The sequence below is a fragment of the Rhipicephalus microplus genome, chromosome 1, assembly GCF_043290135.1.
Source record: "Rhipicephalus microplus isolate Deutch F79 chromosome 1, USDA_Rmic, whole genome shotgun sequence".
Taxonomy (NCBI): Eukaryota; Metazoa; Arthropoda; class Arachnida; order Ixodida; family Ixodidae; genus Rhipicephalus; species Rhipicephalus microplus.
Window position 1 is genome coordinate 66226054 of NC_134700.1, and position 72089 is coordinate 66298142.

General features: G+C 46.7%; 1 protein-coding gene across 1 annotated transcript; it reads left to right on the forward strand.

The window, feature by feature from the left end:
- The first annotated feature begins 3285 nt into the window (after positions 1-3285).
- Positions 3286-44472, forward strand: LOC119178731 (lactosylceramide 4-alpha-galactosyltransferase-like). The gene is made up of 2 exons (XM_037429967.2): positions 3286-3542; positions 42608-44472. Exons 1-2 carry the CDS (start codon positions 3437-3439, stop codon positions 43489-43491), a joined length of 990 nt encoding a protein of 329 aa, XP_037285864.2. The 5' UTR covers positions 3286-3436; the 3' UTR covers positions 43492-44472.
- Positions 44473-72089: the final 27617 nt, after the last annotated feature.

Sequence of the window (72089 nt, forward strand, 5' to 3'; positions counted from 1 at the left end):
TCGACGTGTGTCGGGCCACCCAAGATTGTCGCCGCGGTGCCGGGAGGGTCCGTGACGGCATGCGTCACGATTGGACTCGGCATTTGTCCGTTCTCCCCGCATGCAGCCAAGCGGGACCACTGTCGAAAAGGGGGGGGGGCTCAGCCGCCTAACTTTTCTGAGTGGGAAAGCTAGTGCCTCCCGGCTGATGCGCCTATGAATGGGAGTTATTGACATACCCTATGAAATGCTTTTTCTAAGTCAATTTTCAACATAGCAGTTCCAACATAGTTTCCAGTATGCTGCGAGCCACGTAGAGGTTCACGAATATCGATCTCCTTCTTATCTTATTCGACCGCTCTGATGTGGACCCACAATACCGGAAACAAAGAGACTTCAGTGAGCGAAGTGACCTTCGTGCACCCGGTACCTACAACGCAATTGGTCCGGTGGAAGCCCAAGATGGACAATACTCAAGCACCGCGAAAGAAGTGCGCATTGGTGAGCACGCACCGTAGGGCAAACTACACGGCATGAGTGCTCTGCCGAGTGCGCCTACACACCATCGCACTGCAAAAGGTGATAACACAGTGATATTTCCCCGAGATCGGCAAAATTTCCGCGGTAAATAGTGTACGAAAATGGCTCGCTATTACCACGGCAGATAAAGAGGACATGCGCTTTCGTGGCTCATTGGCTAACGCCATTCAAAGTGGAATGAGCAGTCACCCAGTCGATTACGCGCATCAGAAAATATTTGTCAGAAATATTTTTTTTGTGGCCTAAAGTACGACAAAAATCAGCCGAAGATGTCCGTATATTCGCTCTCGCACTGAAACTTATTATTAAAATCAGCTCTGAAGAGAATTATAAAACAATTCTTCAACAGAGACATGAGATATGCCAAAATATGAGCCAAAAAATAGTTTACAGTATCTATTTTATTTATTTTCAAATACTGCAGCCCAATACAGGGCTATTGCATTAGGGGGTACATTTACATGAACAAAATACACTGATTACAAGGTTGACATAAAAAATGATTTATTATAACAGTGCGTCTACAAATTCTTACAACGATAATTCACGAATACTACCTGGTAAGTCATTTCACATTTCAATAAATCTAGGAAAAAAACTGTTCTCGAAAATGTTTGTGTGTGTAAAGAAAGGCTTTAAGTTGAGGCTGTGGTAACGTCTAGTTCAAAGAGTATCAGCATATGAGATGTAATCATCTGAAGATAGTCGACAAGATAAGTGAAGAAATGAATGCAATAGCTTCAAAGAATCGGTATCACGTCTGGTGGATAGGAGAGGGAGTTTCAAGGAAGTCATTGCTGACGAAGGTGAAAAGTTATGATCGTAGCGATGGCAAATTAAACGAACCGCCTTCCTTTGAACAGATTCAATTTTGTTGACGTCGCATGTTATATACGGGTTCCAGACACTTGAAGCATATTCTAGTATAAGGCGTATGAGTGTTTTATACAACAGTAACTTGGTGCATTTCGGAGATTTAGATGACGTACGACGCAGGTAACCCAATTTTTCCAGTGCTTTGAATGTGATGTAATCATTATGCCGCGACAAATGTAAGTTGTGTGATAAGATAACCCCAAGGTATTTATACTCTTGTGCCCGGGGTATTATTGTGTTCTCGGAAGTGTAATCATGCAGCAACGAAGAACGGCTGTTAGTGAATGATACCACTACAGTTTTCTGAATGTTAATGTGCATCTGTCAAAGCCTGCACCATGTGCAAAAGCTGGTGAAGGAATCCTGAAGTAAGGCACGATCGCTAGGAGAAGAAATTACCTGACATAAGACGCAGTCGTCGGCATAAAGACGGACTAGAGACTTCAAGTTGTTCGGAAGGTGATTTATAAACATTAAAAATAATAAAGGTCCTAGAACGCATCCCTGTGGAACACCCGAAGTTACATCGACAGTTGAGGACGAAGTGGAGTGGAATGACACATATTGAGATTGAGATTTAAGAAAGCTAGCTATCCAGTTGGTTAATCGAGGGTTGTTTAAAATAGCATCAATTTTACTTAGAAGCTTATTGTGTATAACGGTGTCGAAGGCCTTGGAAAAGTGTATGAATAACGCGTCAATTTGATTGCCAATGTCAAGATTGCTGGATATGTCATGCGCAAATTCAACCAGTTGTATTAGTGTGCTGAAACCACGACGAAAGCCATGTTGAATGTTCGAGAGTATGTTATTTGACTTAAGATATTCCGTTATATGATTGTGAATGACATTCTCAAGCAGTTTACCGGAATTTGAAGTACGTGATATCGGTCTGTAGTTGGACAGGAGTTGCTTGTTACTAGACTTATGCAAGGGCAATACTTTGGCTAGTTTCCAGTACTGGGGGACAGTGCTTCAAAATACGGATTTTCGAAAAATGATTGACAAAATACGTGCACACCACAGAAAGTAACGTACGAGAAAGCTGTTTGGAATGTCGTCAGGACCAGTGCACTTTTTTGTGTCTAACTTAAGTATCATGTTAAGGATGCCGTTCTCGTTAATCAACACATCATCAATAGCGAGCTCAGGATTAGGGCTTCTGAATACTGGGAGAAGACTGTTGTCATGCGTGAATACAGACTGAAAGTAGACATTGGAAGCGGTAGCCATTTAAATGGGTCTGAAATAGCCTTCGCAGTATGAATACGAAGGTTAGGCACACAGCAATATTGTGGTATGTTCTAGGCTTGCAGAGATGATGGTGCGTAGGCTAGCAACTTTAGATAAAAAAAATAGCTGTGGTCAGTTTGTGGTTTGTACAGCTGTAAAATAGAATGATGGTAGAAGTTGGACAAATACTTTACATGATATATTCTGAACAGTGGTTTAGCGTGTGCTCTGCAAGGCACTTATGGAATGAAGTGTGAAAAACGAGCGCTTCTCTGGTTTTTGTCATCTGACACTTCACAAATAAGCAAAAGAAAATCACTTTCAATAAATGATGATGTTGCTGCTGAAAACGGATCCATTTTCTGTAGCTCCCTTTTTTCGGCTTCCGTGCGCCAGCATCCGGGCCTTATTCATTGTGCCCGCCTATACTGTCAGGAGCACTGATGCGGGTCAACTCGCTTGACTGAATCATGAATGCGCTCTCACTAATACCGTGCAGCGCTATCATATTCAGCGGAGTGATCAGCCGACAGTTCACCTGGCGAGCCGGTCAAGCTCTGAGCTAAGCAACTGCACAGGAGCGAGTGTCTGCTGCGCTGCACAGTCAAGCAGCAGGAAAAAGAGTGGAGAAGGGAGGACACATGTGGAGCGCAGCTGTTAGGAGAGCATCGTGCCGGCTGCGTACTTACGCGGTTACCTATACCGTCGTCGATGTTGTGCCCGTAGATCAACACATCGCCGAGATGGTGCTTCGGAAAGTTGCACGCAACATCGATGGCATCTCTGGCGCGCCTATCAGTTGGTGACTATGTGGCGAATTGAAAACGCCTGGTGTAAAACGGCAACAGCCTTCGCACTTCTTCTTTTGGTTTTGATGGCTTGGGTTTACCAAGTCTATTTGCCGACCCCTGCAGGTATGCGTGTTTATCATTGTTTCGAGCCTGTTGCCTGTCTATTATTGCATGTGAAACCTCAGCTTGTTTCGCATGGTGCAAATTGCTTAAGCTTGCTTTTTTCATATTTAAAGAGCTATATTTTCTTAGTGCGCAGTGAACGTTTCGAAAAGAAGACAGATAGGTTGTGTGCCCAATCCTACCTACCTTCTTCCCAAGTAGCCACTCTTTTGCTCTCTCCTGTCATATAAAGTATATTCTGCACAAAGAAAATGCCCTTGAATACTTAAGCTGTTGAATTATCATGAAAGCCCTACAAACATCAAGTGTAGTATTAACACGGTAGCAGTCTTTCTAAGCTCCCTCCTGTCTTGTCTCCTGGAATTAAATAGTGGAGTGTAAACCAGCAAGAAGCTGCCCATTCTAAAGAGCTGTTTGCTGTCGTCCGTATTGCCATAATTATCAATCAGGGTCACTTTCACAGAACATCATCATTGGAAAGTATTTTATCTCTTTTTTAAGCACTGCACGTAAAATAATTCCTCGTTACTCCTTCACATTCAGTACATATTCACTTAAAGGTGTTTTGTTTTCCTTTAACTTACCCTCTTACACCCTTGAAATGTTTTTCGTTGAAGTGGCGGAATAAAACACTAAAATGAGAGGTTGGGTTGCTGAATTCAAACACTGTTGTTTTCCGTTGGCTGTTCTTCTGAACTTACAATATCCCCTGACTACAAGGCATACATGTGGCATAATTAAACCTCAAGTTCAGTGCGGGTGTTCAACTCACACTATAGGTTTTGACGTAAAGATCCAGTACGAAATACTTCACGCTTACGGGAAAAAACGTTCATGCATGCATTTACGCGCTAGCGTGCGCAGAAAAACGCACTAATAATGCTTCAATTGCGTGTGTGCCACTAACTGTATAGATAACGTGCAGAAGGTGTGTAATTAACCAGTTGTTGTTTATTCCTCAACTATTTAGGTTGCGAGTGCAATGCAGTAAACTGCACGTTCCAAATATATTCAATTGTGGGGTCCCCGCCTCCTTGCCCTACAACACATCAATCACTCAATATGACCACAAGAGCGCGTACGGATTCCAGAAGTTTCGAAATACTATGTCTATGTGCGCTCTTTTCCGGCTAATATGACCTGAGACGACCACAGTGGCCGACGCCTCATGTGGTCGGGAGCCTTAGCTCGCCACTACCGTCCCAAATTGGAAGTATTCTACACGAATACCTCCAGCCCTTACCACGGGTGTTGTTTCACAGCTGCGGTCTTTCACCAAAACCCCGCAGGGTCATTCCACGCCATATGTCGGCCATTTTGCCAACTATCTCAACTGTGTTTAGAAAAAAACCCTAATAATTTACTCCATTGAAAACAGTGAATTGCTAAAACATTTCGGACAGAAAAAAAATTGTTGGTCCCATGCGTGCCTCCGAACTTCCAAGAACGTTGTCTGGGTGTTGTTTAGGAAAATATTTATTTTAGAGGTACCGCTTTTTTTCTATAATAAATTTGGTCTACATGTTAGCTAAAGAAGCATGCGTAAGGTGTTTGAAGCGCAATAATAATAGCGCAATTTTTTTGCGAGATACGCTTCCAAGAATTCGGCCAAAAAGTGTTATGATTGCATTTTTTCTATTGCAATACTGCAATTTTATTTGATATTGCATATAAAATTTTGCATAACAGCCAGTACCTAGGTGCATCACCGAAGGGTCATTTGAGCACCATTCCAGATGGGCCTGGATGATAGTCGGCCGATGCCGCTGTTTGCGCACTGATTCTCCGGGCTCCATCCTCGTCTCCTTACAATTAAGACCTCGAGCCTAATCCTGCTTACGCCGTTAAGGAGCTCACTCATTTTATCAACTCAGCCACCAAACCCTGTAAGTGCTTCCCAAAGGTGGAAAAGCAAGCCAACCCTTCTTCGCCTTTACACCAAAACTTTATTGTGCCTGGCAATCCTTGAACGTTTCTACCCCGCTTGCACGGGGAAAAGTTCGCACTGTGAGGAAAACTCCTGTGACATTTTCAACATGACGTGGGCGTGTCGAGAAACTCCCAAACTCACCCCTCTACTAAACCCTTCTCGAAAGGACTGGGAGCAGCCCTAGTCGGCTGCTCCGGCCTGACGACCCAACAGGACTTGGTTGAGGGTGACCGGGCTGCGGCCGACACCAATGGGCTTCCGTGAAGGGTTGCCTACCTGGTGCTTGTACGGGGTAGCCCCTTAAGGACTGCTTCTCACCCTTCCTGTTCATAACTAAGAGTCTCAAGTGTTTTTATTATATCTCTCAAATATATTTAGGTAAATTTACAGCACAGCTGCTATGCTTTTCGTTATGTTGTTACGTGTGTTACCATAAACTGCAATAACCATGAATGGCATCTACTGGTCTTACACGTACAAAGCGCAGTAAGTCAGTCAGCGCCTGCTCCCTTCCTCCTCTCCCCCATCTTCTGCTTCGCTCCCCGAATGTGCACTCGGAGCTCGCTCTCCTTCTGCGCTGATTTTCGCGGCAAGAAATGCAATAACTCGGATGAGCAAGAGCACGAACACACAGATTGACAGAGATATGAAAAGAAAATAAGAGATAGAGAAAACTTTTTCGTGAAATAATGATTTCTTCTACGTGGCATGGTTAACTTGAATTGAATTTTGTTGCTCCAAATTGTCACAGAAAGTTTGTAGACACTGTCTGGATCCACAGCCATAGCCTAGTTTGGGTCCAAAAAGAGACAATTCATAATGAAACTTCGAAACATGTTAACCAAAGAAGTCATATACGTTCTAATAAGAATCTGGAAAGAAACAACTAGTACACACAGTGCATAAGATACGCACACAAACAGCAAAAAAGGAAACTGTTCCAACACAGATAAAAAAAGACTTCCACTTAACGACTGAAATAAAGACTGCCATCACACTAAACATGACCGGGCAATAATGAATCGGAATATTTCTCTAGATAGTGTTTTGGTTGTGTTGTAGTGAAATCTTAACCCACTTTCGCTTCAAAAGGTATGGCATTCTAAATATTACCAGGGAACTGTGAAATCAGTAAACCATGCACGTTTTAAATCGTGAAATATTCTGTTTACGAAAGGTTAGTTGTCTGGTAGAACGAGCATTTTCAAATTCTAGGTTACAACCTGCAAACCCACAATTTGAAGGTAAGCACTACAAGCAATCGCCTAACCAAGCATGCTAGTAGAGTGAAACATAGCCTTGCATAATAAGTAGCTTAGCAGTGGATGCAAAAGAGAAGTGATGGGGTGAAGAGGAGACGTGAAGGAGAAGGCTGCGAGACAGCATGATCGGCGAAACTAATTCATACATATAAAGGAAGGGATGGAATGTAGACAAAGAAAGTGGAACCGAAATAGAAAGACACAAGAACAGAAGTTGATCTAGGAAGAAAGAGTGATAAGGTAGGTAAATAGGGAGAGAGAGATGACGGAATAAAATAAAGAACAAAAGAAACAATTATGATTGAGATAACAGAAATCGAGACAAGGAACCAATGAATGGCCGTACATCTGCAATGAACGACTCCTTTTTCCCCCAAGAAATTACACTTCGGAATCGCCTCCCCGACTTCATAGTTACCACACCTGACCGCACATCATTCCGCGTGAAATTGCAATCCTACTTTGATTCTACCCAATAACCCATGGCTGTAGATATATCCCACCAGCGTACTGCATGTATAATGTTTTGCCATATTGTTTGTACTCATTTTTCCAGTCAAGGGTTTCTTTTGTTTATTGTTTGATTAGTTGTTGTTGTCATTATGGAACAAACTACAATATGCGTATTTAGAACTGCATAACTTATGATAAGTTGTTCACATTGAATTGTACACCCTCACAGCGTATTTGTTGCCCCCTCGTTATGTAATGCCCTCGAGCCTTTAAGGATGCAATATATGGAATGAAATGAAGTGAAAAATTATGAAAAAAAGAGACAAAAATTGCAGTATATTAGTGGAGTGAACGATGATAAGTGGGGTGCGAAGCGAAGCATTTATCAGTCCGTCCATGCGTGCGTCCGAGCGACCGTTCATTCCTGCGATCATCCGTACGTCCGTTCATCTGTCTGTCTGTCTGTCTGTCTGTCTGTCTGTTTGTCTGTCTGTCTGTCTGTCTGTCTGTCTGGCTGGCTGGCTGGCTGGCTGGCTGGCTGGCTGCCTGGCTGCCTGGCTGCCTGGCTGCCTGGCTGCCTGGCTGGCTGGCTGGCTGCCTGGCTGGCTGGATGGCTGGCTGGCTGCCTCAGACATGCTCATACACTTGCGCGCCGAGCAGATGAAATCTCAATTGAAATTCGCGTCGCCATTTTGTGCGGCCACGGGATCTGATGAGGCGGCACCGTGAGAAGTGACTGCTTGGCAGTGCTGGCAGCGCTGAAAATTGGCGGGCTTTCCACTCGTTTCGAAATGGGTCATACTGATACATAATATATATTCTTTTTATCCCCTTATCCTACCGGTACAAGGCATTGCACGTTGTCACCCACGAGGCAGACAGGTTTTAAGTGCATTTTTCCTACTTTGAGAACCACTACGATATTATTCGTTACTTTGTTGCAATAAAAGTACCGAATAGTTACTAGGGTATCGATAACTCCGCGTTGGCGCAAAAAACATGACATGCGTCAAGTTGATGTCACTGCTCTTTTAACAGCGCCATTGCGCATGCGCATTCCTTCCCCTCTCTCTTCCTACACTTCCGCTCTCTCGCCCCGCAGCGCCGACGTAGGCAGCGTCTGCTAGTAAGTTTCTTGATTTAAAAAAAAGTCCCGGCATATCCACGGAGTGAATGATAATGAGTGGGGCAAACCATCCGCCAGACCGTCCATTCTTGCTTCTGTATGTCCGTCTCTCTGTCTGTCCGTCCCCCCATCTAGTGAGCACTGCAAGAACCACCATCTCGCATCTTTTCATCATATATTCGTCATATAGCCCCGCCGCGGTGGTCTAGTGGCTAAGGTACTCGGCTGCTGACCCACAGGGCGCGGGTTTGAATTCCGGCTGCGGCGGCTGCATTTCTGATGGAGGCGGAAATGTTGTAAGCCCGTGTGCTCAGATTTGGGTGCACGTTAAAGAACCCCAGGTGGTCTAAATTTCCGGAGCCCTCCACTATGGCGTCTCTCATAATCATATAGTGGTTTTGGGACGCTAAACCCCACATATCAATCAATCAAATCAATTCGTCATATACAAGTACCGCCGTCTGGCGGACATTCCAAGGACTAAGCGAGTGTGCTACCTACTACTATTACTACTGCAACAAGTATACTACCACATACATTGGGGACGCACGGCCTGCGGCATAAGGAGCTTCACCCCTAAAAACCATTGCCCGCGCAGCACAACCGTTCACTGGCCAACCGTATATATAGACGCCGTTGCTGTTTACAAACACTGGATGGCTCCCGATTTTGTGTGCCGGCAAAGCCCAAAAGTATTGGTGAGGAACAGGAGCCTTAACGAGCAGTGAGTTCATTTTCAAGAGTTTTTTTCCTGTGTCTGGGCAAATATTTCGAATACGCTTTCTTTTAGGTTAGATACAACATTATGAGAGTAAGTCCCGAACTTTGAGCGCCTGCCTTTCATGTCAATGGGGAAAGAGACTCCTTCTGTATAGCACAAATAAAAACACAAGATTTCTGCTTCTGCGTTAGCGTGTAATAAATGAAGTGATCGAAAGTTTTTTTTTTTGGTAGCAACAGGTGCTCCTGCTATGTTGAAACCAACCGATAAGGTGATTGGGCGCTGGATCTTGGCTTCCGAGGTAGTGCCGGTAGATTTCTGCTGTACGTTGTTGCACATAAAAAATGGCAGCATGCGCGCTAACTAAAATTGGACTGTAGGTCTCTGTCTCCAATCAGAGTCTTCTGTGATTGTTCATTAGCAGCAATAGGCGTGTTCCAGTAGAAAACATTGATCCATCACTGCGCGCTTTGAGCGTCATTGGATTTATCTCCGGCAGCATGCCACAATGAGCGCATGTGTCAACGTCACCGCCAGTGCAAGCGCTAGCGTTCGCTGCTTCGCGTGGACATGTAGTAACCGCGGAGCCGAACCATCAGAGTGAAATAACTAGAAGAATGAGAATGGGGTACATGACATTCGGCAAATAATCTCAAATCATGAATGGCAATGTGCCACGAACACTCTAAACGATGGTATACAACAGCTGCATTTTTACAGTATTAACTTACAGAGCAAAAGCCTGGCGCTTTACAAAAAGAGTTCCGCTCACATTGAGGTTTCTGCCATGATCTATGATAAAGAAAGTTATAAGTTCAGCTTTAGGAGACAAGAAGAAAGCATAGTAGGTCAGAGAACGAATCGGGGTTAAAGATATAATAGCTATAATCAAGAAGTAATGGACATGGACAGGGCACGTAGAACTTAGGTGGGATAACAGCTGGTCATTAAGGGTAACAAACTCGATTACTTGGAAAGAAAAATGCACGAGGGGGAGGCAGAAAGTTAGGTGGGCCGATGAGATTAAAAAGTTCGCAGGTATAACGTGGCAACGGTAAGTATGAGCCCGGGTTGATTGGCGGATGATGGGACAGGCCTTTGCCCTGCAGTACAGTGTACTAGAAGGGGGCAGTGGAATGAATGAAGTGGCCACGCCACACCTAGGCTGATTCTCCGGCGGGTTACAGTAGCATTGGTGCTGTAGTCATATACTGCTGAAGATCTCAGGAGGATCTGCAATGCGAGCGCGCGCATGATAGCCTGTGAAAGCGTGTAAATGCTCGTTTTTAACGCGTTTTTGAGCCTTTAACAGCGTATGCACACAAGCTACGCATTTTGGTGCAGAAGTGAATTTGCAGGCATGCCGCAATTTTGTCGAGACATTCACCGTTTCAAGGACCTGCCGACACACACACACACACACACACACACACACACACACACACACACACACACACACACACACACGCGCGCGCGCGCGCGCGCACACGCACACGCACGATCGGCATTTGCGCGGACCGCATAGCTTCTCACTCAAGCAGCGCTTTGAGGTGCGCTACATCATAAGTGCCTACAGCCGATCTACAAAAAGAGGGGAAGTATAAAAACCGCAATAAATTTATACGCTCGTTTCGCTGGCAGTCTCTAAGATATCAAGAGCACTGTTCCTCTTACGAGTCCACAGGCGCTCGATTGTTTCATGAGAAACCCTACTAAGTAACGTTGACACAACACTTATATTTGCGACGACTCAGATTTATCATGCCAGGTTTGGGGAAGATAATAATATTGGTTTATGAAAGAATAATCTTGTTCTAACCACGTGTTTTAGCGCTTACTTTGCTTTTTTATGCAAGCTCCAAGTGCTTATAATGCCAGGAGGCCAAGCCAAGAAGCCAAGCTGAAAAAAAAAAACGCATCTACCTCCGAGTCATGAACTGTACGCAAAAGTGGTTATGAACATAATAGAAAGTGCCAGCTTTGTATATAGCCCGTGTTTTATTCTGCGCTAATTCGCTGTAACCAAATCTCATTTTGTATCGACAGCTTCAATTGTGCTGCTTTTCAAATATTCTATTGGCGGAACGTCAATGGAAGCCAGCCAGCAGCCAATACACCCACACAAATATATATAGATATATATATACCCAGTACCTCTACCACGTATGACAGCTGCGTTGAGACAGCGTTTATTCAGCACAAGGGCTCAGCAATGAACGGGCAGTCTGAGACCAAGCGAGCCCACACCAGATGATGATGAATATGATAATGCATATATGATAAGAAGCGCGTGACGAATGCCCACAATATATATATATAAATAAATAAATATATGTATATATATATATATATATTGTAATGACGAAAACCGAAACTGGAACTCTCTCTGGCACAGACTCGCATGCTAGGAGGAAGAGGACGAAGACGAAGCAGAATAAGAACAGCCGGCCTGCAGCAAAGGCGTTGTGTCTTATTTCTCGTCGTTACAATGGCGCAGTCGATGAAGAAGACGTCATACGTCCCGGCTTCGTCATCCAGGACGCCCGCCGACGTGCAGATGCGGTAAGCGTCGCTTGGGGACGGCGTCAAGGCCTCCTCAGCAGCTGTTCACCTGCCGCCACTGCCACCACCGTTCGGGGATGGCGCCAAAGCCTCCTCGGCGGCTCTAGTATACCCATCACCGGTATTTCTTCATGAAAAGGGACACCGTCTACGCGTCCTTCGCCACGGATTGTGCCGTGAGCACAGGTCGACAAGTGAACCCTGCGGCACAAGCCACCTGTCCGTACCCTCGTGGATCATCGGCAGCGTGGTTCTCTCATCGTAAAAACGCTGTTCACGCTTCCCACTGCGACAACGTCCTGCTCAGTGCTTCATCGGCACCTCAGCCGCTCAGGGGTGCTGTTCAAGCTCCCTCGGCCGAGGGTACCACAGCAGTGAGTACGCTGATCGGGGAACACGTCCCCACTGGCTCCGCATGTGGGCCGCCCGAGAGTGCCACCGAGCTTTCGCGCACCATTGCGCGACTCCGCCTCGAGGTCGGCGCCCTGACAGCGTCGACTTCTGCGATATTCCCTGCTGCCTTGCCGGGACTTCACATTATCGATGAGGCGTTGGCCGCGGCCGCCTCGCAAGACCATTCAACAACTTCCCCCGAGAGCCGCAGCAAGCTCCAGTATACTCTCGCGGCTCTTTCACACCAACTTGGCTGTGTGGCGTCGCTATTTTCTGGAGCTTCGCCTGCCGTGACACCACCACCGGCTGCCTCCGAGCTACCCGAGTTTCGCGGCTTCCAGGACGATGCCGTCGATTGGGTGGCTACCATCAATGCTCTCGGAGCTCGCAAGGGATGGAGCGACAATCAGAAGTGGTGCGTGGCCTTAGACCGCCTTCAAAATCCTGCTGCTGCGTGGCACAGGTACGAAGGCGTGCGGCAGCAGTCCTGGGCGGACTGGAGCGCCAAGCTCATTGCTGCGTTTGGAAGAAATGAGTCTGACCTCACTGCTACCTCTCATTCTACCCTCGCCACTACCGAGCAAGGGGCTATTGAGAAGCACAACGACGAGGCAGCTGCACCCTCTGCCAACCTGCCCTACCTCGGAGATCAACCTCACGAGGCGCCGCGCCCCCCTACAGCTGTGCCGCGTGCCCCCTCCCCGGACAGCTTCCCAGAGTACCCTGCGGCAATCATCGAGACAAGCTGGACGGTGTACTCCTCCGGGCAGATCTCTGACTCCGCGTCGACACCTGACACACAATTACCCTTGACCCAACTTAGGACCGCCTATAAAGCACAGAAGCCAGTGAGCCAGCCTCCAAGCTGGTCAGCCCCAAATGGCCTGGATCCATTGACCTGCTGCGTGACGACGGCGGCTCTTTCACAACCAGCCGGAGACCAAGCACACGTCACAACGGCCAGTTTGACCCATAGTAAGGAGCCGCACCATCCCCTGCCACCTTTGCCGTCATTGGCCGAGTGCGTGGACGCTCGTAACTTGCCAAATGCCGTCTCCCCTAACGAGCCACAAGTGCCTACTCCACCTGAGGAGGATGCCATCGAAGTCATTCCGGTGCAGTTCACGGTTGCTCCGGATGGCGAGGCAACTGGCCATGTCGACATGAACGCACGTGACGGATTGGCAAAAACCTCCACTTCGACCAGCAGTGCATCAGCGAAGACGCTAGAGCACGACTTGCGTCGCAAGTCTACGCGCAAAGTCTACACAGCGATGTCGCTGATATCTATCGATATAGCCCATCGTACCTTCCCTCGCTCTGAACAACGCAGGCGTCCCCGCTCAGTGTGGGCCGCAGTACTGCATACTGGTGTCCCTGCAATGTCATCCAAGCAGCGAAGGGGTAGTCATCGCGATGGTCCGCCACCAATGCGATCACTCCGCACCAGCCAGTATCACCTGCTGGGTTTACATTCTCCAGGTGACTACATTAACTTGCCGCGCGGACGCGACCTGCAACGACCACCTCGACACAGCCAGGGTCGTCCACCAGAGTACAGGACAGTTCCACAGGACAGCTCGAGGCGTGCACATGACAGACTACCACGGCACTCCCAGTGCCGCCCTCCAGAGAAAATTGCCCTTTGCGCGCTAGCAGTCATGGCCGAGTGTAATGACGAAAACCGAAACTGGAACTCTCTCTGGCACAGACTCGCATGCTAGGAGGAAGAGGACGAAGACGAAGCAGAATAAGAACAGCCGGCCTGCAGCAAAGGCGTTGTGTCTTATTTCTCGTCGTTACAATATATACATATATATATATATATATATATATATATATATATATATATATATATATATATATATATATATATATATATATATATATATATATATATATATATATATATATATATATATATATATATATATATATATATATATATGGCTCACGTACTGGCAGACTTGGTGTCACTAGGTTATATACGAGGGACTATTAATCAGCTGCCCGCTCATAATAAGTTCACGTGCTACGTGACGCGAAACATGCGCATAAAAGAGTGTTTTCACACTCGTCGCTTGGCTTATAGATGGCGCTGACTGTCACTCCTACTTCTACATTCACATATAAACCCAAAAAAGTGGATAGAGGGAAGGCCGCTGTGGTAGCTCACTGGTTAAAGCATCGAACGCGTTATTCGAAGGTCGTAGGTTCGATTCCTGCTCACGACTGGTTATTTTCTCACCCACTTTTCTTTCTTCTTATTTACATTCCATTGGTTCTAATAACTTCCCCTGTAGATTACTTGGCATTACTGTCTGTTAGATCTCATTAATATTGTGTTAAAACAAGGAAAAACAAGCCCTTAGGTATACGCTTCTTTCCCTTATTTCATTAAACGAAGGTCTCGTACTGGCAGACTTGGTGTCATTAGGTTGTATACGAGGAACTATTAATCAACTGCCCGCTCATAATAGCTTCACGTGCTACGTGACGCCAAACATACGCATAAAAGAGTGTTTTCACACTCGTCGCTTGGCTCATAGATGGCGCTGACTGTCACTTCTACTTCTAAATTCACATATAAACAAAAAAAAAGTGGATGGAGGGAAGGTTTCTGTGGTAGCTAAGTGGTTAGAACATCTAACGCGTTATTCGAAGGTCGTAGGTTCGATTCCAGCTCACGGCTGGTTATTTTCTCATCCACTTTTTCTTTCTTTTTATTTACATTCAATTGGTTCTAGTAACTTCCCCTGTACATTACTTGACATTACTGTCTGTTAGATCTCATTATTATTGTGTTAAAACAAGAAAAAACGAGCCCTTAGGTATACACTTCTTTCCCTTATTTCATTAAACGAGGGTCTTGTACTGGCGGACTTGATCTCTTTAGCTTGTATATGAGGGACTATTAATCAGCTGCCCGCTCATAATAGGTTCACCTGCTACGTGACGCGAAACATGCGCATAACAGAGTGTTTTCACAATCGTCGCTTGGTTTAAAGATGGCGCTGACTGTCACTCCTACTTCTAAATTCACATATAAACCCCAAAAAGTGGATAGAGGGAAGGCCGCTGTGGTAGCTCACTGGTTAGAGCATCGAACGCGTTATTCGAAGGTCGTAGGTTCGATTCCTGCTCACGGCTGGTTATTTTCTCTTCCACTTTTTCTTTCTTTTTATTTACATTCCATTGGTTCTAATAACTTCCCCTGTACATTACTTGGCATTACTGTCTGTTCAATCTCATTAATATTGTGTTAAAACAAGGAAAAACGAGCCCTTAGGTATACGCTTCTTTCCCTTATTTCATTAATCGAAGGTCTCGTACTGGCAGACTTGGTGTTGTAGCGGCGAGAGAAGGAGAGACGTGAGATGACGTCGAAGGCGGCCGATGGGGCCGTGCCGATCTCGCCACTTTATTGCAGGCCTGAAGCGGAACCACGTCGGCTACCAGCGTCCAAACCGCCAGGCCAGAAGCTCGTTCTCATCCTCGCGCAGCTCGAGCTCGCGCCAGCTGCGCGAGAGACGTTGCGTGGTGATGGAAAAAATGACGATGGTGATGATGGCACTACAGGGCTCCCCCCCTAGCGCTTTGCGCGATTTGAACGCATATGAAAAAAAAGAAAGAGGGCGACAAATGCTATGTACATGAACGGCAGTCCATAAAGTGTTCCTTTGGCAAGTCTAGTTTGTCAACGTGTAGCGACCATCGGGAACCAGTGGGTCTCTGGTGGGCGACACTGAGAGTTGCGCAGTGGACGAAGAAGTAAGCGCTCGATGGAAAGAAATCCGTAATGGCGGATGGCTCGGTCCCAGAGGTTCGTGGAAAGCACCTCTGGAATTTCGAGGTCTCGCGCCACTTGTGATGCGTTTCTGTAGGCGAAAGAGAGGCCGTACTCAGTGACGCTGTGAAGCGACGCGTGACTGAGAACGTGCTCAACTGGTGCACTAAAGTGCGGGCTGTAAAGCGTGTCAAACGAGCCCGTGTCGTAGAGGCCGTCGTAGAAGGTGTAGTCACACACGCCGTCCGCAGGCAGCGGCTGCGACTCGTTCGTCGCCGTGCCGAATACGCGTACCACGGGAAATGGCGTCATGGGAGGCTGTGCCGGAAAGACGGGTTCAGTTGTCGCCTCAGTCACTGTCGAGGTATTCGACGCTGGTGGACTGGTGGCAGTGCTTGTTCCCATACTTTCAGTTGGCTCCACAGTGGTTGTAGTTAGGTCGGTTGACTTTACAGACGTCATAGACAGTTCAGTTGGCTGGTCAGACGTCGTAGGCAGCTCAGTTGGCTCAACAGATGTCGTAGGCAGTTGAGTTGGCTCCACAGATGTCGTAGGCACTTCAGTTGGCTCGACAGGGGTCGGAGACAGTTCAGTTGGCTCGACTGATGTCGTAGATAGTTCAGTTGGCTCGACAGATGGTGTAGTCAGTTCGTACGCGGGACACGCCTCGCTAGTGGCCAGACGAGAGGAAGCCGGGAGGTCAATAACGGGTGAAAGGTCACCTGTGCCAGGCTCCGAGGCGGGCGGCAAGGTGGCCGTCATGGAGTCTGGTGGGGCCACGGTTGGTAGTACACGTTGCGACGCAGTGACAACCCCAAAGTCGCGGGCCCCTGGAAGCGGTTGGTACGTGAGGCCATTGCGGGCGAGCATTGAGGGCAGGCTATGGCTCCGCGAAGGCACGGCGCTGGGGCCCGTCGTAGACCACGAAACAGAGACAGACGCCGAGTGTGGTCGGCTGCTGGCCGGGTAGGTGCGAGTGGAATGTGTCGAGGCACCCGGCAGGCCATTGCTGGCACCAGTGGCAGGTGGCGGAGCGGCAGGGGGCACCGTCGAGGAGCTGACCAGCAGCTGCGGCGAGGAGGAGGCCGAGACGTCTGAGCTGGTGGTCGCGGAAACGGCGAGGGCCACGGTGTCGCGTGCCGTCGCTTTCCTCTCGGAGGGAAGGTCAGTCGCAGTGGGGAAGTCTTCTACCTCGCGGTCGTGATCAGGTGCAGGAGTGGATGTTTCTGCGACCGGATCAGGTGTAGAAGTAGTCGAAGCTGGGGTACCGAGGTAGCGGTCAATGGAGGGCTGCGGACCGGTTCGTACCTTGCTCTGCGACGCCGGGGAAACCTGCCTGGTGCGGGTAAACGGAAGCGGACGGTATGTGTTGCCGCTGCGGGCGAGCACCGCAGTGCAGAGGGCATCGTAAGGCTGCGGGCTGGTGCTTGAAGTGGCAGCGAGATGGCGCAACTCTACCGGTAGGGCGTCGAGAAGAATGGCGTGCATCAGCAGCTGGTCCGTGACGCCATTCACCGCAAGAACGGCGTCGAGTTGCATAAACCATACCTTTGGGTAGGTCGATTGGAACGGCGGCACTGGCGGGCAGAGTTGCGGGAACATGGCAGCGGGCCGTTCGGCGAAGGGCGTGTACTCCGGGTCACCAATGTAGCGGCGAGAGAAGGAGAGACGTGAGATGACGTCGAAGGCGGCCGATGGGGCCGTGCCGATCTCGCCACTTTATTGCAGGCCTGAAGCGGAACCACGTCGGCTACCAGCGTCCAAACCGCCAGGCCAGAAGCTCGTTCTCATCCTCGCGCAGCTCGAGCTCGCGCCAGCTGCGCGAGAGACGCGGCGTGGTGATGGAAAAAATGACGATGGTGATGATGGCACTACAGTGTCATTAGCTTGTATACGAGGGACTATTAATCAGCTGCCCACTTATAATAAGTTCACGTGCTACGTGACGCCAAACATGCGCATAAAAGAGTGTTTTCACACACGTCGCTTGGCTTATAGATGGCGCTGACTGTCACTCCTACTTCTAAATTCACATATAAACCCATAAAGTGGATGGAGAGAAGGCCGCTGTGGTAGCTCAGTGGTTAGACTATCGAAGGCGTTATTCGAAGGTCGTAGGTTCGATTCCTGCTCATGGCTGGTTATTTTCTCATCCACTTTTCTTTCTTCATATTTACGTTCCATTGGTTCTAATAAATTCCCCTGTACATAGACAGTAATGCCAAGTAGTTAGATCTCTTGTAATATTGTGTTAAAACAAGGAAAAACGAGCCCTTAGGTATACACTTCTTATATATATATATATTTATTGTTGAGACGTTTATTGGCGGACGGTTGTCGACGATGCTTGACAGTGACAGTCAATGCGGGTACCGACTCTCTGCACGAGCTGCTCTTCTTCTTGCTAAAAAGGGCAACCCACTAGAAGGCGCTGGAGAGGACGACCCACTGTTCGAAGGCTTCACCACAACTACCCCGGGTACGAAGAGGGAGCCGCCTGGTGACCTAGCAGCTGGTTACTATGAGCGGGTCGTGGTAGTCTTTGAGGCGCTCCACGTTGACAATGTCGCGCCCTCGACGGCGCATGTCCGAAGATGGTTCGATGGGTTCGATCAAGTAATTTACAGGGGAAGTGCGTTCGACGACACGGTAGGGGCCTTCGTATTTGGGCAATAGTTTTGAAGATAGGCCAGTTGAATTGGTAGGGATCGAGAGCCAGACGAGCGCTCCAGGGAGGAACATGGGCGCAGTAGTGCTGGTGTCAGCGCGAATGCCTTTTTGCCGCTCTTGATCATGCGCTGTAAAGGTCCTTGCGAGCTCTCGACACTCTTCAGCAAGCTTGGCTGTAGCAGAAATAGGCGCCCACTCTGACGGATCTGGCTTGTACGGAAGTATAGTGTCGATGGTGTGCGACGGGTGCCTTCCATATAATAAAAAGAAAGGTGAAAAGCCAGTAGTGCTCTGAGGGGCGGTGTTATATGCGTAGGTGACGAAGGGTAGAATGGAATCTCAATTTGTGTGATCGGCGGCGACGTACTTGGAGAGCATGTCGCCGAGCGTACGGTTGAAGCGTTCAGTAAGGCCATTCGTCTGCGGGTGGTAAGCAGCAGTTTTGCGGTGAACAACGTTGCACTCTTTGAGAATGGCTTCGACGACTTCAGACAGGAAGACGCGGCCTCGATCACTGAGCAGTTCCTGAGGTGGACCGTGTCGCAGCATGAATCGTTGGAGCAGGAAGGAGGCCACATCGCTCGCTGTAGCCGCGGGGAGAGCGGCAGTTTCGGCGTATCGCGTGAGGTGGTCTACAGCAACAATGGCCCAGCGGTTACCGGCCGACGTTAGTGGAAGTGGCCCATACAAATCAATGCCAACGCGCCCAAACGGCCTGGCAGGGCAAGGTAGAGGTTGCAGACCTACCGGCGACAGGTGCGTTGAAGTTTTGCGGCGCTGACATTCTATGCAGGAGCGAACGAATTTCTGCACATAGCGGTACATGCCGCGCCAAAAGTACCGTTGGCGAATGCGCTGGTAAGTCTTCGATACGCCGGAGTGCGCACATTGCGGATCAGTATGAAAGAATTCGCATATGTCAGAGCGCAGACTGCGGGGTATGACTAGTAGCCACTGGCGGCCGTCACCGCTGTAATTGCGTCGGTGGAGAAGGTCGTCGCGAACGGCGAAATGGTGGGCTTGACGACGCAACGCGCGAGTGGATGGAGTGGATGGTTCAGTCAGTAAGTCTATCAGTGAGGCAATCCATTGATCCTTGCGCTGTTCAGTAGCAACGGCATGAATGCTAATGGAAGAAACGGCAAGGTGAGACGCTGAGTCGTGGGCATTGTCGTCAGGCAAGGGAGAGCGCGACAGGGCGTCGGCGTCAGCATGTTGCCTTCCGTTGCGGTACAGCACGCGGATGTCGTAGTCTTGCAGGCGAAGTGCCCACCGGGCGAGTCGGCCTGAGGGATCTTTCAATGAGGACAACCAGCATAGTGCGTGATGGTCGGTGACTACATCAAATGGACGACCATATAAATAAGGTCGGAACTTGGTAAGGGCCCACACGATTGCCAGACATTCTTTCTCGGTGACGGTGTAATTAGTCTCGGCTTTTGTAAGCGTACGGCTTGCATACGCCTCGACATATTCCGGGAGCCCTGGTTTGCGCTGCGCAAGGACAGCGCCGAGACCGACACCACTGGCGTCCGTGTGTACCTCTGTAGGGGCAGTAGGGTCGTAGTGGCGGAGTATGGGAGGCGACGTCAGTAAACGACGGAGCGTTGTGAATGCGTCGCCACACTGTGATGACCACGAATGGAGAGGCCCGTTACTACCGAGGATGTTGCAATGTAGCATTGCAACATCTGCGGACAAGAATATATCGGCCAAACTGACACGCCATTTCGGCTGCGGTTCAATAATCACCGGTACCACGCCACTTCACTGCCGAAGCTACCTTTATCTAGACATCTGCGCCTGCCAAACCACAGTTTTAAAAATATTAGCGTAACTCTTTTGCAGTCCGGTTTTTCAAACAGACGCGAGCGCGAACAGCGTGAGGCATATTTTATTTTCAAATTTCGTACATTAGTAGCCGGTATCAACGAGGACCCCGGAAAACTCAACTGCCTCCGAGAAGTAAGCCAGGAGAAAATTGGTGACAAAGATTGATAGCTGGAGACCATGCTTTTTTCTGACTGACTCGTACGTGTACACTGTCCTTTTTTTTTTCACATGCACATATAAAGTGTTTACGTTCGCCTACCACTTCATGACCGTTGAAGGGAAATGGACGAAGATTAAAGGTAAATGCCCGACCGACCCATTAACGAGAAACCTTTCCTTTACACACACCGCCCGCCGCCCGCCGAACGACCAATTACGGGGAAACCCCTTTCTTCAGGCACGCCGTCCCGGACCCTCCCAGCACCGCGGCGACAATCTTGGGTGGCCCGACACACGCCAAGAACTGTACAGCACGTGATATGAACCGTAGGTGGATGTAGACGGACAGTTGGCTTCGTTCTCAGTGTTGAAAGTGGTTCTTCCTCTTTTTTACTTTCTTTCTTTTCTTTCTTTTTTCGTCGTTTTTCTCTTTTTTTTTCTTCTTCCAGTTCCCTCTCACTCTCGCAAACGTCTTTCAAGGCGAGGGGGACGCGGCAGCAAGGAAGTTTTGGAAGCTCATGTCAGTATAACTCATCCCCTGATGAAGGGAGGTCCCCTCCCAAAACTGTTGGGAAATAAATATATTTATCCTCGTTGACAACGCTCCCGTTGTGCCATATCCCATACCTTCACGAAGACTAACTGGCCCATTGAATTATTACTCCCACTATATATATATATATATATATATATATATATATATATATATATATATATATATATATATATATATATATAGATATATATATATATATTACCCCGATACTTTTTGTCACCTTCCATTGACAAACATATCGTCAAGGAGCAGAACAATATTGTAAATATTTAGGACATTGTACTAACTGCTGAGGACCGTAGTGTTTTGTGCCGTGGTCTTAATTTCTGTCCTGCCACAGGCGGACACAGTGAATTTCAATTACTCAAAGACTTGGATAATTTTGCCTGCAACTTACGCTTGCGCAAGTTTTTTCATGACTGGCAAAATATAAATGGTTCCACAAGCGCATTACCTTCTGGAAAACGTTGGGTTTTCCTCACAACGAGACAGATGCTTAGATATGTATGTCAAAGCTGTACAACGAGACGTACTACAGTCGTATCGAAAGCGAACGCCGTTTCGCCGTAACCTAACCACCAATGAAATGAAAGCATTAAATGCCTTGTCCTGTCGCAACGACATCGTCATCAAGCCTGCGGACAAAGGTGGGGCTGTTGTTGTAATGAACAATTCTGATTACGAAGCAGAGGCCCAAAGACAGCTCGTAGACACGAGTTTTTACAAGCGTCTGGATCACGGCCCCACTGAACAATTTAAATCTCTTGTCCAGAGCACTTTGCTATAGCTTGTGGAAAACAAAAAGGAATGCGATTCATTCTCTTATTCCCCTAAGTCCTGTTCCTTGTCGTTTTTACCTTTTGCCTAAAATACACAAGATAAACAACCCTGGCCGTCCCATTATTTCAGGTATAGGTACTGTCACAGAAAAATTGTCCAGCTATGTCGATTCTCTAATCTGTAGTATCCCAGCATCACTTTCGTCTTACGTAAGGGACACTACCGACTTTGTTTCTGGTATAATTGATCTGATTGTTTCTCAAGGTTTCTTTTTGGTCACGCTAGACGTAGCGTCTTTATACACCAACATTCCGCATGTAGACGGAATAGCGGCAGTCGCCAGGTCCTATGAAGCAGCATCACCGGGAAATTTATCGACAGCAACACGTTATTAGTATTTCTCAGGCTCATTTTAGAGCTAAATAACTTTCAATTTGAAGGTCAACACTATGTCCAAGTTAGCGGCACGTCAATGGGTACGCGTATTGGACCCAACTACGCCAATATATTCATGGGCCAGCTTGAAAGTGAATTTTTGCAAACCCGCGCGCTGAAACCTTTTTATTATAAGCGTTACATTAATGACATTTTCCTTATTTGCCCGCATGGTGAACAGGAGTTGCTTTCCTTCATATCTGACTTTAATGATGCCCATCCATCAATATCATTTTCTCATACCTATTCCACATCAACGCTTAGTTTTCTTGATGTAAGCATTTCAATTGTAAATGACAAGCTGTCCACTGGTCTATACAGGAAGCCTACAGACCGGCAACAGTATTTGCACTTTGACAGTAGCCACGTGAAACATTGCCAAACTAGCATACCTTACAGTCAGGCCTTACGCTTTAAAAGAATCTGCTCAGAGCAATCAGAGTTTCAAAAAAATTTCAGAACACTAAAGAATGCTCCAGTCAAACAAAAATATCCGCCGCAATTAATTGATGACGCAATAAAACGTGCCGACATGCATAATCGTAGAACGCTGTTGTGCGCTGCTAAAAACTCGACTCTCTCACCGCAGACAAACTTAGTCCTTACCCATTCTGCGTCAGTTCCGCGTGTTTCGAATGTGCTGAGAAAGCACCACAATATTCTAATGCAAAGTGAATGCTTAAGAACCATTTTCACCGAACCACCTTAAGCAGTGTATCGCAAAGCTAAACCTATTCGAGACATACTCTCATCGTCATCATCGTCGAAAGCAGACAGTCCTGACACGATCGGGTGCCATCCTTGCCAAAAACCGCGATGCAAAGTATGCCCGTACATGCGCACATGCCAACAGGTCACCAGTACTGGTTCCAACTTTTCCTTACAAATCAAAGGCAATCTTGACTGCGATTCTAAGAACGTGATATACCTGATAAAATGTGTGCTATGTGAAATACAGTGCATTGGTCAAACAGAAGGGCCTGAAACCTTTTTATTATATTTATTTTAATTATAATATATTTATTATTATAAGGTTGTTAAAACGCAGTCCAAAACACTGGGTTTTAACAACCATAAATCTCATGCTAACACCTTGCCCCACTTGCCCATTTCAAGACACGTACACCTCCCTGGCCTCTCTTTTGAAAATCTACAGGCCTATTACTAGAATCTGGTTCCCCACAAATTATGATAGAGAAGCCCGTGAATCATTCCTTATCTATAAGTTCGACGCCGTCGCATCTGGTCTGAATGAAAACGTAGGAAAACTTAGTTGCCTATCTGCGTAACCTGTATCACCCTGTCCATCTTTTTTCAACCTTGCTCAGCAAGTCGCACTACATTGACTGTATCCGTTGATTACGTAGCAGCTTTGTAACGCTTTGTCATTTTATTAGTATTTTATAGTTTTTTTTCTTTTTTTTTCCTTGCTTTTACCGGTCGGACTACTCTTCATGTAATGTGCTTTATCTTGTATGCGTTTTATCTTTTATTTGTAAACAACGTGCTCACCACGTGCTCGCGCATGGAAGCAATATCTTTTTACTCGTAGGTTAGGTGCCCTTCATATTGTATGACTTGCATATATATATATATATGCCCATAAATCGCCTTTCATGCCGGTTTGCATATTTGTATCTTATTGATATGCACATGTATATATAGCACTCGTGCCATAAACTGTACTCTGATGAAGGCCGGACCCACGGCCGAAACGCCGATAAAATCACTTCGTACGTGCGTCTTCTTCCCTATACGGATAATCTTTCCCGGACCCAGCATCACTTTTGTTTTTGGTATGTATATATATATATATATATATATATATATATATATATATATATATATATATATATATATATATATTCATGTCGCACGTCACCGCTTCATTAACTGTACCAAACCACTGACCCTTATAACAGCCGCTATTTGTACACGGTGCATTTCTCGTCTGACTACGTTAGACTTGAACTAGTTTTGAGACCTCACACTGCCGTAAAGGTCAAATTTACAGTGCGCATTTGTACAAGGACATTCTATATTCAGTTATGCCAACTGTAAACGTTCTGTGCAGGGCTACCAAGGAATATTTTTAAGGTGGGGGGGGGCAGCAGAACGATAAACTTTCCCAATGGGTGGTCGCTGTGAATACGTTTAAATATTTTAGTATACCCTGAAAAAGTAATTTACGAGCAAAATTTCATTGTGTAGGGGGTTCAGATTTCCATCATTTCCCTCACTACTTATGGCCTGCGTCTTTTGCGTCAGTTTGAGACGTTTTTTTTTTTTCATCTCACAGCTTCGTGAGGAGAGATAGCTTCCAATAAATCGGCTCACTTATTCTGAATATTGTAGACGCCTAAAGAAGGAAGAAATAGTTAAGACGGAAGAAATCACACTAAGAGATGCCCTTTCTAAATACTTTTCGATCTCTCACAAAGCCTGTTATGGAGCTCATATTCATTAGATAGGCGTGTCATACTTCAAGGGTTATGAGATCATGTGTTAGACATGAATGATGAGAAGGTATGAAAAAATCTGCAAAAAAAGTGCGTTGGAGAAGGCAAAGCGCATAGAAGTGCCTGCGCGCGGCGTGCGCTGCTTACAGTACTATTCGACTGTAGCGCTGTCACTACGGGCAACGCGGTAACATCAGGCGACGAGGCGCCGCAACGCCCCTCAAGACTTCTAGTACACTCTATCTGCAGTGGGTGTACAGAGGCTGATGAGGATGATGATGATGCTTCGCATTTACATATGGTTGGTTGCCTCATGCGGAAGATGGCATAATTTCTTTCGCCGAGTCACTTGTAGAATTTTGCAGTCGCTTGTCGCATTTCTTTTGGCCTATTCGCATTTTCCCATCAATTGTAGTTGTTCTAGTTATCGTCAGGTAGTTCACCAAAGTTTTTTTGTCCTTCACTAGCGTGTTTGTCGATGACAGTAGCTGAGTGTGCAGGTGTATGCAGGGTTCATCATCAAGGCGTCGGAAGTACCTCTCAGCATTTCCCTCTCTCCCGTCCCAGTCAATACATGCGCACGCCTACGGTTGAGTGTTGAAGTCAAACATACGTTGGGGCAATGAACAAGTAACGTTAAACATGCTCAAGCAAACTGGCCTTCAACTCTACGGAGAGCGCCCTGGAGACAATATTAAAGAGAAGCTATGTGCTTTAGTTCATGATTAGGCACTGGTTCAGTGTACAAAATATTTAAAGTGATACTTGGGCTCCCTTTCGCACTCGACGGCAATTTTTTAATCTTCTTCAATTAAAGATATTTTCAAGAATGAGGTGAGTCGCTACGTTTCCGTTTCTCTTGGCCTCTTTTAATGACGAGTATTCGCTTAATTGCTGAGTAGTGTCTGGGAACAATAAGTGCTGTTCCCGAGTCACACCAACTGCCAGCAGCATTGTTGAGGTGGACCCGTGGAATAACAACAGCCCCGTGTGGGCTCAGGGGAAGAGAGCACCACTTCCCCCTCATCACTTTCCCTCCCGGGCTTTTACTTAGTCTCACATTGGTTTTTCAGCCGATGAAAGCGGGCTTAGCCATGGTTCATCATTATTATCGTAAACAGCAGCTAATACACAGCACATAATCATCATCACCATCACCGTAATTATCATCATTATCAAGATCATCATCATCATCATCAGCCTGACTACGTCCACTGTAGGATAAAGGCCTCTTTCATGTCCCGCCAGTCAACTCGGTCCTGTGCTTCGTGCTGCCAATTTATATGCGCAAACTTCTAAATATCCTCTGCTTAAATAAACTTCTGTCTCCCCCTAACCCGCTTGCCTTCTTTAGGAACTCAGTTAGTAACTCTTAATGACCAGCAATTATCCTGTGTACGCGCTACATGCCCTCTCCTTGATTTCAGTTATGATATCATTAAGCCCGGTTTGTTCCCTTATCCACTGTGCTGTCTTCTTGTCTCTTAAGGTTACCCCTATCATTTTGCTTTCCATTGCTCACTGCGTCGTCCTCAATTTCAGCTGAACCCTTTTTGTAAGTCTCCAGGTTTCTGCTGCATAGCTAAGTACCGGCAACATGGAGCTGTTATATACCTTCCTCTTGAGGGATAGTGGCAATCTACCTGTCATGATTTGAGAGTGCTTGAAAAATGAGCTCCACCCCATTTTTATTCTTCTAGTTGATTCAATCTCGTGGTTCGGCTCCGCGGTTACCACTTCTCCTATGTAGACAAAGTCCTTTACAACTTCAAGCGCACATTATTTATCTCAAAGCGCTGTTCTCTTCCGATGTCGTTCTACATTACATTCGTTTTCTGCATATTAATTTTAAGACCTACTTTTCTGCTCTCCTTGTCTAACACCGTGATCATTACAGGACACTGGCAAGCTGTCCCAGGAAACAAAGAATCATAGTAAGAAGCGTCAAAGCATGAAAGACTCAAGTACAACAGACAAAATAGAGTTGGTATAGCTTTCGATGTTGATTAATAAGCGTAAGGTATCCGATGTAAGAATGTATAACATGGAGAGAACTGAACACGTTCTGAAGAACAGAGGAAGCGTTAAAGCAGTGAAGAGAAAACTTGGGATAGGCAAAAACAGTATGTATGCACTCAGTGAAAAGGAAGGCAAAGTGACTGCCAATATGGTTAGGATAGTAAAGCTAGCGGAAGAGTTTTACAGAAATCTGTACAGTAGCCAGCACAACCACGACCTTAGTATAATGATTAGAAGTATTTCATATGACACTCCACCAGTAATGATAGAAGTCAGAAAAGCCTTGGAGAGCATGCAAAGAGGCAAAGCTGCTGGTGAGGATTAGGTAACATCAGATCTGCTGAAAGATGCATTGATTGATTGATTTGTGGGGTTCAACTTCCCAAAACAACCATACGAATATGAGATACGCCATAGTGGAGGGCTCCGGAAATATCGACCACCTGGGGTTCTTTAACGTGCACCAAAATCTGAACATACGGGCCTACAACATTTTCGCCTCCATCGGAAATGCAGCCGCCACAGCTGGGATTTGATCCCGCGACCAGCGGGTGAGCAGCCGAGTAGCTTAGTCACTAGACCATCTCGGCGGGGCAGCTGAAAGATTGAGGACAGATTTTTCTAGAAAAACTAGTGACTCTGTTTACGAAGTGTCTCCTGACGGGAACAGTACCTGAATCTCGGAAAAATGCTAACATCATCCTAATACATAAGAAAGAAGATGACAAGGACTTGAAGAATTACTGGCCAATCGGCTTTCTCTCCATAGTATACAAGCTATTTACAATGGTAATCGCTAACAGAATTAAACAACGTTAGAATTCAATGAACCAATGGAACAAGAGGGATTTCGAACAGGCTACTCAACAATCAACCAAATTCATTCTACCAATCAAGTAATAGAGAAATGCTCCGAAAATAGCCAACCACTATACATAGCCTTCATAGATTACGAGAAGGCGTTGATTCAGTTGAAATATTTGCAGTCATGCAGACACTTCGGAATCAGAGCGTCGATGAGGCATACAGAAACATCCTGGAAGAAAGAATCTACAGGGCATCAACTGCTACCATAGTACTTTATAAAGAAAGCAACACAATATCAATTAAAAAAGTGTGAGGCAGAGGGATACAATCTCCCCAATGCTATTTACCGCTGCTTTCAGGAGGTTTTGAGAAGCCTAGATTGGGAACAGTTAGGGATAAGAGTTAATGGAGGGCACCTTCGTAACCTGCGCATCGCCGATGACATTGCTTGCTGAGTAACTCAGCGGACGAATTGCAACACAGCACAAATATTGCTTAAATTCATTATCATGACATAGGATCTGCGTCATAAATAGCACCTACCCATCATAAAAAGGGCTGCGCTGCAAGCCATAATCCAGTCCCAGATATGACTTTATCGAGAGCGCCGTAAAAGCAGACGCACTAAGTTAAGCTTCCATGTAAGCTATGTCACGGTGAATCGTTAGCAGAAGTGAGGCCATAGTCCTTCATGTCACAATAATTCCATTGACGCTTTCACAGTATTCATAGCAATGCGCAAGCTGTCATGACCATTGCTTGCCGTAATATAGACATGGCCGTGACACCTACTTACGTGTATTTAGTGATCCTAAATGACTATTCTTCCACTGTGTCCAATTGTCCACACTCTTCAGTGAACATTTCAGAACTACACTGCACACCTGCTATTATTTCCATAAATATGTGTATCATCACACTCAACGCTCTCTACGTACCGCATGCACCAGAAAGGTGTTTTCTGTAAAGTACTGGTAAGACATTTTTCAGAGTTTAAGCCGTGAATGCACTGGATTGTCCATGAAGGTATGAATACCTTTATATATGTGCTGTAGCACTAAAGAACTAATAAAATATTATGTTGTTTCGGGAGATATTGCATAATGATTTTGTAATAAACTTTGTTTCTTAACAAGTAAGAAAGCCCACCTAGTATTATCGCCACTTTTAATTATGCATTGCACAAAGTAACAACCTTCAGCAGCTCTTTATACGGGCTCTTGTCAAATGAAATCGATATATAACACTGACTTCTCTACCTCGTTTTTGGGAATGTAGGTGCCGGACACCTTATGCAGGCATGACGTCTAGACATGACTTGTCGCCGCGAGCCATAACATAGAAGCGGCGGCCGCTGCCGCCGCAAGCGACACAGTGGCTCAAGAAGACAGTGCGTATTAAGACAGATCCTAAAACTTACAGAACGTGTTGTTAGCTTAGTTAGTCCATGTTGAAGAAAAGTTACGAACGCAACCAACGTACACGAAACAAAAAGGGGATGCTCCATCCGATCCTATCCGTTTACAATGAAATCTGTAATGAGATCACAAGAGCAGGTCCTGGCGTCGTAGTGGTCCGCTATAATCACCGCCGCCACAGTCCGCGACACTGTCAGGCAAAGGTTGATCCTCCATCTTAGAAAGTGGTGTAACATGAAAGTTGTCTATATAAAAATATTTGAATGTTTTCTCTATTTATACAACAGAGCTTGTGTTTTACAGTTGTAGCACCGTTTGAAATCAACGTTGACGTTTTGTGGTACGTCTGTATTCCGAAGACAAAGATCCATAATCAATCAATAAACAAACACTTTAGGTAGCTTTACGATGAGAGCGGAATCATAGAAAGTTCGATGACTGCTAGAAGGGCACCACTGATTGGATGCTGAACTTGGGTTAAGGTACATTATAATTATTATTGGGGTTTAACGCCCCAAAGCCACCATATATTATTATGAAAGGCGCCATGATGGAAGGCTTCGCAAAACTCAACCAGTTGGGGTTCGTTTCGTGCACCTAAATTTAAGCTCGCAGACTTGAAGCATTTTCGCCTCCATCAAAAAAATCACAGCATATCCACCGACTGAATGATGATGAGTGCGGTAAAGCATCCGTCACCCCGTTGACACTTCCGTACATCCATGCGTTCCACCCTGTGACCGTCCGTGCGTCCATAAGTTCGTCCATGCGTCCGTCTATGCGTCCGTCCATGCGTACGTCCATGTGTCCGTCCATGCGTCCGTCAATTCGTCCTTCCATCTAGAGAACACTCTACGTACCGCCATCTCACATCTTTTCATCATACATCCATTCCAAGAACTAAGCGAGAGGTGGCTACCGGCTACTTCTATGACTATTACTACTACTGCTACATACATGGCGGACGCACGACCTATGGCAGAAAGAGCTTTACCCCTAATTTTAAAGCACCCCCTAGCATAAGTAAAACGTTTTCTTTTGCTTCTTCATGATAAAGCTACACGAACATAATCTGTTTTACAACATCTGCATTGGTTTATTCAACCCGTTGAGTTTCGTAATATATATTAGAGGGAACATTGGCGCTAGTGTCTATACGAGCTTCAACGTACGGTGCATCAGTGATTATGGCAATGATGGGTAGTACACATATTTGTCCAATCTTCGTACTTCTGGCCTGCTCTGGCTCCGTGTGTGTTCGTGTGGCTTGAAGCTGTTTGCTCACGAAAAAAAAAATCACCAAATGTTCAGCGGTTGAGCTTCACCATTTTATTCTTATAGGCTTACCATTTCAAATCGGGTCGTGAAGTTCAAAAGGCTTCGCTTTTTCTTTCAAAATGAAACCGAAACCAGCAATAAACGAAGCCACAAGTACGATTCACCACCCGCAAGTAACAAAACATCACTACATGTTCCGCTCATGATGCGCTCGCGGCCGTTTCGGTAGCTTCACTTGTACCAAACTTGGTATTACGCCACACGAACAGACGACGAAGGTGAATGAGACGTCCAAACATGATAATTATGACGTGTGTCATGTGAAACATGACTGCATTTTGCACTCATAGCGGTCTCACGGCCGTTTCACTAACTTCACATATACCAAATTTGGTATCATGTACCGTAACAAACGACGAAGGTAAATGACAGGTCCAAACAGGATAATCGTAATACGCGAGTCATGTAAAACATCACTACATGCTACGCTCATAGCGCACTCGTGGCCGTTTCGCTAGCTCCACATATATTAAACTAAGTATTACGGGATGTGCATAGCCGACGAAGGTAAATGACATGAACAAACATGATAATCATGATATGCGCGTTGTGTAAGAACATGACAAAAACTATTCTCATGATGCGCTCACGGCTGTTTCACTAGCTTTACATACAACGAATTTCGCAATATGTGACGATAAAGGACGACGACGGTAAATGACACGTCTAGACATAATAATCATGCCACGCATGCCATGTAAAACATGACTACGTGCTAAGCTCATAGTGCACTCATGACCGTTTTCTTAGTAAATGAAACTCATGACTAATACCAAATATGGTATTACGTGACGATAAAGGACGACGAAGGTCAATGACACGTCCAAACATGATAATCATTACGTGCGTGTTATGTAAAACATGACCATGCTACGCTCATGGCGTGCTTGATGCCATTTCGCTGGTTTCACGTATAGCAAATTTGGTATTACGCTATGTGAATGGACGACGAATACAAATGCCAGGCGCAAACATGAAAATCATTACATGGAAGTCTACCACGGCGTAATTTACGTCTGCCTCGTAACGTTGTGCTGATTTAAAAGTGACATAATAACCTTCCTCATTAGTGCTTCACCGTCCGTCGATTCCCACTGTACTTGGGATCAGCCAATTTTCGCAATCTTAACCAGTGCTTCCATATTCGAGGTCATGACGAAATAGACAATTCTTGGCTCTTTTTTCTGTCTGTCATAACTATTGTAAGAAGCCGCACCCACCAATGGAGTGCTAAATGAGTTCGCGGGGATGCTTCTGGCCTGGACTCCTGATCTTCTTATAAACACACGTAACACAGTTGGTATCACAAAACGCATAATTGAGGACGTTGAGTTCATTGACACATGGGTGAAGAATAATCTCTCATTCTTCATGATGATCCGCAACTCGTTTCCCTACTGGTCAGGTAGAAAAAGCGATGTTTTCGCTATGACGAGACAATAGGTAAACCTGCAGTTTTTTTTTAACACTAAGTTCCTCGGAGTTTCGCTGGCCCAATCTGCTTCACCTACTCTACCGCCTGCGAAATGACGGAGCGCTCTCAGACGGAGACCCTCTAAACAGAATGGCAGCTCTGCAACGAAGAGAGCTGGTGAACCAAGACCCCGTGGCATGCGTGCTGTATTTCCACAAACTTGCCAATGTCTTCCTCACCATTGTCATTTCGAGGCACCGCAAGACATGTCGTTTCCGATATTACAGGGTGATGTACTTCTTCAAACGAATTGAATTCCAACAGAAGGAAAGTGCCCACGCCCACATTATCCTGTGGGGGGGCATTGATCCCAATGAAGAACCAATGAGCACGTGGCGAACACATGCCATTTCATCGACTTGCTTGCCAGTTTAAAGAACAAATAAATCCTTCCGAGATTGACTGATCTACATCGCTCCCATACGTTCACCTGCTACAAAAAGGCTGACTCAAACTGTCGCATGAAAGCACCCTTGGGTATTCTTGAAAAGGCTTATCGATCAGGTATGGGCGAGCCTTTTCAGTCCTTACATTGGTCCGCAGCTTCGCTCTAGCATGTATGCGCAGTACATCCTGGAAAAGCACTCGTGCGCAATGTATATACTTATATCAACAAAACAAGTCATGGCGTAAGCGACCTTCATCGCAAACAAATTCAACTGCATGAAGAGCTTCTGATTCTGACTATACCAATACGTTGAAGAGACTGGGAATGAACGTTCTCAATAGTGTGTGAATGAGCAGCCAGGGGGCCGCTTCGTGCCTTCCACGGCTTGTTATAGCCAAGTGTAGTCGTGATGTTGTGTTCATTTCTACATGCTGGTGTGATGAGCGGCGGCGTGTCAAGAAGACGAGCGTATAGCTGCGCACCATAGATAACGAAGACGCTTGAATTGAACAGGAGACTTGCATCGTAGTAATACAGTAGAGCCTTAGACAGTGGCACACACGTGCACGCTGGTGATTGGACAAGAACCGGGTAGTTTTCAGAAGAAATTTTTACAGCGAAAGCTGGTATGAGATCAAAACTTGGGTATCGCGCAGCGCTGAAGTTGCCCGCCGCAGCCGCCACCGTTGTACGTAACAACTGTCGCACTCATTAAAAAAAAAAAACCTTTTACCAAGAACACAGTGAGGCTCGGACCTGGGAATGCTAAGTGCCAGCCCAGTATTGTACCACTGAGCCATGCCGGTCCTTTCGCTGTGACTGTGCGGCGCCTTCCGCGCAGGCCTAGTGTTTTTTATATGTTTGAATGAAACATCATCCAGGTAAAGATGCCAGAAGTAGTAATGTAACAAAATAGCAAATACTACGAATATATGAGTACGAACATAAGTGGTAACTCCGACCTGCGTGAATCAGGATTTAAAAAGTAGGAATTTAAACGTAGTTTAGAATGTATTCAATAAGTTGGTTGATATGTGAGGTTTACCATCCCAAAACCACCATTTGATTATGATAAATGCTGTAGTGAAGGGCTCCGGAAATTTTAACCACTTGGAATTTTTTAACGTGTACCCAAATCTGAGCACACGGGCCTACAACGATTCCGCCTCCATTGTAATTGCAACCGCTACAGCCGGGATTTCATCCCGTGACTTGCGGGTCAGTAGACATGTACCTCAACCACTAGACTACCGCGGCGGCGCAATTTGGAAAATAGAACTGTAAGTTAACTGTACGATTTAAATCTGTTTTAATAAACACGGCCAAGGTATCAGCAACCTTCCCGTCACTGTGGCCCAGACACACAGCTTCGAATAAAAGCGCTATTGGTAGATTTAGATCAAGTCTTAGGGGTCGGCAAACATTACCTAAAGTATAATTCCGAAACGTGGAATATCTTTTGCAGGAAACCAGATAATTTTCGGTTGTTTCACGTACTCCGCAAGAAGAACCGTTACGAGAAGCTGTCAGACTAGATCTGTTTCAATAAAAGTCAAGATATGAAGTCTGACAACGTAGTCTAGTGATTCAAACTTCAAGCTCTCTGTTTTCACATAGTTTACTCTTCCACCGGTGTCTGAGGTGTTGAGAATTCTAATGTGGCTGTTAATATTAGAGCGGAAAGTTCTAACTTGTTTCTAGCTGCTTACACTAGCACCTATTATGAATTTGTACACCGGCAATACATGAGTGCGATTCACAGAAGTTTTTGCTAGTGCATCCACCAATCCATTACAAAATAGACCCTTATGGCTTGGAGGCCACATTCACGTAATCAAATTTATAAGATGAGAAAATAAGGATTTCACGGCACTCCAAACATGTGATTCCTCATTTCCTGAGAAGGAAGAACACATTCACATAGGAATGGGTGAAATTTACTGCAGAACTTCTTCATGGTGTTAATTTGCGCTGGAATGATCGCTGAACGTTCTGCTACAAAGATGGGCAGAAATTCTGGAAGGCAAAATGAAAAATATAAATTTGCAATAGGAGAGAAAATACCAACTTCGTACCTTTCCTAACTTCAAAAAAAACATTCAGTTGTATTGACTGTCTTTTTTGGTGTGTGTGCCAGGTAATCGCCTAAAACGAAGTTCAAAAATTGGTATGACAAGCTTAGCATTCCTTGGAAAGACATCATCATACTGTATGGTAACATAGTTACTGTTATTATTGACTAAAGTCACAGCACCAATATGAACAATTGTTGTGTCAAGAAGACTCTGTATAACCAATATTTGTGGGGTACGATATCTCAAACAGTATGATCTAAAAAATAACTCTGGACGAGATATAAAAGTTGTTTCTCAACGTCTTTCGGTGCATTCGTACAAACTCAAAAAGTTTTGTACCACTAACAATTTAAACCAGGTAGCAAGTGAGGGTACCCGAGCTTCCATACCCAAAACTCTGATTGCTACGAATTTAGGAAGGCCTAAAAATAGCCTCAATTAACGCTTTTCTTCGGATCATTACGAGAGGAGAAAGCTTATACTCAGGCACCCAAGCAAATGTTATGCACCCAAACTCCTGAATCGGGTGGAGGTACATGCACTATGTAGGAGCGTTTCTCTGCACATACCTATCGGACAACTTTACTCACTTTCTCTAATAATTTAACTGCGTGAATACCCTTTGCTGTAGTAAGTTCAATGTGCTTTTCAAAAACGGTGGTTGGTCATAGGTTACACCAAGATATTTTACGTTATCTACTTGAAGAATATTTGTCAAATGATACTAAAGTGTATCGTAAATAGGACCTCAAAAGGGAGTGTCAGTAAAGGGCATTTGCTAACATTTACTGTAAATGCGTATTATATAGCCAATTTAGCCGCCTTTCTTTGGCTGAAAAGTATGCCTGTAATAAGGTGTCACCTTGTGAATTTTATGTGCTGATGCAAAGTAATCTAATTTTATCAGCATACACATATGTCTGTACGTCCAAATGTCATGCAATAGAGCTCATCAAGATAATAAAGAACACCGGGGAAAGGACTGCTTCTTGCATGACGCCTCTTATTAGCGCATACGTAGCAGATGAGATGCCGCTTTGGTAACAGTAGAACGCTCTATCTCGTAAAAATTCCACATTCTAGGCCTGAATATAACTCGAAAATTTAGGGTTGTGGAGTCGATTAATCAAAATAACGTGTTTACACTGTTGTATGCTTTTGCGATGTTCAGTGTGACCTACGCACCATATTTCCCTTCACGCCTAGCTAATTGAATGTGAAACTTATGGTCTATATATAGACCTGCCATATAGAGCATCCCACTCTGAGCCAAATTTAGGATTGATTTAGGATCGCATGCTCAAAATGAAATTGCGGATGCGAAATTCAAAGCGTTTCAATTATTTTAACGAAATTTGAAATTAGCGCGATAGGCCTAATGTTGTTCAAAACACATATTTTACCTGAAGTTTTATGTAAAGGTATCACCTTCACAATTTTCCACTCTGGTGGGAACTACGTCATTCTTAGTGAGTAATTATGTACTATCGGCATCAAATGAAACGCGAACATCGGAGCGCGTGGCAAAGCCTTATCAATGGCATAGTGCGTGTCGTCGACCAGTCATTGGCACAGACAGGCCCACACATCCGGTGTGGCAGCACTGCGCGATTACTCTATAGTACACTACTTCTGCTTGTGTTCCATGTATGAGATTTGAAAGGAACAAAATAAAAAAAAACAGAGGGTAAACTATTGCAGCCGAAGGCGAGTATTGTAGCACGGTTTGTCATCACGGAGTCTCTCATCATGGAATTCCTGGCTAATTCTTCTTATTGTAGACAAAGGTCGGTTCATAATGCTGGCAATTTCACGCTGTTTCGCTTCGTGCCGGTAAAGCGAAACAATTTGCGCTCTCTCTTCCGAAGAAACGCTGGGCGTTTCCAGTTAAATTGAAGCTTTTTCGGGTCGCTCTCTGAAACGAGGGCGCAGGTGAAACAGCGCTGGCGAACGGGATACGACGATCGTTTGAAGATCAACCGTAACTGATTATATTTCTCTTTTTGTTTTGTCGTGCCCAGTCACCGATCGCACTGCGACGCTGAAGTAAAATCAAGGAATCGCGAGTGATACGATCAGAAGCGCTTGGCACGCCCTCGATGGCCACCATTACCACCATATGAAAACTAGAGCAGAAATGAAGATAACGCACTGTATAGGGCGATCGCGCAGTGCTGCAAAACCGGATGTGCACGCCTGTCAATGGTATTGGCTGGACGGTCAACACTATACTGTTTCTAATGCTTGAAACACGCGCTCCGCTGTTCGGGTTTCATTTGACGCCGATAGTACATACACGGTTAAACGCTTCGTAAGAGACATGCTCCGGGCAGCAATTTTTGTCTTTTAAATGAAATGTCTCTTACAAGCAGAGGATCTTTATGCATTTTCTTATCCCACGTATTTTACTGTAGGCATAGCTGTGGGATGAAAGTTTTTGGAGTGTACCTTAGTAACCTGCGCTTCGCCGATGACATTGCATTGCTGAGTGACTCCGGGGACGAATTGCAGCTAATGATTATGGAGTTAGTAAAAGTGAGCAGAAAGGTGGGTCTTAAAATTAATTTACAAAAAAATTGTACAACAACCTCGGAAAAAAGCAGCACTTCGAGATAGGTAATAGTGCACTTCGAGGTGTAAAATATCATGTCTACTTAGGGCAGGCAATAACCATGGAGTCAAAGCACGACATTCAAGTAACTAGAAGAATAAGAATGGGGTGGAGTACGCTTGGTAAGCACGCTCAAATTATAAGAGGTAGATTGCCACTATCCCTCAAGAGAAAGGTATATAACAGCTGTGTCTTGCCGGTACTTAGCTACGGAGCAGAAACCTGGAGACTTACAAAGAGGGTTCAGCTTAAATTGAGAACGACGCAGCGAGCAATGGAAAGAAAAATGGTAGGGGTAACCTTAAGAGTCAAGAAGAAAGCAGAGTGGATTAGAGAACATACGGGAATTAAGGATATCATAGTTGAAATCAAGATGAAATGGACATGGACTGGGCATGTAGCGCGTAGACAGGATAACCACCGGTCATTTAGGTTAACTAACTGAATTCCTAGAGAAGGCAAGTGGGTTAGGGAGAAACGGAAGGTTAGGTGGGTAGATGAGATTCAAAAGTTTGCGGGTATAAATTGGCAGCAGCAAGCACAGGACCGACTTAACTGGTGGAACATGGGAGACGCCTTTCTCCTGCAGTGGACGTAGTCAGGCTAATTATTATTAATATTATCATGATGATGATGATGATGGTAATGATGATTATGTACCTGTGTCTCTTATACCCATTTGTTGCTTTTTCAGTGCCTGTTATAAAGGGGTTCGACTGCAATATATATTCTTGGTATTGCTTATTTAGCACTTTCAGCGTTGCCGTCGTGTCTCCGTACGGCCCCGACGCGGCTGATAAAAGGCTAGCTAACACATTTCATACTTCAGCCCTAGAAATTTCAGTGAATTCCTCCTCACTCATTGCATTCATTGAAAGGATGATAAGTTGTTAGTAAAATAACTTTCTAACCTTTAGCAATACTTCCAACAAGTCTTTTACTTCTTGTGGGGACAAAAAAAATGTGCATTTACAACCTGGGGAAGCATTTTTTTACATGTTGTAGGTCCATGTGCTCAGATTTGGGTGCACGTTAAAGAATCCAAGGTGGTCAAAATTTCTGGAGACTTCCACTACGGCATCTCTCATAATTTTTTTCCGGGCGGTCTTTCGGCCCCTATAAACTCTCGAACACTCATATGTCCACCGAAGAGTATTAGAGTTCTGCTTATCAGACAAAATGAGGAATTCAGCTTCTCGCGGGTATTCTTTAATACAGAACAGACGCTCAAGACTTTTGACTTCAAGCTCGTATTTGCTAAAGACGAGAATGAGGCAAGGAATTATTAATAAACTTTAGAGGATCTTATAAACCTCAGTACATATTAAGCTAACGGGGCAACCTAACTCATTATTTCAAACGTCAATGGCAAGTGCTCACTGTTCGTAGCGCAATCAACCGTTGACCAAGCTGAAACATTGAGGCTGGAGCTTGCAAAAGTCAAATTTAATACTGAAACAATACAACTTCACACGTACGTGGGGCTGCCTGACTTCAAGCAAGTCAGATGATTGTCTTGTACTGAATTCCACAAGCGGCTGCCACATTTTTCAGTTTTTAACCCCTAAGTAACATCTGCATTGACGTCTCCTGTTAATAGAAGATTTTTACCACATGTGCCTATTATGAAGTACTATGCCCGGGTGTCATGTACACCTGACGCGAAATAAGCATTGGCTACTGAAAAATCCTGACCAGTTGTAAGTGCTATGTTTATAACAAAAATTTCATATCAGGACACAGAAGTTTACACATAAGCTTATCTTTATGGCAGACTCTATTTGATATCATTGTAGTCATGCACCAACCTTTTGAATGGTGGTGAATGCTGAATTGCGACCCCTTGACGGAAGTCAAGCGTCTTAGTGATGTCACCTTCTCAACATTGTTGACGAAAGTTGGTTATGGTGACCGTCTCACACTGAAAAAGACAGATCTCATCGAAAGCCGCTTCATCACCAAGTCTATCGCAGAAAATTCTGCGCGATGCCGTTCGCCTCTTTCTCGAGAACTGTAAGGTAACTGCATACAACAGTATTTTTCTCAATCGAAACTCCAACGTGTTCAACAGCGTAGCCGAAGACGTTATGATCGACTACAAGCACGCCAATCAGGAGCGATCTTTGAGATCACAAATTTACAAATTAACTGTTGCAGAAATGGATGTGCTGGCATATAAAGTGTCCCTAAATCCTGAAAAAAATTATATTATAATTCGAACAGTAATGCTGTAGCCAATCCCATGAATATCTCCATGTGCACCCTTAAGCACATTGAACTTCAAGAAGGCGGCCTTTTCCACAAAGCGTGGGTTAATGGTATCGTGAACACCTCCTCTAACGTAAAATTTATAATATATGCAGATGATACGAATATATTTTTAACAGGAAAATCAGTGAACGAATTAATAACACATGCAAATCTACTGCTGATTAGATTAGAAAATTGGACAAGAGAAAAGGTCTAAAAATAAATGTTGCAAAAACTAAGGCTATGGTATTTCATGCTAAAAATAAAGCGGAAATTGTAAAACAAACGATCTTTTCAAATTCCACCCCTGTCGAGACAGTCCCTTCTCTTAAAATATTAGGAGTAATATTTCAAGAAACATTATCATGGGATCACCACATACACTTCTTAGCTACGAAGGTCTCTCAGGTAGTCGGCCTTGTGTACCGAAACAAGCACTTGCTTCCTCGGAATATTTTGTTGTTAATTTACATTACCTTATTTTTATCAAGAATCAAAACTGCCATCTAGTTTGGGCTCTAACTTCTAAAGAAAACATAAACAAACTTCATATGTTGCAAAAAAGGTTTGTACGGGCGGTAGAGAACGTGCCACGTACTTATCATACTCGTTCCTTATTTGAAAAATACAACCTAATGCCAGTAATAGAAATGTATGATTTTCTTCTGTCCAAGAAATATAAGCAAGACATAAAAAACTCTAACCTGTTTCTAAAGCAGTTGGCAGTTTTAATACTCAACCAGCCTACGTATAATACCCGGAAAAATGAAGTGTGGACTGTTCGAACCTTTAGAACCACATACGGTCTTCAATCGTTGGGAAATAAACTTCCAAGGTTACTAAATGAACTTAGGGATAACGAAATTGACTTAGAAAAAATCACCTTTAAACAAATGCGGAATCATTTCCTCCAGATGTCATGATCACTCGTTTCTGTTACTTGTAATTTTCTAAAGAATGTATTTTTGTATTTTGTTTTTGTTGACGTGTATTTTGTATACTGCTTTGTGTTTTTTTCACGATATGTTTTTGGTGTCTTGTTTGTTTTTTCTGTTTTAGGAAATGAGTTTGCATTTGTGGTGTTGCCAAAGCAATAAATTAGGCATATTTCTTTTATGATGCTTTTTCTGTGTTTTGCAAGGCAAATGCGCCTGTATTTCACATAGCGAAATTATTTGTTTATAGCATTACATGTACTAATATGTTACACCTGTACAGTGTTGATTGCTCATTTGCGTGGTACATGCTTCGCTCGGATGTATTGCGCAAATGCTTCCTTTTTTAAGGCAAATACGCCAACATTTTTTGCATCTTTTGAAATAGATTTTTTTGTCGTTGTTGTTTAAGCATTACACGTTTCGTTTTATCACACATGTACAGTGATGATTTCTTTCTTGTCATAAACCTGTTTATTTTACGCGTATGATTCCGAATGTTTTTATGAAAGTGTTACCGCTGCTGCGATATGTTCGGGGAGGGGGAAGGGGGGCCTGCGGCCTTGTCAAGCTGGCATCACGCCAGCTTTTTCTGCAGGTCTCCTGCATCATGTATCCTTGATGCGAAATAAAGTCATTATTATTATTATTATTATTATTATTATTATTATTATTATTATTATTATTATTATTATTATTATTATTATTATAGTGCCACATGGTATACAAGTGGCGCATACTAGCCCACGGGTACGTGCGGCTGTTTGAAGGAATCTGTTAGACGACATACGCGACGAGGTTGTGACATTAGTCATGTCTTGACCAGCATGACATATTCTTTAAACCAGCTTACCCTTCCATACTAATTTTGGTGCAAGCTTGCAAGCGTGCTTGTAGTCCAAGGAGTGTTTACAGAGATTTCTAGAAATGGCGCTCTTCCAGGTTCCTCTGTCATTCTGCTGTGCTTTCCGCGCAGACATGGCGTTATTGTTCTTTTTTTTTCATCTAGGTGGGTTGCGTGTTCAGCTTTTCACCACCATGAATTAACTAGCCCAGAAACACGATTTAGTAAGGGACAATTCTTCTCTAGTGGGGCCTCACTGCCTTTCCACTCCTTGCTCTACGGAGCCCACTTTAGTGATTGATACTCTGTTCTGTCTTCTTTTCTCGTTTATGTGCGTTGGGTCCTTAACTGTTCTGCAGACGCGTCACAGCTGCTTTTTTCCACTGGCTAATTTTTTTTATTCATTTTTCGGACAGTACAAAAAAGCATTGCCCGCGGTCAGGACAAAAGGAGGTGGTTAGCCCCCTGACATGGTCCTGCTCGCGCTGGGCGTAACAGTAGCAATAGAAACAATATAAATTATTGCAATGCGCACACATAAACATATATACATACATAATATATATACATACAAATAAAAAAAAGGAACAAAAGAAATCACTATTGTAACAATAGAAATCATTGCTGAGCACATATAACATATAGACATACACAAAATATATACATACAAAATAAAAAGAGCAATAGAAATAACCAATATAACAATAGTATTCATTGCTGAGCATACATAAACATATATATATATATATATATATATATATAGACAAAAATATATACATACAACTAGTATGAGAGACTGTAGCTCACCCTACCGTGCTGAGAGTGCATTTATCCTAAGTGTTAAAGAGAGACCGAATTTTCATTTTGAATTTTTTTTGAGTTGGTGCCCGATCGTGCTAAATCAACTATTGCAGGATGCTCATTACATAACTTCATAAGTTGGAAGTCTATTGTTTGCATTCCATAGTTTGTGCGTGTTCTTTCCACAACTATGTTGTGTTTTACGAATTCGTGGCCGGTGTTCCTGCTTAAATAGCGATGGCTAAATGAACCCCAGTCTCCCGATACTTCGCAATATATGTACTTTGACAATTTTATTTTGTAAACAAGGCAGTATTGTGGAATTCTGTACTTTAACAAGAGAGCTGACTCATCTACATTATACCCCGAATTAAGCAGTCTGACTGCTTTCCTCTGTAAAGAAGAAAGCTTTTCATTATCAGTCTTAATTCCTGTTCCCCACACTAACGAGCAGTAACTAAAATGAGAATGTACTATAGAAAAATACAATTCCTTCTTTAAGTTAGTTGTTAAAAAGTTACGTAAACGGTTCAACATGCCTATAGACTTTGCTACCTTCATCCTTACATTGTTCACGTGTATTGACCAACTTAAATTTGATTGAAAAGAAACGCCTAGAAACGAATGATTGTGTACTAGATCTAGTTGCGAATCGCCGTAGTATAGTTTCATAATGTAATCTACTTCTTTATTTTTAGGATAGAAAAGCATGAACTTTGTCTTTTTAGCATTTATTTTTAGTTTATTAGAAGATACCCAGAGATTAAGCTCTTTCAACCAGTGGCGCATGTTTTAACGCTCAGAGTGTGAATGTTCACACTCTGAGCATTCAGAGTGTGAACACTCAGGTTCAGGTTCAGGTAATGTTCAGGTTCAGGCGCATGTCTAATGTTTTAATGTTCAGAGTGTGAAAACTGTATAATGCTAATCTTAATACAGACAATATACTTATGCGCTTTTTTACTGTGTTTTCTTGCAGGTATCACCAATTTTCCTCTACTGTCAAAGTGTCTCCAGCGACACCAATCCATCATTTCTGACGTCATCATTCATACCGATGACATCATAATATGGTTTGTCGAGAGCTCAAATGAAACTTGCCTAAAGGGTCGCCAGGCATGCTCCATCGAGTCAGCTTTGTTGCACAACCCAAGTGCACGTGTCATTCTGCTGACCACAGGCCAGCTATCTGCAGACTGTGACTATTATAAGGCGTTGTCCTCGCTGGAAAACTTTGCTAGCTTCAAACCTAATTTGACGGACACATTTAGTGACACTCCTATATATTCTTGGTACAAGTCCCGAAACTGGACCATGGGCCCTTATCGGATAGAAGATCTCAGTGACGGCATCAGACTAGCAGTATTGTGGAAGTATGGCGGAATCTACCTAGACCTTGATGTCATTGTGCTTAACAGCCTTCTAGAACTAAACAACAGCGTAATGTTCGAAGTCACTGGCCAACTGACTAACAGCGTGCTATATTTTCATAAGGCACATCCATTCATTGGTGAAGCGCTCAAGAGGTGCGCTGAAGAGTACAGCGCTGTTCGTTGGGGTAGCTGTGGCCCATCGCTCTTGGGACGGGTCTACTACTCATGGAGCAATGGGAGAAAAGTGGTCCGGTTTAGAGAGCGCGAAACATTTTTTGCGATTGGATACGATGCTTGGATGTCGTTTTTCCAGCCCAGCAAAACTGGTTCGGTGTTTGAGGCTGTAGCAAACAGCTATGGCGTCCACCTGTGGAACAAATTGAGCCATGGTGTGAGAAATGTTGTTGGATCCGGGTCAGCCCTTGATGTAATGGCCAGGTTCAACTGCCCTACTGTGTACACAATAATGAAGTCGAAAAAATTCTTCTGACGGTTTCTTTCATCACTGCACATTGAGTAGTATGATTGTTTCATCTTACTTTCAAATGAGATCAAGCATAATGCTCATACGTATATTGTTTGTGCTGTCGATCGTGTGTTTTGCATGAGTTCACGTGTTTTTCGTGGAATTTCTCTCAGGGTTATAGCTGGTCGCAACAGCATAGGAGAGGCCAGAATGGTGAAGGAACGGGTGCATTTCAACTCATTGTTCACTCAAAAAAATGAGAAGTGACAACCATCTATGCGTAAAGTCGGTCTGTGACAAGTTGACATCTCTACGAATAGGCAAGTTATACATCATAAAGAAACTAGTATGAGACACTGGAAAAGTGCCACTTCAGTGAAGCAAATGAATAACGGAAGAGAGGTGACTCTGTGTGAGCATATTGAATAAAAAATGCAGACCAAACATAATAACACAAAAATACGTGCTAACAGAAAAGTTTAAACTTTGAAGAAAATTGTAATCGTAAATAGAAAGCTAGAATAAAATAAATATTTTTTACTTTACCTAATAATACAGATAATTACCTAACACAATTAAATGTGTACAAATGAAACAATATATTAGGCAATTGGAGGCTTGACGACACAACAGAGGTTTAAAGAGACCTTCTGTTACAATTGTGTTTGTGTATCGCTAGCTACAACACGATATGCACGTGTTCTGTTGTAGCTAAAGAGACAAGACGACAATTTTGATGAAGAGAGTCTTGCGCGTTTCGACTGTGCGGCATTTGAGTGTATTCTTCTGGTTGAGTAAAGCAATCTTTTTATTACGATGTCTCCTGTGCTTCAAGGACGCCACGAAAACAATATTTGTGAGGAGTAGGTTTGAGTACGGTTGACCACAATGAAAACAGAAATGGTCAAGTGTAAGAAAGCGTGCACTGTTAACTGTTATACATTCTCAAGTGACACATGTACAAAGGAGATGATACATAATAAATATTAACCGAACGAACATTTATTGTGACGCATAATTTTCTGCATATTCTTTTAAATCAGTGTTATATGTGTCTGTTGCGGCCAAACACACAGACGCTATAATTGAAGGATGTGCCTGCAAATTTTGGAATCTGAAAAGTAGAAGTCAATTTTATTAGAAAACCAGCTAAATGCAAATTCAGCAGCACGCATTTATTTCTAAACTGAAGCAAATTAATCGAACGTGCCTTAAGTTCATTGCAGGATGACAGCCTCACCAACGATCTCCAACCCACCTTCTGGTTGCGAGCCGAGTGCATTTTAAGCCTCAAGATTTCTGACTTCTACTGCCTTTCCTATCATTTCACACATTTTGTCTCTGTAATGAACCATATGTCCTCTTGACATCAATTACCCAGGCCAAGCTTTTTATCTAAATGTCTACAAGGATATTGTCGTGTTCCTTGATCCATTCCGCTGCCTTCTTTATCTCTTGTAAGTATGCTTATCATTGTTCATCTTATAGCATACTGAGAGGTCCTTAGCTTATTCTAGAGCTTTTGTGTTGATTTTCAGAATTCTTTCCGCATGTTACTGTTAGCAGTGCTACTGTACACAAGTGTTTCTACAACTGGGTTTCAAACAAACATAAATACTTTATGTAAAATCGAAGCGACAACTGGTAAGACATTTTCAATGCCACTGTGCCCCCAGAAGCACTTTTCTGCACTTGTAAGCATCAAAACACCTTGGAAGCTATGTCGCATAACTAAGCACACTGTCAAGTGCACTTTCTTGCTCTATTTATAGGAATACTCACTGGATATTCCCATAATAAAAAGACCATAATGGCGGCTTCTGTCATGATATAAAACACGAACCATCCAGCTGGCACGTAAGCGTGCATAACAAAGCTACGAACGATGGGTTCATATCTATTCACTAAACACATACCAGCTGCTCATACAACGAGTCCATGTTGGTGACACTTCTCGTGCGTTATCACAGGTACAATTCAGATGTTATGTATGGCTGCAAACCAAAACCAAGGAGGGAAACAACTGTTCATAAGAGTATGCCTGTCGTGACATCTCATTAGATGTCAAGTGCTTAACTTCCTTTTTAATAATTCCAGACTTGAGCACTAGTCTACTGTGAAGGTTTTTTTTCTGCTGTTTTCATGCCCTGCTGACATAGTTTTCTGATCAGACTCCAGATTTCAGTCTATGAGCTGTTGTTTTAGAACTTTCTTTTCACATTCATTAGGCCTTAAAAGATTGGATTAGTTTGGATTTTTTCTTTCTGTCACTTTTGACAAGCAGAAAGACTGCCTCAAAAATTATTCATCTTCTCAAACACCTCATTATTCATTATTGCTGTTTAGGACTCAGTTCCTTGCGTTGAACAAATCAAAGCTTTATACTGTCGTGGCTGCCTCCATCTTCACAATGCTTAGAACAACGTGCAATGTTGGGCTCATGTCAGTTGTTGTTTCAGGTAGACTCTCATAGCCCTTCAGTGCCAAGGCGTAGACATAGGCTGGCGCATCAGCCCGTACGCAGTCACATTGTTTTGTCCAAAAACTATATATCTCTTGAAAGCAGCATAGATACTGATATTTATTGTTTTGCAACGCCTACTGCACGTACTCGGCGGCGAACGAGTGCGCTTTGATGAGGTGCTCAACATACTTTCCCAGTGAAGACAGGCGAACGCCCCAAAGATTGCCCAGGGAATACCTACCACTTTGAGTTGCCGCAGAATGTTCTTTTTGGTGAACATCATTCTGATAATCTCGTAACGATGGCTTTACTCACCAGTGACATATCAATCATACCTGCACCATTCCAAATAGGAGCAACGAAGAATGGACATAACTGGGCGAACCCTGTTTTTTGTGGAACTATTGTCCTTGTAGGCACAGCATGGGATGAGGTCTGTGATACGAGTGCCGAGAATAAAATAGTTGGGAAGGAACATGATCAAGAAAGTGATGTATTGGGCACTCCGTGGCCACACGGGGAAAATTGAAAACCTACCTAGGGAAAAGACATTGAAATGACGTCAAGATATTAGCTCACGTACTTGGTGTAGCAGCGACGTCCGCCATTTTTCGCGGTGCAAGCCAAACAACGGAGATACGAATATATAAAAGCTTGCGAATGAGTACACTTACCTAGTTCATTTAAGCGCGACGCCAGTTATTCGGATTTACAGCAGTGACAAGCGTATATATATGCCTGTAGTGTTAGATACCAAAGCATTACCATACTTTTTCGCAGTCCGCTTGGAAATATTAGGATATAATATGACCAATGCCTCATAAAAAATTATGCCTGAAACGTGAGCCGCGAACTCTAGCTGCGAACGTGCCGCCCTACCCTCCGATTTTACCTTCCACATTCGGTACGAAGGGAAACGCCTCTGGTGGCCGCCTCCTGCGAACAAAGCGATTCTGTCACAATTGCCTCCGAGCAGCTGTGATATCACTTGGCCATAGAGTTCGATACAATAATGCCTAGAGTAGAATCTGGCGCTGGTGTCTACGCGGGCTCCTTCTGCGGCGCTTGTGCCCAACTGAGAATGAAGGGAAGTACAGGCTTCGGATCTTCTTCGGATGGATCACGTTCTTGAGATTCGCGACGCTTCTTTTCCGAGACTAACACAAAGTAATATGAATTCTAATAAATTGAAACTTGCCTAATCATTTTGTACGCGAACTTCATCGCAAACAGTTTTTGTGACTAGGTGGTAGAAATGAAGCCTGGACAAATTTAACCAACAGGGTATGCATTGCTCTGCCATTGCGTTCCAGAATTGACATCAAGATGTAATGAAGTATTCTTTAGAACATTTCAAAACAAACATTCTTGGTTTGCCCTCGAAAGTACCCAATATCTATTTATGGAAATAATAACAGAGTATTAAGTGGGAAACACTTAACCTTTTGTCTGCTGTTATGCCAGGTGCGTATGTTCCAGTGGCCTGCCACCAGCGCACCTCTCTTTTTGTTGTGATGTCGACTCAGGAGAGCCTGGCGGTGCGTCTACTTCACGTCGCTGTGGTTTTGCAGTTGATTTCAACGTGTTTTGGCAAGAAGCACTTACAACAAACGTGAACTTGATGTAATATATTTTGCACTGGCATAAAACGCTACATCTATGCGTAGCGGTGAGTGGACGACGCTTCGCTTAAACTGTCAACCACGACTTATACACCTCCAGCGTTGCAGTAAATTGAGACGCCTAGCAGTTTCCAGCTTCTTTGAACAACAAAGGCGCAGCTTCAGTCCTTTGCACCCACCCCACTACATGCTCTACGCGAATGAAGAAACTGAAACTGTAAAAAAGAAGATCCGTGGACAGTTCAATAGCTAACGCGATCCAATCCGAAGCCTGTACTTTTCATACTTCGCATGAGAGTAGAGGATCACAGCGCCAGATTCCTCTCTAGGAATTATTGTAAGAAACTCTATGCACTTGACAGAGCGGCACGGTAATGTTGCGTGACTGAGCGGTATGAAGGCGAGCGTTCGCACGCGGTGGATGGTCGCAACGCGCGGCAGAAGACATGCCCTCCGAGATTGCATGCTGTCAGGAAGCTGCCAATCGAAAATAGAGCGACGTTCCAGGCATACTTTTTCTAGGAGGCGTTGATATCACTAACACGTACATGCACGCACTGTGCACGTTTATTATATTTGTAACGGCTTAATATCGCAATACAAAGAAACGTGAACTGCAGAAAGCTTCTGTAATAGATATGTGAGTTTTAACGTCCTCAAACCACCATATGATCATGATACACGCCGTAGTGTGGAGCTCCAGAAATTTCGACAACCTGGCGTTTTTTAACGTGCAACTTTATCTAAGCACACGAGCCTACAGCATTTTCGCCTCCATAGAGAATGCAGCCGCCGCAGCCGAGATTTGATCATGCGACCTGCGAGTCAGCAGCCGTGTATTTTAGCCACTAGACGACAGTAGCGCGTTAACTGCACAAAACTTTCGACCTGGCACAATTATGTCAAACTTCGGCGTTTTTTGACTGTGACTAGACGAATATTGTCACGGGCTAAGTAGATGCCTGAGGATGACGACGATGAAGTGCTGAACGGGAACGTGCTCGGACTGCAGCAGCGTCGTACGCATTAGCTCACCAGTATATTCGCCAGTACGCATTTGCTCACCAGTGTATACTTTATTCCCCGTAACATCATTGATGGAAGGTGCGGGGTACCACTCGCTATACAGCCCAACGAGCTGGATCTTCGCAGCGGACGGCGCATTGCAGCTACCACGATGACTGACCAGGCTACTCAATGTCAACAAGATCCGTCAGCCCCACAGCCGATCGTTGTGGTGCAACCTCGTGACCCAGGTCCATTCAACGGCACAAGTGGCATAGACGTCGATGACTGGCTGGTTCAATATGAGCGCGTCAGCAGCAGCAACAATTAGGGTCCGACGCTTATGTTGGTGAACATCATCTTCTACTTGCATGGCACGGCAAAACTCTGGTACGAGACACATCAAGAAGAGTTGACTAGCTGGGACGTCTGTAAGCAGAAATTGCACTATCTATTTGGGAAACCCATCGGACGTCAAGTGGCCGCAAAGAAAGAGCTTGCGACTCGTGCCCAGACATCCACAGAGCCGTACATCGCGTACATCCAGGACGTGTTGGCTTTGTGCCGCAAGGTCGACAAGGACATGCTCGACGAGGACAAAGTCGGACACATCCTGAAAGGAATTGCGGATGACGCCTTCAATTTTCTCCTGTGCAAGGACTGCTCGACGGTGAAGTCGGTCATCGAAGCATGTCGTCGCTTCGAACAGGCAAAAAGTAGGCGCATAGTTCACCGATTTGACCGCCTTCCCAACACGGCGGCTACGTCCTCTTGCGAAGATTTGCCCACACTACACCAACCACCAGCGCCAGAAAACGTCACCAGAATAGTCCGTCGGGAACTCGAGGCTATGGCTCCCACTATGTCTAGCGTCAGCACGCCAGGACACAACCTCGATGCTGTTTCAATGATACAGGCCGTGGTTCGCCAAGAGATCGCGAATATGGGCATTTCGCCACCTCATCAAAATGCCCCTGCTACTTCCAGCTCGGCTCCAGTCGTTGCGGCTGCCACTCCGAACCGCACCTTCGCGCCACGACGAAACCCAACTGAAGGGCGCACTCATGATGATCGGCCCATATGTTTCACGTGTCATCGGATAGGACACATCGGTCGCCATTGCCGCAGCCGTTGGACCTCATCACCTCGACCGAGCTTCTATGATTGGCGGCCTCGCTCTGAACGTGCACCTTATGCCCCACCCTACCGTGCTGAGACAGGTGCAGAGCATAATCTAGAACGTCGGACCAGCCTCTCGCCATCTCCCCTGCGTCGTCAGTCCCGCTCACCCCAACCCCGCCGTTCTCGGTCTCCCTACGACCGTCGCTCGGAAAACTAGCCGCTGCAGCCCCCGGAGGTGACGCTGCATACACGACTCGGACTGCAAATCCTCTGATTACTCCAGACCAGCAGTGCAACCTCCTTACAATTCTCGTTGATGGTTTACCTACAACTGCTCTTATTGATACCGGTGCACAAATATCTGTGATGAGCTCAGACCTCCGCCGCCGCCTCCAAAAAGTTAAGACGCCTGCGATTGCACCTACCGTTCGTACAGCGGATGGGAGTACTCCTGCTGTGCTTGGAATGTGCACTGCGCGATTAACAATTTCTGAGCATCAAACTTCAGTTCTGTTCGCTGTATTGGAAAATTGCCCTCATGACCTCATCCTTGGACTCGACTTTCTGACTTCACACGCTGCGCTCATTGACTGTTCCAAAGGTCTTCTTCGGCTAGAACTACCATTCTTTTCGGAGACCGTCCTCTACCAGCCCACCTCGTCTACGCTCTGTCGATTTCCTTAGACTTCCGCTGCAAGCCGCAGTCCAAGTCCAACTCTCGCCATATCCTGCAGTACCCGATAGTGATTATGTTGCTGCCCCAATTTCTGACGTCGCCATGACACGCAATGTTGCACTCCCCAACACGGTGGTTACCGTTAAGGACAACCGAACTTCGTTTCCCGTCCTCAATTTCGGCCTCTCAGCGCAAGTTATTCCTCGCGGCATGTCACTTGCGCACCTTACACCACTGGTCGACCACACAGTTTCCGCTCTAACCACCGATTCGCCACCCGTTTTTTCATCAACGTCGTTCTCGTCACGTTCCTGTTCCGACCTTTTCAAACCAATGCTATCTGACAAGCTCACCTCTGAACAAGTCTCTGCTTTCTGCCGTGTGCTTGCTTCTTATCAGGACATCTTTGACTTCGGCGACCATAATTTGGGCGAGACATCTGTGGTAACCCATCGCATCGACACCGGTGACGCTCGACCCATTCGACGACGACCCTACCGTGTGTCAGCCCCGGAGCGTGCTATTATACAGCGAGAAGTCGATAAAATGCTTGATAAGGGCATAGTCTAACCCTCATCTAGTCCCTGGTCCTCACCCGTTGTACTTGTTAAACAGAAGGACAATAGCTGGAGATTCTGTGTTGATTACCACCATCTTAACCATATTACCAAGAAAGATGTCTATCCCCTACCATGCATAGATGATGCACTCGATTGCTTGCACGGTGCCAAATATTTCTCTTCAATAGACCTTCGCTCAGGCTACTGGCAGATCGCTGTGGACGACAAAGACAGAGAGAAGACGGCCTTCGTGACTCCTGATGGACTTTATCAGTTCAAAATGATGCCTTTCGGATTATGCAATGCCCCCGCGACATTTGAGCGCATGATGGACTCTCTCCTTTGAGGCATGAAGTGGACCATCTGCCTCTGCTATCTTGACGACGTTATTGTTTTTTCGACTACTTTCGACGACCATCTTACCCGTCTGTCCGCTGTGCTTGATGTTTTTCGACGTGCCAACTTGCAACTTAACTCGTCCAAATGCCGCTTTGGGCAACGCCAAATCTGCGTACTGGGCCATCTTGTTAACGCTGCGGGCGTTCAACCAGACCCTGCGAAAGTCCGAGCAGTTCGCGACTTCCCCACACCCCGCTCAGCCAAGGACGTCTGAAGTTTTCTGGGACTGTGCTCCTATTTCCGTCGTTTTGTCGAGAAGTTTGCTGAAGTAGCCCGTCCTCTAACCTGCCTCCTCAAAACGGATGTCGCATTCACCTGGGGCCAACAGCAAGCAAACGCCTTCTCGTCGCTCGTTGACATTCTCACCAATCCACCAGTCCTAGGACACTTCGACCCATCTGCCGCCACGGAGCTTCGTACTGACGCCAGTGGCCACGGCATAGGCGCAGTGCTCGCGCAGCGACAACAAGGCATGCATCACGTCGTTGCGTATGCAAGCCGACTGTTGTCGCGCTCGGAACACAATTATTCCATCACAGAACGCGAGTGCTTAGCTCTCGTCTGGGCCATTGCGAAATTCCGACCGTACCTGTATGGCCGACCATTCTCAGTTATTACCGACCACCATGCGCTTTGCTGGCTCTCCTCACTCAAGGACCCTACGGGACGCCTTGGTCGCTGGGCGCTGCGCTTACAAGAGTACACTTTTTCTGTATCCTATAAATCCGGACAACTTCACAAGGATGCCGACTGCTTGTCCCGTTACCCAGTCGATCCCCCTGACACGAGGGAAGATGAGCAAGAGGCCCTCGTTCTTTCAATTACCGACTTCACCGACATAGCTGCTGAACAACGCCGCGACCCCTCTTTGCGTGCTATTATCAATGGTCTGCACTCTCCCCACCCTGACCACTCCTTACAACTGTTCGTTCTTCACAACGACATCTTGCACCGCTACAACACCCGCCCTGATGGTGCTGAGCTTTTACTCGTTGTTCCTGTGCATCTTCGCTCAGATGTTTTGGCCCAGCTGCATGATGCCCCCTCCGCTGGACACCTAGGGGTGTCACGCACGTATGACCGCATTCGCCGCCGATTCTTTTGGCCTGGCCTCTACCGTTCCGTACGACAGTACGTTGCGGCATGCGACCTCTTCCAGCGCCGCAAGACAGCTGCTCTGAGACCTGCTGGTACCTTCCAACCCATTGAAGTACCAGATGAGCCATTTTTCCGAGTCGGTCTCGATCTTCTAGGACCCTTTCCCATGTCGGCCACCGGTAATAAGTGGATTGCTATTGCTACCGACTACGCAACACGGTATGCCGTTACACGCGCCCTCCCCACCAGCTGCGCTACTGATGTATCCGATTTCCTTCTTCATGACATCATTCTGCGTCATGGTGCTCCTCGTCAGTTGATCACCGACCGCGGCAGCTGTTTTCTATCTAAAGTAGTCGACGAGCTTCTCCGATCCTGCTCTACCCACCACAAGTTCACTGCAGCGTACCATCCGCAAACCAACGGCCTCACGAAACGCCTCAACCGTACCTTGACGAATATGTTAGCGATGTACGTCTCCAAGGATCACAAAGATAGGGACATCCACTTACCTTTCGTTACCTTCGCATACAACAGTTCACGTCATGATACAGCTGGATTTTCCCCTTTTTACCTACTGTTCGGTTATGACCCGCCCTTGCCCATAGACACTATGCTCCAATCTAACGCCCCCTCATCGACTGCTTATGCTTGTGATGCCCTGGCCCGAGCTGACATCGCCCGCCAAGTCGCCCGGGATCGTTTATGTGCCTCACAGCTTAAGCAAAAGAGTGCTTACGATCGCCGGCACCGCGACGTACAGTACTCTCCGGGGTCACTCGTCTTGCTGTGGTTACCATGACGTCGTGTTGGTCTCAGCGAAAAACTAATGTCCCGTTACGTTGGCCCCTACCGCGTCATACGCAAGGTCACCAGCGTGACCTATGAGATAGCTCCACTCCATACCACGTCAGTACTAGCTTCAGTCCCGACCGATATAGTGCACGTCTTACGGCTTAAACCATACTTCTCACGCCTCGAGAATTGATCGCACCGGGACGGTGCTTCTGCCACCGGCGAGTAATGTCACGGGCTAAGTAGATGCCTGAGGATGACGACGACGAAGTGCTGAACGGGAACGTGCTCGGACTGCAGCAGCGTCGTACGCATTAGCTCGCCAGTATATTCGCCAGTACGCATTTGCTCACCAGTGTATACTTTATTCCCCGTAACAATATGAGCTTTCAGTGGGCGTCACCGTGTAAAATGTTGCTCAGGCTGGCAGTTTTTCACCGAGTGTGTGGTCCAATTGCCAGACATGATGGCAATTGAACACATGTGACACATTAGCGCGAATCAGACTGGGATTCTAGCGCTACGTTCACGCCATCTTACCGCACGACCTCTGCGTTGCCCCATCCAAGGCATGCCACAGTTCGACCGAGTTGAAAGCAACTGAAAAATGACATCTTCAAGCGTCCCGTGTCACAGGCACGGGACAGTTAGAGATGCCAATTTTTCAGATGTTGAGCATGTTATACTAGGGGCTAGTCATGCGCCACCGCCGTCCGCAGCCTCTCCTCCTCCTCCGCTAGCCATCTGTACATCCCTTCCTCCGCTCAACACAGCGCGCGCTGCGCTCGCTTCTCCCCTCCGCGCAACGCACGACCTTCAGTTTTACGTGTGCCAGCTGTATGCTAACGTGCGCATGCGCAAACCCGGGCTGGTGCTCGCTATAAATAACCGAGTGCCGGGGCGCGCCGCTCTTCGTCGGTTGGTTTGTGCGGTCGCTCCACGTACGATGTTGCTGATGGTGGTAGTGGTGGTGGTGGTGAAACAATTAATAACCATTAAATGGTTACAGAGAGGTGACTGCGTTGGGGCCTTATTGGCCTCGTACCCTCGCAGCACTAGGTGCAACCCCTATTCCGGACCTCCATTGGCAAGCAACGCCACCCGCGCCTGTTGAACCAGGGCCTTTTGGGCCTTCAGGTCTTGACAGCCGAGCAGGGCCACTTCCCAGTCCTCTCTCGTGGGGTTGGGGTTGGGGGAATAGATGGATTCAACTGGCACGCCCAGACAATGTGGAAGGTGTCAGCCACCTCACCGCAGAACTGGCACGTGCCATCAAAGGATGAATTGAAATGTTTTAGCACCACAGGGCACAGTACAGTATTGGTAAACAGTTTTAAAAGGAGGCGCTCGTCAGCACGATGCAGTCCCTTACAAGGGTCTGGATAGCGCCGGTGCTCCTCCTTGTAGTAATTGGTAATATCTTTGAATCAAATGGTTGAGTTGTCTGATCGGGAGTAGGCCTCCAAAGACAGAGAGATAGCCCGGGAAGAGAGTGCGCGGGCGGCCTGATCGGCCTGTTCGTTACCACTGAGTCCTTGGTCACCGGCTGCCCAAACCACATTTCGCGGAGTTGGATTAACGTATCGGCAGCTAGGTTCCAGTATGCGCTGAGCAAGCGGCGAAGCCCGCCCTAGCTGATAGTTCCGACAGGCTCCTCGTGAGTCGGTGATGATATGTTTAGAAGAGGGATAGGTGAGAGCCAGAGCAATGGCAATCTCCTCCGCGTGCGTTGCGCTGTAGTCTTTGAAAGTTAGCCTGTTTACGGTGTTTGTGTTGTGTATGACTGCGGTCGTATACCTCCCCCCATGGTGCGGACCGGCAACTTCCACGTAGCACACGTGTTTCTCTTGACCAAAGTGTCGCTGCAACGCTTCCGCGTGCGCCTGGCGGCGACCACTGTGGTTTTCTTTGGACATGTTGCGGGGAAGGGGTTGGGCCCGGAGGGCGCGTCTCTAGTGTTCTGGCACTCTCACCCTTTCCACAATGTAGTAATCGTGTTTGATGTGTATTTGGTCCAAGAGGCGGCGACCGGAATTGGTCTGTACAAGGCGCGTGTATTGGTTAACGAGGTGGGCTTCTCGAAGTTCCCGGTAGGTATTCACGACGCCTAGGGTCAGAAGTCTCTAGTTGGACGTGGTGATAGGGAGGTCGAGAGCCCGCTTGATAAATATACGGTGGATGACCTCGAGTTGATCATCCTCGTGTTTGCGTAGGTGCAAGTAGGGGGTCGAGTAGAGTATTCTACTCTTTACGAAAGCATGGGGAAGCCCCATTGCATCCCTGCTTCGCAATTTGCCCTGCTATGTGGAGACCCGGTGGACCATACGGCCCACCTGGTCTCCCACCGTGCGAAGTTTGGCTGTTGTGGTGTCGGCCTTGCGTTCGTGGTGTATGAAGAGGTCAAGGACGCGGCTCTCCTTGGCCTCACGGATCAGTCCCGAGGGAAGACTCATTGAGTTGTGTCCTGAAGGGAGGGACCTACGTGCACAAATTCTGACTTAGCCTGGGCACACTGGAGTCCGCAGTAGGATGCGTAGTCGTCGACTACAGTCGCTGCTGCTTGCAGGCATGACTCCATGGGTCCCAGGTTACCTTGCGTGGCCCAGATCGTGATATCACCTGCGTAAAGAGCCTGATGTATCCCTGGTATAGAAGCCGATTCGAGGGGAAGATGAAGCATGGCTATATAACATAGGAGGAGAGACAGGACCACGCCTTGAGGAGTTCCCCTCGAGCCGATGACATAAGGCCCATGTTCCTCATCTTGTATGCGTTTGTAGGCTTGACGGTCTGTAAGAAACTGTCTGACATAATTACATGTTTTATAACCACAGTTGGTCTGACTGAGGTGGTCAAGGATTACCTCATGCTTCACGTTGTCGAATGTCCCTTTAGGATCCAAGGCCAGGACTACCTTATAATTTTGGGGGCATTCAACAGGGTCTAATGTATCATGGTGGAGCTGTAGAAGTGTATCCTGGGCTGATTTTTGAGGGCGGAAACCAAACATGGTGTCCGCAAAAGTGTGCTATGTTTCTAGAAACTCGGAGAGTCTGTCGCGCACCATCGTTTCCATCAGCTTGCCGACACAAGACGTGAAGGAGATGGGGCAAAGGCTCTACACGTCAATAGCTTTACCTGCCTTCGGGATGAAGGTCACGAGAGCTGATTTTCATTCAAGAGGGTGAGGAGTTTCTCCATCCCAAATGCAATTGATGTATTTGAGGAGCGTGGTGTAGGCTGCGTCTGGCAGAGTGGCCAACAGTTTGACCGTAACCTCGTCACGCTCGGGTGCAGTGCCACGCTTCATCTTGCGGAAGACCGTCTGGAGGTCGTGGAGCTGAAACGGGGTGTCCAAGTGCATGTTCTTTTTGCCTGCGTAAGAGTATGTGGCCGTTCATGGGTCCTTGGTGGTGCACAGGTATCGGTCCCTGAGCGTGTGGGCCAGCTGCGTTGTCGTTCCTGAAAAGTCGTGCATGACCCTATGTAACTGAGGTTGAGTTTCCGTGCGTGTATGAGTTGGATTGATGAGAGCGCGAAACAGGCGCCACGTGTTGCGACCAGACATCTAACGTGCAGCCGTGTTGCCAGTGTCCAACCAGTTAGTGTCGGCTTGCTGAGCAGCATATTCTGCAGCTTGCTCCGTGAGTTCTTGGATGCGTTTCTTGAGGCGTCTATTTCTATTTATCCATCGTTAGGTGAGACTGCGGCGGGTCTTCCAAAGATGGAGAAGTTGTTGTCCACGTCCGTTTGAGTTTCCGTGAGCTGTATCAGCCGTTCGTTTCGTTTTAGTGTAGACGACAATGATTTAAACCAGGTGTCGTATCCCGACTAGAGAGGGTCTACGATAGGTAGAGAGGTGCGGAAAGTGGTCCGGTCTGGGATATCAGCTCGTGTAAGTGGTGTTTTAAGGGACGCATGTACACGGCTGGGTTTAATACACATTGATCACTACCGAGAGTGTCCTGTGTGTTCAGCCAGTCGGCATGGCGTATATTGCGTGTAATTGTGAGGTCCGGGCAAGTATCTCGTTGAAAAGAGTTGCCTACACGTGTTGGGCTGGCGGGATCACTGTGGAGGGTGAGTCCAAGTGTAGAAAGAAGTTCCGCAAGCTTCCTTCCACGCGTGTCCTCTCGCGGGTAACCCCATAACCTGCTTGGGGCATTCAAGTCGCCGACAATCAGGAGGGGGTTCCTTCCTGCCACCTGCATAGCTTGTGTGAAAGTTTCGCTGAACGTGACACTCTTAAGCTTTGGGGGACAGTAAATGTTTAAAATATGAACAGGTGGGTCAGATCCCCTTATGGGCAGCAACAACACCATCGTCTATGGGAAAGGCGGTGTTGTGGGGAGTGTGACTTCCTGGGCGGTATATTGCTTGTGAACAAGTATACATGTCTCCGGGTTGTGTTGAAATGTAGTGTAATTTGTGAGCTTGACGTCCGTGCCGGGTTTCTGAAGGGCAACCACGGCAACGAGGAACTCAAAGGTCTCAAGATAGAGGCGGAAACTAGCCCGCTTCTTGTGGTTCTTGAGACCTCTCCAGTTCCACTGTTTTAGTAACAATGGCTGAGTTGCTGTGGCTCACGACATAGGGTTGTGGGCCATGTTCGGAGATGGAGGGTGGAGTTGTGTTGTTAGGATTACTCAGTTCAATAGCACCCTGTGCTGACGTGCTGGAGTCTTCAGAAAAGTCAGACTCATCTGGAGTCACTCTGTGATTTTGAGGGGCGATTAACCTCCCTAAGAGGCATTACGCGCTTAAGGACGCGTGGATTGTCTTGTATCCACTTTTAGATAGTGTGAGTTACAATTTGTGTCACCTGTGCGATGACAGTCTCCATCTGACGCGCGATGGTGTCGTGAATAATTTCGGGGAGGTCCGCCACATGTGTTTCTATTGCATTCACTTGGGTCTCCAGAGCCGCGATGCGACTCTCTACAGTAGTAGGAATCTCACTGTCTGTTATATTTTCCTCTTCGTCGCTCAACGAGGGCTGAGTAGTTGGATTGGTTCTGAACGAGTCAAGTTCGCTGGATAGTTTTTCGTTCTGAGATCGCAAAAGAGTGAGCTCGTGCCTGAGTTTTTGTGTATCGGTTGTGCTTGTGGGCGAAGAAGGTGGAGGGGAGGGAGAGGAGGCGACCTCTGCCGAATTGCCTACCTTGGGTTGGTTGCGTGCAGCGTAGCCAGATGGAGCGCCGATAGCTGGAGATTCTGCCGCGCCAGGTGGTAGCGTTGCCGTTGCTGCTTCGCCAGGGTTTGGCGCTTTGCCAGTTGACCGGCGCTTCGGTTTTGTTGGGGTTCCGATGTCCTGGACCCTGGTTGCTGAAGCCTGATGAATTTTTCGGTGCTATCGCGGGAGTTAGTGAGGTGTGGACCACCGCAAACTATGCATGTTGGGTTGCATTCGTGGGGGGAGGGGGGTCATCCCCTCAGGGCCAGCGCCCACGTTTTGGCCACAAAAGCTGCATTTTTTTGGTGACCGGGTTGGGACAGATATCCGCCCGGTGCCACAGTGCGCCACAGCGGTAGCACGCTGGCGCTTTCGTTTTGTACTCCCTCTGGGAGTCAGGTCTGCGTTATAGTGGACGAAACACGGAACGTTCCTTCCCGCGAAAGTCAACACAGCTACGTTGGAGTTGCCCAGCTTGCGCGCAGAGGCTAGTTCACCACCACGCCACTGCACACTATGTTTCAAGGACGCACTGGTTTCGAGGTTGTGCACAGAAATCACGCCGCGACACACATCACCGGTGAGCTTGAGGTGACCGCGAAGCGGCAGCGGTCCTTTGCGGGCGTTGATTTGAAAGTCCGACAACAGTTTCTGAACCATCTCGTTATTCTGCGAGCCACAGATGATGATGTTTTGCTCCCAATTGGGAGAAACGGTGATGTCATTCATGTGCTACCTTTTGATGAGTTGGGAAATGGCAGCGTGGAGCTCATCTTGTTGAAGCGCTGTCTTGAGGGCTACTGTGATGCGTGGCTTGAGCACGATCACGTAGTCGCCATGATTCATCTTGTCCGTTGGTTTCAGCATCCACTAGGAGACTGGTGAAGTCTTTTGTGGAGTTTTAGGAGATGGAGCGCGAGGGTCTCCAGTGGTTAGATTGTTGAGAGGAGTTTTCAGTGCAGACGCTCCTTCCGCACTTTTTCAGCGGCGACGCCGTCCCTCTACGAGTTGAAAAATGTCAGCTTGCTCCGCCGAAACGGAGGATAGGCCGTCGTCTGATTGATTTGTCGGGATATATGACCACGACAGAGTCGTAGGATCGTAGCCCCGTTGTTCAGGCAGCGCTATGTTGAGGAGTTGACCGAGGGGCGTTTCCGCATCCAGCAGTGGTGGAGCCGCAGCCGTGAGGTTTAGCTCGTTCGCTACGTCGAGATGCGAAGTTGCTCCAAGTAGCCGAAAATTGGGCGCACCTGGGTAAGATCGGTGTCTCCAGAATCTTGCTGACTTTGCAGATGCAGTCGCGCAAGTTTTAGAGCAGCCACATTGAAAAGAGCATGGTTCCAGTAGAAAATCGACGGAGCTGATGAGCGTCGCGTCCGATCACTTCGCGAAGCGCCTTGTTCTTTTCCTTCCCAATCGGAAAACTGCTGTCATTTTCTGTTGATTCCACGGTAACAAGGAGGAGCTTGAAACATATTTTCGTGGCTTTCCTCTGAGGCACTCGGCTGTGTGACATTTAGTTTCGGACTGCTACAATTCAGGAGATGCTCAGGCGAAACAATTGCCGGCTATTTAGGCCAGGCTAATCCCACCTGTATAAAAGCCACCACCATTGAAAGCAACGCTTTCCATTCTTCGCGTCTGTTTCCATCGCTTCTGTATACCTACTTGATCAGGTTGCTTGCTCAGTCTGCAATGCGCGTGCTGGAGACTTCCCGGACTGAAGAGAAATGTGTTATCAATTTTTCACACGAAAAGAGCGCAAAATTTCAGGAGAGAAAAAGCGTGAAAGATGTTTACGGCCGGAGCCGGGTCGTGAAGTTTCGATTTTTATTTACGGTGCATCTGCTCGCGTAACGCTTCTGGGTGCTGCTTCACTATGCTTGCAACCGATGGCGCACGCGAAACCCAAACATAGCATCTCGCGCACTAAGCTTGCTCTATTCTGGTGCATAGGCTGGTGCACAAGAGGATGTGTCTGTTATCGTGATCTATAGTTCTGTCGGCCTTCAGCGATGTGACCAAATGACTGCTGCTTCGTTTGCTGCTAAAGCACATACTAAAACAAAATTCGACAGGAGCACACTTTTACAAGCTTCCGGTGCTCTTTCATGAGCAAGAGCGACTGCAGTGGTGGATTGTGGCTGTCCGACACAATGTAAGCAATCGCGTTTGGTTTATGGCTGTTTTAGAACAATTACCAAGTTATGAGTTCTCTTTTCTGCCGGAAGGTTTTCAGCGATTGATACTACGTTTACACTTGGTCACCTCACCTGCATGAAGTGCGCTATGACATTACGGGTGGAACGCGATGCTTCTCTTGAAAAACTAATGGCGCGAAGGGCAAAAGCAGAAATATGTAGCAGCTGACGGCTCTCACATAAGTGCGGTGCTCAATGACCACACGCGTGCTGCACGAAATCGGCTGCATTCTACCTATGCTCTCATCTATGGAATGCAATCGTCGGTGCAGCATGTGTGTTTCGTACTCCTCCCAAGCGTTTCTTAAACAACATAGCTTCTGTGAACCATTGGATTCTTTTGACAGGGCATTTACCTTCTCTTGAATTTTTCGTAACATGACTTCATGCGAAACACCCAAACTCTGAGTCATCGTGCCTCCCGCTTATCCTCATTTAACGCAAGCTGTGTATCAGTTGGGCCATAGGCGACTGCACGGGGGCAGGGAGAGAGGTTTGTCTTTTTTTTTCGTCTGAGAAGGAGGGCGATGCGATGAACGTTCGTCTCCCCCTTGATGTAAGCCCTGCGCAAGCCAATAAGTAGGCCGAATATGATAATTTCGCGCTTTATTTCTTTTAACTTATTCTACTGTTTTGCTAACGCGGACCCTTCGCATGACCACACCTGTGAAATCGATGAGTCGGTGCGAAAGCACTCCCTCAAAATATACTATATAAACACATACCATGCAAACGAAGCTAGTGTACGTACCGAAAAAGAACGTTTGTCGGTAACCCAGCACAGGCGGACTTTAGTAACCACTTAGCAAACACTTGGTTATGACGTCGTCTCACATAGCGGCGACATTGGAAACATGCCCACCATTACACGTGGCGGCTTCTTTGTCCACTAGGAGCCGCAGTTTGAAGAATTGCCACTCCGGAACTGGAATCACTCCGGAAGCATTCCTCATTTTGGCAACCTCGGCATGGGAAGAGAATGAAGACAACGTATGGATGAATGAAATAAGAATAAAGTTAAATGCCTAGCGCACAAAATGAACAGAGAATGGAATAACGCCTTGTTTCGCAAATAGAGCGCGTTTTCGTCTACGCGCTGTTTTTCACATTTCAACCATAAGAAAGTCAACGCCCCGACTTAACTGTAAAGCCCTACTTTTAGTATGAGTTGGCGAAGTACAAGCACGGTACGCTTATAAGCAACGCGCCGACTACAACGTTACTTCAAAGTTTCTCTGTATTCTTCACGTAAGTGCGATTCTATACCTTTCGTAGCCTTCCTGTGAAAGTACAATGGTGGCAAACCCACCTCCCTTCTTTCACCCTTTAATGTTGTTTTCCCCGTCAGCTCCCACGCCACCTTCTGTGTACTGTTGTGCCAGAGGCATCGTCCTCATGCGGGAGCCCTTCTTCCCACAGGATTGAAAGTACCGTTTTGGCGAGAACTTCATCCTCCCAGCGCCACTTCCCACAGAAACGGAGGAATGCCGCTTACAGTTTCAGCATTGTCCGAGACGCGACCTAGAGGTCACCAGGAGTGGCCGCGTTTCGCAAGTGCTTTAGCAAAACTCCTGTTTCTGACTGTTTAAGTCCTGTGATGGCAACTTTAACAAATGTGAAGCTTTCTATGCAATAGACCACATCATCTGAAGTAATTTCAAGTTAGTGCTTCGGATTTCACGTTTGCGAAGATCGACTTTTTGGCCACGTTCGACTACTTCGGTGAGCCTACCGGCTTGGCCTACCAACATGGTCATCCACGAAGCAGAGGGAGAGGAGCTTTTTTCCGCCTAAGCTCTCGACGATGATGAAGGCAGCTGGCGTCAAGTGTATGCCAGGGTCAGAAAGCACGCTTAATCCCCGAAGAAATCAACGCCTGCCATCAACACTTCGCAAAAAGAGTCACAGAAAGCTCTCCCATCGACTCGTCGCAGTGCCCCCAGACCCCCTCCACATCCAGCGGACGACTACGAAATAGTCCTGCGAATACGTTGATGCCTTAGTAGTGCTGACACTCCACTTCCGAAGCTCATACATACCGTTCTAAAAGCAGCAGCACTCAAAAGCTCCCTAAATGACCAATACTACATCGACGCTGTAAGCAACAATCTGCTCATAAGCACACCGGACTCGGAACGCACCGAAGCATACCACCGTATCAAATCCATCAAGATGGGCGAACACAGCTTTGAAGTTGTCGCCGCATTACTGATCCATCGAATACCTGCCGAGGGGTAATTTGCAATAATCCTATAGAACACACACCTGAAACCATCTTGTCAAGTCCATTGGACTATGAGAGACTAGGCCTCATCCGGACCGGACGTCGCATGGGTACCCCAACGTCCATCTTGGTCACCTTCAGAGGTACGCGCGCGCCTTTCTACATAAGCTATCAGGGTATCAGGGTGGCATCCTATCGTCATATGAAGAAAGCCTGTAATCTCTGCCGCAACCTTGGCCACAGACGAGACGTATGCCCAGGCATTGATTGATTGATATGTGGGGTTTAACGTCCCAAAGCCACCATACGATTATGAGAGACGCCGTAGTAAAGGGCGCCGGAAATTTTGACCACCTGGGGTTCTTTAACGTGCACCCAAACCCGAGCACACGGCCTACAACATTCCCGCCTTCATCGGAAATGCAGCCGCCGCAGCCGGGATTTGAACCGGCGACCTGCGGGTCAGCAGCGAAGTACCTTAGCCACTACACCACCGCGGCAGGGCAAACCAGGCGTCCCTCAGTCTTTATGTCCAATGTGTGGCATTCCGACCCCACTCTTTCTTCAAGAATGTGAACCTAAGTGTGGTGTGCAACAGTGACCACACCACCGGCTAACCCCAGTGCCCACAGCTCTATAAGCCCAAACCAAGGCACGCACCCTCAACTTTCGAGCAAGATGCAGCTCTATTCATCGACTCGAGCTCATCTTTCAAGAATGCCCCTAGAGAACGCTCACCCAGTTTCACAAAACAACAAAGCCGAAAAAAGCCGTAGCCGCAACAAAAGCATTCATCGAGACCCCAGCCCCCGTACTGGCCCTAGACAAGAGGTGTGCTGGGCTGATGTAGCCTCCCCTGAAAGCTCTAATCAAAAGCAGCTCAAAATACTGCAGGATGAGATGGCTAAATTGAGGGCAGATAATGCAAAACTATGCCTAGAGCTTCAGTCCTTCAAACAACCGTCTACCTGCCCTCACCACCCCGCCTCATCTCTCACCCCTACACCTATATCACCACCACCAGCTCCTCCCTTAACCGCTCCAATAGCTAGGAGCCCTGCTCAACCACCTGTGCAAAAACTAAAAGTCTCGACTCCCACATTGTCATTCGAAGAGCGAGTAGACCAAGTCAAAGCGAAACTAGTGAAGGTTGACAAAGTTAAAGAAAAGGTAACCAAACTCGAAGAAAAACTGCACAATTTTGTTACCTTCTCCACAGCTTTCTTGCAGAAACTACATGAATCCGTGGCCTCGATACAACAAGCCATGTTACCGATGCAACAAACTCTAGATAGAGTCACGCAATGGATCGACACGGTCCACCCAAGCAATCCAGAGCTTGCCCGAACTTAGCCAAATCAACGTAGCAAAAATCGCTCCTCGTAACCGCACTGAACTTTGCGTATGGCAATGGAACTGCAGGGGGTTGCGCCAAACAAAGGCAAACCTCCTGCAGCACATCGAATCACAAACTCTCCTCCCCCAATCATTGCGTTGCAAGAAACAAATAATGTAGTGCAGCTGCCAGTTTATAGAATGCATGAAAACCCGGCTGATACCCAACCAAACTCTGCTGTCTTAACTCAAAAGCATCTTACAGTCACCTATTAAAAATTTGTGGACATCGCTATCGAGCACGGCTTTCTTCAAATACTACCTTATAAACTTAAGTCGCCATTCTCCTACATCCTCAACGTATATAAAAGACCACAAGAAAAAAACCACCGCTTCGATTCCGTATTTTCCCAATCTATATCCTCGGCAGGCAAACACATCCTCCTCATAGTGAGGGATTTCAATGCCCCCCACCCAGCGGGGTGTTACATCGCATTTACACCGAAAGGTAGGGCCCTGTAGTCCCATATTCAGGCACATCGTTATACACTGCACGACGCCCCGGAAGAGCCCACTCGTTTGGGGAACAGAGTTTGAGAACAAAGATACATCCCCCAATCTTAGCCTCACTCACAGTGCTCCCACAATCGTTTGGACTAACACCAAAACTAATCTTGGCAGTGATCATTACATTATTAGCATTACTTTACAACTGAAACACAGACCCAGTGCACCCAAACCACTGATACTCACAGAATGGGACAAATTTAGAGATACCCGCAACAGCACCGCTCCCTCATGTATACGAGACCTTACTGGGTGGACTCAACCGCTTCAAAAGAATTTGCAATTCACACGAAAACTATAACTCCTGACACCCCGATAACTGCTCTCGACTCCAAGCTTCTCCCTATGTGGGGTGAAAAAGAGTTACATTTGCGACGGTGGAAACACCAGTGCTACAACAGGAAACTCCGCATTAGGATAGCCAAGCTAGACCAACAAATCAAGCGATACGCGACTCCATAGGCGGCAGAGCAATGGAGTCAACTTTGTGAAGGAATGCATGACAACCTCAGTAATAAACGAACGTGGCAACTTGTTCGACATCTGATAGACCCCAGTACTTCTCGCACACGACACTGCCACGCTCTCACTAAACTGTTACACGAGCACAGTGACCATTTAGGACAGCTCTTAGATAACCTCCAAACGTTGCATTTACCTCAATTACGAAATTATTCTATACCATCTTACACAGGAAAACCTAATGAGTCATTAGATGCGCCTATAATGGAGGTGGAAGTTAGGCACGCCCTCGCAACAATCCGTACCATGTCGGCTTCAGGCCCCGACCGTGTTAACAACAAATTACTTAGAAATCTTGACCCTATTTCTATCATAGCTGGGACTGAGTTTTTAACGACTGTTTAAACATGGACACCCTTCCACCTTCTTGGAAAAGTGCTAGAGTTAAATTTATACCTAAACCAAACAAAGCTCCCTTAGTAGAAAAACTGAGGCCCATTTTCTTAACATCGTGTCTCGCAATGACTATGGAGCATGTTGTGCTTGCACGCCTCCAGAAATAATTGCCTTTAGGGCCTCACTTTCAGTGCAAGATGTCATGCTTCGCCTTCAACACGACAAAATAACTCCTAACTAGAGCGAGGATACTCAAGCGATTCTTGGTCTGGACATACATGGAGCATTCAGTAACTTAGCCCACTCAGCTATATATGCTGGCCTCAATCGCATCTTTTGTGGCCCTAAAATGCACTCTTACATCAGAAGCTTCCTCACAGACCGCACAGCTACATTAACATTAGGTCCAGAACATTCCTCACCCTATACACTAGGCAGCTTCAAAACGCCTCAAGGGTCAGTGCTCTCTCCAATCCTTTATAACCTGGCTATGCTACCTAAACCCAACGCTCTTCAACGTATCTCCGACTTGAACTTCTCCGTCTATGTTTACGATATCACCTTATGGGTGAAAGAAGGCTCAGATGGACACATTCAAGCCACCCTACAAACAGCTGTGAATATAATAACAGTGTTATGGCGTTTATTAGCAGGCACACAGCGAGTATACGCAATGGCGACAGTAACAGCCAAGCACGGACTCTCAGCGCGAGCGGCGTCCTTTTTGGGTAGAGCCACTAGAGAACACTTGAGAGTTTGACCCACTTCAGTGTTCGGCGGCTTCTCTACAATTACCCTGGGGTCGAAGAGGGAGCCGCCTGGCGACTTAACAGCTTGTCACTACGAGCGGGTCATAGTAAGCCTTCAGGTGCTCCACATTGACTATGTCGCGCCCGCGACGGCGCATGTGCGAAGATTGTTCAATTGGCTCGACAAGATAGTTGATTGGAGATGTGCGCTCGATCACACGGTAGGGACCTTCATATTTCGGGAGTAGTTTGGAAGAAAGGCCAGCTACAGAGGTCGAGATTGAGAGCCACACAAGGGAACCAGGAAGGAACGTGGGTTCAGAAGTGGCGGAGCCATCACGAATACTCTTCTGCTGCTCTTGCTCATGCGTCGTAAATGTCTTGGCCAGCTCGCGACACTCTTCAGCAAGCCTGGCTGTTTCGGAAATAGGTGCACACTCAGATGGATCCGGCGTGTACGGGATTATCGTGTCGATGGTGTGTGACGGGTGCCTTAATATTCAGCAAGAAGAAAGGTCAAAAACCGGTCGTGCTCTGAGGGGCGGTGTTGTAGGCGTAGGTGACGAAGGGCAGTATAGTATCCCAAATCGTGTGGTTGGCGGCGACGTACATCGAAAGCATGTCGCCGAGGGTGCGGTCAAAGCGTTCGGTCAGACCATTCGTCGGCGGGTGGTAAGCAGTTGTTTTGCGGTGGACAGAATGGCACTCCGTGAGAATGGCTTCGACGACTTCTGACAAGAAGACATGGCCTCGATCGCTGAGAAGCTCCTGAGGTGGACAGTGGCGCAGTATGAATCGATGCAGTGGGAACGACGCAACATCACGCGCAGTAGCCGCAGAATAGCGGCAGTTTCGGCGTATCAAGTTAAATGATCTACGGCGACAATGGCCCAGCGGTTACCAGCGGACGTCCGAAGAAGTGGTCCATACAAATCGCTGCCTATGCGCCCAAACGGACGCTCAGGGCAAGGTAACGGTTGCAGACTGGCTGGCGACATGTGTGCTGAAGGTTTGCGGCGTTGGCAAGCGAGACAGGAGTGAAAAAAGTGCTGCACGTTGCGGTACATCCCGCGCCAGAAGTAGCGTTGCTGAATGCGATGATAGGCTTTGAATGCCCCAGAGTGCGCGCATTACAGATCAGAATAAAAGGATTCACATATCTGTGACCACAGACTGCGGGGTATCACGAGTAACCACTGCCGGCCGGCCATCGGCGTCGTAATTGCGTCGGTGTAGAAGGCCGTCACAGATGGCGAAATGGCGAGCTTGACGACGCAAGGCACGCGTGGATGGCCTTGCAGATGGATCAGAGAGCAAGTCGATGAGCGGGCCGATCCAATTATCCTTTCATTGTTCGGTAGCGATGATGTCAACATCAATGGCAGAAACAGCAGCCGAGGATACTGAGCAGAGCACATCACCTTCAGGCAGAGGGGAGCGCGAGAGGGCGTCGGCGTCAGCATGCTGGCGTCCGTTGCGGTACAGCACGCGGATGTCGTAGTCTTGTAAGCGAAGAGCCCAACGGGCGAGACGGCCTGAGGGATCCTTCAATGATGAAAGCCAGCATAGTGCATGGTGGTCGGTGACGACATCAAATGGGTGACCATACAAATAAGGTCGAAACTTTGTAAGGGCCCAGACGATCGCCAGGCACTCTTTCTCCGTGAGGGTGTAGTTTGTCTCGGCTCTCGTGAGCGTACGGCTTGCATATGCTACGACATATTCAGGGAATCCGGGTTTGCGCTGCGCCAGGACAGCGCCAAGGCCTACACCGTTGCCGTCTGTGTGCACCTCCGTCGTGGCCGCAGGGTCGTAGTGGCGTAGAATGGGAGGAGACGTCAGCAATGGCGGAGCTTCGCGAACGCGTCGTCGCACTCAGACGACCACGAATTGAGGGGCCCTTTACTTCCAAGGAGCTTTGTCAGCAGTGATATAATTGTAGCAAAGTTTCGTATGAAGCATCGGAAGTATGAGCACAGGCCCACGAAACTAGTTCTTTGACGGACGCAGTTCTTTGACGGACACAGGTTCGGGGAATTCAGCCACGGCCCGAAGCTTGGCTGGGTCAGGAAGAATGCCATCCTTAGACACGACCTACCCTAGGATGGTGAGTTGCCGTGCTGCAAAGCGGCACTTTTTCAGATTTAGTTGCAAGCCGGCATTGCTCACACGTGCGAAAACTTCTTTCAGACGTTGGAGATGCGTGGAGAAATCTGGGGCGAACACAACAACGTCATCGAGGTAACACAAGCACGTGTGCCATTTCAAGTTGCGCAGAACGGTGTCAATCATGCGCTCAAAGGTCGAAGGTGCATTACATAGACCAAACGGCATGACGTTGAATTCGTAAAAGCCGTCGGGTGTGATGTACGCAGTCTTCGGTCAAGCGTCATCAGCCAGGGGTACTTGCCTGTACCCCGAGTGCAGATCGAGAGAAGAAAAAAATTCGGCTCCGTGAAGGCTGTCAATTGCGTCATCGATGCGCGGCAGTGGGTAAACATCCTTGCGAGTGATCTTATTGAGCCGTCTGTAGTCAACACGGAACCGCACAGAACCATCTTTCTTCGCAGCAAGAACAACAGGAGACGCCCATGGACTGTCCGAGGGCCGAATAACGCCGCGTCTCATCATATCGTCAACCTGCTCGTTAATTTCCCGACGTTCAACAGGCGACACGCAGTAGGGACGTTGCCGTAATGGTAAATGGGCACCAGTGTCGATACGATGTGTAACAGCGGACGCGCGACCGAGAGAACTTCGCCCGACATCGCAGCAGGTGCAGAAGGTGGGAACGCTGTACCGACGTAAGATTGTCATCAATATAGGGGCCAAATACATCAGGAGATGATGAATCATAAGTGGAAACAGCACTGACGGTACGCGAATTGGGACAACGCGAGTCATCAGGTACGTCCAGGACTTGTGCGTTATCCACTGGTTCCACTCTGCCGAGACATTCTCCTCGAACCAAGGTAACAGTGTACGGCGATGGGTTGGTCACAAAAATAGCGGCGTTGCTCTGGGTGATTTGTACGGTCGTGAAAGGTACTAGCAACGCTTTCTTTCGGCAAGCACGGTCGGATGGCGAAACGAGTGCAATTGTGTCGGAGAGTCCAGCGCAGTAGACAGATACACCCGTCGCCGAGCTTGGAGGCACTATGGTATCGTCTTTCACGAGAACCTTGCTCAGTTTCGAGGGACTGTCTTCCGGCGTCCAATGCGAGAAGGGTGAGAGTTCAATTTCGGCAGCGGCACAATGGATGACGGCGTCGTTGCGGGAGCGAAAATCCCACTGCAGGATGACGTCATGAGAGCATGCAGGAATGATGATGAATCAGCCGACATACAGAACGTCCTGAACGGCAACGCGAGCTGTGCACTCTGCTGAAGGATGGATACGATGCGAACCGGCAGTACGAAGGGACAACCCAGAAATTGGCGTCGTCACTTTTCGAAGCAAGCGGCAAAAGTTTTCGTCCATAACGGATACTGCAGCTCCAGTGTCAATAAGAGACGATGCACGAACACCGTCCACAAGCACGTCTATGACATTAGATGGGCGGCTCTGAGGGCTTTCACATTGCAATAGCATCGCAGTCCTTGCCTCGGGGACTGCACCGACTAGTTTTCCCGCTCATGAGTAGCCGAACTTGGCCTCATGGGGGACAGGTAACGACGTCGTGGAGACGGCGACCTTCGAGGAGATGAACCTGGTCGAGACGGCGGTGGCATAGACGGTGGTTTGTCGTGATAGGGTCGGCTGAGGTGGCCAGCAACAGGCGAAGAAATTGGAGCCGGCTGTACGCAATGGCAATAACGGGCTACGTGACCGGCGTAACCGCAGGCAAAGCAGATGGGCCGGTTGTCGGGTGTGCGCCATCGGTTCGCTGGGGTAGGCTTCTCTACAGCAGCACTAAAATCTCAAACAAATCTCTATTGCACACCGAGCCAATCAGTTACTCCTTCTACCAACTCATCGTCGGAACAAACACGTTCCAATGATCGAAGTTCACATAAGTGGGCGCCTAATTCATAGAGTATCACGCATTCGTGTGCTAGGTTTATTTATGAAAAACAACCGACCCAACACGCACACGCTCGAAGCTTTACGCAATACCGCTGAAAACACCCTAAAATGATAAGAAGAATCTCAGGGAAAAATGGAGGTGTCCGGGAGTCGGAGCTAGTTCGTGTAATACAAGCTTTTGTAATTAGTAAAATCACATATACTGACCTTACCTTCACCTTAAATTAGCAGAGGAGGAATCGGTCAACACTCTCCCTCGCAGAGTTTACAAATACGCGCTACGCATTGCAATCAATACCTCTGACGCACGACATCACCAGACAGGAGTCATAAATACCCTATGTAAAATCTGTGAGGCCCATTTAAGAGCTCAATACGCAAGGCTCGCGACCACTCGCGCAGGTCGCCACATTTTATCGTCCACCCGAATTAATAGCACCTCACTCACCAATGCTAAATACAACATTCGCCATCATATACACCAACATTACTCATACCACCCCTTTCTAAAAACACGCATCCAACATATCATACTAAGCATCGAATCCAAAAAGCACAATCTCATCAGAAAGATTGCATGGAGCCAATGACGTGCTTTATGTCGATGCGGCAGAATACCCATTCTCCTCATCCTATGCTCTCTCTGCTGTTGATTATAACGGCAAGGTGTTCACAAAGGTATCCATCACTGTCAACGCTTCGGAGGAGGCATAGAAGGCTGCCATCGCTTTAGGTATATCCATCCCCAACATTACTATGATTGTGACTGCAAAACTGCCATATGCAACTTCAGTGCAGGTGGATTCTCATCAATTGCCCTTTATATTCTTAAGAAATATCCTCCCACATAAGACGTTGCTCTCATATGGACGCCAGCGCACGCAGAGTTCAGTGCTCTAGGAATGACCTGTGCTCAAAGAATGACCGGCCGAGCGCAGGCCTCTGATGGCGCCTTAAACTACGCAGTGTTTTTCAGCGCGAGAGATCGTCTTTTGAACTTCCACGATATAACAAATCACTACCGCCTACAGCGCACTATATACCCCCCTTACACCATGAAGCTTCGCGCTACCATGAAATACTATGGCGCTAGTTACAGACGCGTACGTTTCCTACCCCATCTTTTTGCCATCTTATACACCCTGCGACATACCCCTCCCCTTCGTGCATTTTCTTTCAAAAAAGAGTTAACCTAGACCCTATCATGTAGGCGTGTACTCAAAACCCTCCACCCAATTCTCTACACATTATTGTAAGCAGCAGTAGGAGGCTGCTATGTGCAGCTCGGCGCCCGAGGTCGAGGACCAGATCTTGGATTGGGCCAATAGGGTAGCGGGGACCTACGCTGGGTAGGCTCCTCTGACACTCCACCACCACACCTTTCCCTCTCGGGATAAATGAAGTTTTTCTCCTCCTTCAGTGAAGTCTTCACCTCCTCCATCAAGCACCGAGAGCTGGTCTCGGAGAAGGAACAAAACGTTATTTAAGGCCGTGCTCGAACGATGTTTGAGGAATTTTGCCCCAGCCAACGTCGTCATGCTGGTCGACTCTCTGAAAACAATAAGCTGCTGTATTAAAGGCCTGTTAACACTGGAATTACACGACACCGATTGTGGTCTGCGGGCTGTCTTTAGGAGTATATTTTCTTTTGTCGTCAGCCTATGTACACTGGAAAGACAAAAACTGTCTGCTGGTGGTCTCTCGAAGACCCCGCACGTGCCTTGAGCTCACAACCTTTCATTGGCCA

Coding starts and splice junctions, on each gene's coding strand:
- LOC119178731 (XM_037429967.2), top strand. CDS start 3,437: ATGTGGCGAATTGAAAACGCCTGGTGTAAAACGGCAACAGCCTTCGCA. Junction 3,543..42,607: donor CTATTTGCCGACCCCTGCAG/GTATGCGTGTTT, acceptor GTTTTCTTGCAG/GTATCACCAATTTTCCTCTA.